Source organism: Calypte anna, chromosome 4 (assembly GCF_003957555.1).
Source record: "Calypte anna isolate BGI_N300 chromosome 4, bCalAnn1_v1.p, whole genome shotgun sequence".
Lineage (NCBI taxonomy): Eukaryota > Metazoa > Chordata > Aves > Apodiformes > Trochilidae > Calypte > Calypte anna.
The window spans coordinates 870263-931210 of NC_044247.1; the positions used below are offsets into that span (position 1 = coordinate 870263).

Genomic DNA, 60948 nt, shown 5'->3' on the forward strand with positions numbered 1-60948 from the left:
AGAGATAAAGCAGGGAAAGGTGGAAGGGATTCAGCAGGGATCCAGCCCTCCATCCCAACCCAGCCCCATCCTCCTGCATGGGAACACTGCTCCCCTTCTCCCAGCAGCACCCCACGAGCTGGGGAGGTGCAGGCATCTCAGGGACCTCCCTCAGCAGCACTCCCAGCAGAGCCTGGAGACCATCACCCACCCCTCTGGGCAGCAAACCCACAGCAGGAGTCACTGACCTTGTCCTCATCTTTCAGCTGCTGTTTCAGGAGCCCGGGAGGGGACACACAAGGTCACTGTCTCTCACCTGGCAGTGGCTGAGTGGCCATTTCATCACCAAGGAATGGGCTGGTGCTGAAGAACGCCCGGGCTGGGGGAGAGGAGCTGACAGACAGGCAGGGGCTGCAGGGAAAGCTGAGCCCCTTGGTCTTGATCAAAAGACCCTTTTGAGGCTCCTGCCCCGTGGGGGGCCTGGGGAAGGTGGCTGAGGGGTGCAGGGCTCTGCCCCACACACCCCCTTCCCTCTGCCCATCATTGCCAAAGCCACCACCCCAGGGATGGGGACCCCAACACACAGCTGGGGGACAGTGTCTGCAGCAGAGCTGGGACCCCAAAGGCTCCCCCAGCCTCCCAGCAACCTGCTCAGGAGTTCACACTTCATTCCCCTCCACCAGCTCCTGGATTTCTCCCACCAAAGAGCCGGAACACACTGACCCCCACCCGGCACTGCTCACCCTTGGGAAGCTCCAGAGATTCCTCCAGCCCCAAACCTCTCCTGAAGTTTCCCTGGCCCTGAGCTGCCCCCCAGGGAGCTGCTGCCTCTCTCTTCTCAACCTGTCTCACTTGAGAGATCTGTCAGATGGGCTTAGAATTAACCAGAGGACTCCAAGTCATCACTTGGGGGGGGGGGTTGGGACACAGATGGATTCTGGTGCCCACGCTGAGCATGTGGCCCTTGCCCAGCAGGTCTGGGAAACCAGGATCCAACAAATCCAACAACCACCACAGCTTCCTGCTCAGAGAGGAGGATGAGGGACCCAGGACACACTGGGATGGGTTTAGGCAAATGGTGTCTGCAGCCCAGGAGATGGAAATTGGTCTCAGACCTGAGCTGGGGGAGTTAGTCCTGAGCAGGCTGGACTGAGCTGCTGCTTTCCCAGCCAGAGGCTCCAGGAGATGCTCCTGAAATCCTTCAGAAAGGAGCAGGAGAGGAGTGAGAGGCACTGCCCAGGCCTGGCAGCCTTTGAGCAGCCCTTGTCACCCAGAGAAAGAAAGGCTCAGCAGAAAAGGCTGACATTTGATAACAGCCCTGGAGATGGTAACCTCCTCCTGCTTCCCCACGGGACCAGGAAGGACAAGAACCTCCTGCCCCAACCATCCTGCTCTCCAGGGGCTGGGAAAAGCTTCCCAAGAGGCACAAGGGGAAGAACAGGGGGCAAAAGAGGGCAGACACCCCCTCCCCAGGACAGACAAACCCCCCAGGACTGTGCCAGCTGACAAACCTGCTCTGTGTCAGAGCTGCTGAAGTCCTGACCAGCCTCCCAGCCCAGGATGCAAGGGCTCAGAGTGCTGGGATATGGTGTCAGATGCTGAATTTTTCCCTTCTCTGCCCCCTTGGGGTGTTTCCCTGTGCTGGGCTGGCACAAAGCCCCTCTGTGTGTGTGTGTCCCTGCCAGCATCCCCACACGCCAGCACAGAGCCCCCAGCTCAGCCACTTCCATCACCAGAGCCCACCAGCAATCCCATCCCACCCCTCCTTCCCTGGCAGGCAGATAATTAACCAGCTCCCAGCGCCATCCTAATGAGCACAGGTGCTCATTGCCCAGCCAAGCAATTTCAGCTGCTGATCCTCCAGCCAAAGCAGAGCCCCAGCAAAGGGCCAGGGAGAGCACTGAGCCTGGGATGGATGCTCGGGGACACCCGAGGAAAATCAGCTCCTGGGGGTGGGGGGAAGTGAAAGTGCAGCCGAGGAAAAAGGCTGAGGAGCAAGGGGGGAGGAAGAGACAAAGAAAACAAAGGGAAAAAGGCAGCCAGGGCTATGAAAGGAAAGGGAAAGCAGGAGAGGGTTTAGCAGGGGTTGCTCTGAGGGTTCCCTGTGCCTGAGCCTTTGCAGTCAGGGTCCAAACCAGCATCCTCCTGACCACGGGCTGCTGGAAATAGCAGCAAAAATGTCATCACAGCACAAAGAGGGAGCTCAGAGGCAAAAGCACACATCCTGCTCTGCAGCAGGGGCACAGGGATGAGGAGCATCACCAGCAGCTCTGGGAGCTGGAGGGGCAGAACAAGGGTGTAAAGCACTGTGGGACACTGCAGGGTGCAGGCAGAATTGTGCCTCAGGTGACCCAGGGGGAATGTTAGAAACCAGGGCCCTGCTTCACCTGCCACCATCCCTGAGAGGGGCTCAAAGTGCTCTTCAGATGCTCCATCCTTCATCCCTGGCTGCAGGGGCACAGGGAGGATGTTTCCCCAACATTTGCACCAGTGCAGACTCCCAGGGATCCTGCCAGACAGCAGATCAGGCACTCAGATTCCAGCTGGGTTTCCCTGTGTCCGGTGGGCTGAGTGCTCAGCCCCACAAACTCCTCCAGAAAACCCTCTGAGCTCCCTCCTGGAGCCAGGCAGGGTGCTGGTGCCTGGCCAGCACATCCCCCTCCCCAGACACTGCTCCAGACCCTCACCCCTTTCACAGCTCTCAGGTGATTTATTTTATTTTTTTTTTCATTCCTGATTCCCAGCCTGAATTGATTAATCACCAATTGAGACCCATCTGATCTGGGGCTGCTGCTGGCACTTCAGGTAAATGGTTTGCCTTCCTCCTGGGCCTCTGCTCCTCCAGATATGTTTATGAAGGGTTGCTTTATCCTCCTCCCCTCCTCTCCAAGCCACTCTCTCTTCACCTCTCATCTCACAGCAGACACAGAGCTCCAAATCAGCTCTTTCAGCCAGAGGCAACTGCCTGCAGCAGCCCTTGCTCAGCAAGGTCAAGTCCAAAGCTGCTCTGAGCATCTCACTGCCCTACTTCTCCTCTTCACATTCCTCTCATTCACAACTGGGCATCCAATTGGAATGTGAACGTATCCCGAACAGCCAGCTCAGTGTCTGCCAAAACGGGACTTTTTCCCCGTGCCTGTGCTGCAGGATGAGGGGCTGGGGTTAACAGGGAGAGAGAGCAGGAGCTGGGGAAGCCCAGGCAGAGATAAAACACTATTAAAAACTGAATGATCTAAACGTTAGGGGAGGAAAAAACTTAATAAATTAAATGTAAATCTATTTTTGTTACATCTGTTCAGATCCTTTAAGGAGCTTTAGGACAGCTGTTTCCATATCCCATTTAATCTTGATGTTATTGTAATGAGCTGAGGCTCGGGGTTGGAGCTGATTGTCTCTCCAGGCAAACCCCTGAGCAGGGGAGAAAACGCTGCTGCCAGCCCAGGGGGGATTCCCCAGCACCCCAAAAGCAGCACCATCCCCCTCCCACCTGTGCCAGAGCCCAGGGAGGAGCTGCAGCCCCACGGAGGAGGCCCAGAGCTGAGCCCCCCTTCCCTATCCATGCTGTCCCCCCCCATCCCAAGCACCCACCACCCCCCTGGTCCCCTCACCCCGAGCTGTCACACTCCCCTTTGCTCATCATCCCTTCCCCCTCTGTTCTGGCATGGTTATTACTCTGACATTAGAGGCTTTGTTTTTAATTTCCTAAATTACAGCATAATTTAGGCTAATTATTGCTTTGTCCCTCTGATCTTATTAAACCTTTAATCCCTCAGCGATTCCCCACCCAGAGCAAAGTCTGCTTTTCTCACATTCATTCCTGGACTGGGTCTGCTCTTGCCTCTTGCCCGGGGCAGCCTCACCTCCCAGCCAGGCAGCAAACACCCCAGATCCCCATTCCAGGGTTCCTTTCCCTCCAGAGCCTGGGAAGGGCCCTACTGCAGGCAGAGAGGGGCTCAGCAGGAGCCCAGCAGAACCCCCAGAGGGATGTGTCAGGCTGGACAGTATCTCTGTCAGCATAGTTATAAAGCTTCTTGCACCTTGCACGTTGTTGCTGGACACCAGGCTCTCCAGATCCCTGCTCAGGATGGTGATTTCACCTCTCCAGCCAGGCTGGGAGATGGTGGGCAACCAATGGCAAGGATCTACCCCTCCTCTTCCTCCTTATCAAGCCTCTTGATGGCTTTTAATTACTCCTTCCTGTTCCCCCACTCCCCCCCAGCTGCTAACAACCTCCTCATTTGCAGCCCAAAGGCCTAGAAGGTTCCTGGAGGAATTTTCTCCCCAAGCAACCCCAGGCTCCTCCTCAGCTGATGGATGATGACCTTACCTGGGCAGCTGGGATATCCCTTGCCCCCCCAAACCATCCCATCCCACCCCATCCCATCTCCTGGCTCCTCAGATGCCCTCAGCATCCCTGGGGCCATCCCACAGCAGAGACGTGTGAGGAGCAAAGCCCTGGGGAGCACAGCAGGGACCAGCCCAGGGAGGTCCCTCTCCTCCCAAAGTTTTTTCTCATGTCAGGACTTTTGCCAAGGCAGAGGGAGGTCCCTGGGGACAGGGAGATGGGGACATGATGGGAATCATCATTCAGGTGATCCCCAGGTGGCCACAGCCCAGGCAGCAGCCAGCAAAGAGCCTTGGGCAGGACAGATTGCAGCCATTTCCTTCTGAGAGCTCTGAAGTCGAAGGAATCTCTGACCACAGGCTGCAGAACTCCCCTGAATGAAGCCCCCCCAGGTCTCCAGGGCTTTGAGAAGCTCTCTGGCCCCCACCCCTCCTCCTCACTCAGAGTATTGTTTCTGTCTTGGGGCTCCTGCCAAGAATCTCTGCAGCTGGATTTGATACCAGGGTGGGGAGAGGAGCTGAACCACAGCAACAAAGAGCAGGAGAGAAGAACCCTTTCAAGGAGTGGGGCTTTAAAGAGTCCCCGAGAACCAAGGGTGCTCCCCTTGGGAAAACCCAACACAGACCAACCCAAAAAAAGCCAAACAAAACCTCTCCCAAGCCTGGCCTGCCCCTCATTCATCCCAGCCTGCAGCACACAGCTCCTCTCCTCATGGAGCATCCCTGGGCACAGGTGAGGGATGTCTGTCCCCCTCCCTGCTGAACACTGGTCCCAGTTCCCCTCTCCTCCAGCCCCACCACCTGCAGGGAGTCACTGGGCAGGGTGGGGGGGGACAGCTCAGCCCCTGCTGCTCCCTGCTCAGCACAAAGGAGCCCTCACATCCACTCAGTGCCCGACCTGCACCGGGGAGGGGAACAATTCTATTTTTATTCTCTGGTTTCGGCACTCATTAACATTCCCTCACACGGCAGCAGAGGGGAGGTGCAGCCAGGACAGGCACCGAGGCAGATGTGGAGCTCGGCTCCTCCCCAGCCACCACCAGCATCCCCCGGGCTGGGGGGCCCTGCTGGCACCCACCCCCTGCGTGCAACTGGGGGAGAAACCCAGGGGAGAAACACCTGGGGGTGTCCCAGGGGGAATACACATCCCATGGCCCCTGCAACGGGTTCTGGCACTGGAAGAGAGGTTTGATGGGGACTGGCACACAGGAAGAGGGGTTTGACCCCAAGACAAAGGTGACCTTGTCCTGGGGTCACCCAGTCCCCCTCCCACCCCCATAGCATCTGCAAGAAGCAGCAGCAGGTAAGGAGGTGGCATCCATCCCACTTCAAACCCTCCTGGCTCCTGGTGGTGTCCAAGTGGCTGAGCTGCCAGCCAAGGGGATGCTGAGAGCTGCAGGAACCTTCTGCTCCTCCCGGGAAGGACCCATCACTTCACACCAGGGGGGAGGCCGGGGAGGAGCAGAGCCGTGGGGCCCAGCAGCACCCATCCCTGCAGCCAGGGACATAGCCCCGTGGATGTCCCCTGCCAGCTGATGGCTTGTCCCATGGCCAGCAGGACAGAGCTGCACTGCTGCCTACATTTCATGTTTCATGCCTGCAGCTGGACCAGGAACCCAAGAGAGAGAAATCTGCAGTTGGCCACCACCACCACCCAGCACCCTGCAGCTCCCAGCATCACCCACCCAGGGGAGAGCAGGGAGGGTGGGAAGGGCTGAAAATGCTCTTCTGCACCTGGAATGACTTGGAAGCAGCCCCCAGTCTGGGGGGTTTCTCTCTGCCTGGCTCCAGGGCCCCTCTGGATGCCGGGACCCCTCTCAGCTCCAACAATAAGGAGGAAGAGTTGGCTCCCGCTGGCGCCACGGAGCCCGGGCAGCCGAGCTCACCACCCACGGCACAAAAGCAATTAAAAGTTGCACACAGAGGCCACTGTGAAGAATGAGGGCACGTAGCCATGTCACTGCTGCAGCCTTCACGCCTGTCACACCAGCAGAGCCAGTCCTGGAGGATGCAGCCAGCCTGGAGATGCTGGGAGTGCCGGAGAGGCGCTGGTCCGGCAGGATGGAGCCCAAAGGGGGGCAAAGACACTCGTGTAACCGAGGCACAAGGCAGAGCTTCCTCCCCCACCATCCTCTCCATCAGCCATGGGTGCTCCCAGCCCGTGGGGTGACAGTGGAGCATCCTCAGCACCATCACACAACCCCACGGAGAGCAGAGGATGCGGCACAGCCAGGGCCAAACACCACATCCCCCCCCCCCCATCACCCAGCATAGGCTCTGCTGCCACCCGGGCAGGGCTGCCCGTGGACAGGGGGGTCCCAGCCCCCCCCCTGCCTGCCGCAGCCCATTGTATAGCATGGCCGGGCTGTCAGGCCCCATCTCATCAGGTTCTCCCCCGGGAGCCGGCACAGCAGCTGCCAGCACGCGTTAGGCAGCGCTGCCTGTGCTGGGCAGGGACAGAGCAGAGCGGGGAGAAGGGGCTCAGGCTCGGCTCATACCACAGCCCCTGGGTGCCCCCTGGCACCCTCCAGGCCCCAAGGACCCCCAGAGAACCCTGAAGGGTGAGGACAGCACCCCCTGTTCTGGGGGGGGCTGAGAGCTGCCTGCTGAGAGCTCCTCCATGGTAAAGGACACACATCCCACCAGCTTCCCAAAACCAAGCCAGCCAACCCCCCAGGAGCACAGCCAAGCCCCCAGGAGCACAGCCAACCTGGAAAGGCACCCAAATGACCCCAAAAGAGCCAAACTGACCCCAAAAGTCGCTAAACAAACCTGAGAAGGAGCCCACCTGACCCAAAAAACCTCCCAACCAACCCAAAAGGAGTCCAACTGACCCTAAAGGAGCCCAGCCAACCCCAAAAGCAGCCCAACTAACCCAAAAGGAGCCCAGCTGACCCAAAAGGAGACTGAAAAACCCAAAAGAAACACAGCTGAGCCCAAAAGAGCCATCCACAGGCAGTGATGCTCCCAAGCCCCTTTCCTGCTGGTGGATTGAAGCAGGCTGAAGGCAGCGTGGTGGGGCAGGGAGGGAGAAAAACCTCCTGCAGGAGTCCCTGTGAGAATCTCTGATTTGGGTTTTACCTCGGCAAACAAATAATAACAACATCCAAACTGTTCTCAGCAACCCAAAGCAAGCAGGGAACACCAGGAAAGCAAATGCTGCTCTCTCCGTGAGGATAAACAAATGGTTGGGCATTAAATCCAGGCCCAAACCAGCTCAGTTTATTTGGGGGAGAGTTATCTGAAAAAAAAAAACAAAAAAACAAAAAAACAGCAAAAACAAACAGCAAAGACTGCTCCATAGGGCTTAACCTGATCTCCCAGTTTTGACACCAAAGGCAAAACCAAAATACGTTATTAAAAAAAAAAAAAAAAAAAAAAAAAAAAAAGGTCTAAACGAGATGGTTTTTATATTTTTTAAGAAATCCACTGTTTTGGCCACAAACCCAGAATGTATGAATAGTTTCAGGCGGTCCAGCACTGCATATTTCTGTGGAGCAAAGCATCCATCGGAAATGTTTCACCTCGCTCTGCTGGAAACAAAAGCAGCCGCAGCGAAGCCGCTGCCATCGTCTGTCTGTCCCCGTCCCCCCCCCCTCGGCACCTCCCCGACCTGGGCTGGTCACAGCCCCACGTGTGTCCTGGAGCAGGGGGTGGGCAGGGAGGCAGTGAGAGGGGCTGGGGGAAACCTTAATATCAGTGATTTACAGGGCAAAAGCATTGCTCTAAAAACCTGCTGGCGGGAGGCTGAGGGATCACGGGGCTGAGTTGATTTGCTGGTGCCCTCCAGAGCCCCCTCCCTGCTGCTGCCCCAGATTATCCCCTCCCTCAGAAGGATGCTGGGAGAGTTCTGGCTGCCTGGTCCTGCTCCGGAGCTCTGGCATCGCCCAACACCTCACTTGCTCCCCCCAGCATCCCACCCCCAGCACCCACGCTGCAGCTCTGGTCCTCTCTGCCGTGCACACATCCAGCCCTGCCTCCAAGCACCAGGTCCCACAGCACCTCATTGTGCCAGCACCCCCCTGAAACTCCTGGGAAGACTTTCTGGCTGTTGCCAAGCCCCCCGCCCCATCCCTGGGTGAGTGATGGGGGCTGCCAAGACCCCAAGTGCAACCCTAGGTGGGAGCAGAGCCCTGCAGCAGGGGTCCTGCTCCTGCAAACCCACTTCCAGCAGCTAGGACTGCTTGGGAAGGCACTCTGGGACATGAGTCAGCGGTGGTGGCCTTGGCAGTGCTAATAATGGTTGGACTTGGTGATCTTTTCCAACCAAAATGATTCAGTGATTCTAACCCCGACTCTTCCTGGGTGCTTCCTCAGGGCTCAGGATGAGCCTGGTGGCTCCCAGGCACCGTGCACCCCATGGACACCCATCCCTCATCCCCACCGAGGCACGGCCGGGCTCCTCTTTCCCTTTTATTAAGAGCTAATTACCCCTCTATTAGTTTGGGGAAGGATAGTGGCGATGTTTGTAAAATCAGCATTCATTAACCCTTTCACCCCAGCCTGGGATTCATTTCCTGCAGCCCCGGTGCGGGGCGCTGGGCGCCCGGGGGCCGCAGACACTGGGGCTTTGTTCGGCTGCGGCTGCTCTCCGAGTATCGCCTTACGTGGCCAAAGCTCCAGCCCCGCTCCCGGCGGCCAAGAGCAGCAAAAACCCAGCAGGCACCGGGATTATTGTTGGAAGTCCGGGGAGGGTGAGGAGAGGCGTCGGGATTCGGGTGGGAGGTGGGAGCGGGCAGAGGAGGGGGGCGGATGGGGGGGGGTACCCACACATCCCTCTGCTGCTCCCTTCCCCTGGGGGAAGCTCAGCCCTTCCTGGGTCACACAGCCCTGGCTTTATGGCTCAGTCCTGTCCCTGATCTCACTTCTGGCCTCTTCAGTGAGTAATTAACAGCTGACACCTCGTGCCGTTAAGCAGCAGGATGCCCCAGCTGATCACACACCTTTCCTGGGAGCTGCTTCTCTCCCTTAGAGAGAGCCCCATCCAAAGCGATGCTGGGACGGGAGCTGCCACCCTCTCCGGGTCCTGCCACAGCCCAGGAGGAGCTGGTTCCTCACCCCAGTCCAGACCCCAGCTGGGCCACATCCCCACCTGAGGTCCCCCAGCTCCAGGTGGAGGGGAGCAGAGCTTCTCCAGCCCTGTCTGAAGCACCGGATCTCCTTTCTTTCTGGCTCAGCTACCTTACAGAGACCCCAGAGCCACAGCAAGAGCCAATTTCCAGCAGGAACCTGGCGCTGGGCTTGCTCGGGAGGATTACACCAGGCTGCAGGAATTAGGGGAGGGGGGGAGCCCGGCTGAAACCGAAGCCTCGCGCAGCTCTTCCCAGCAGGGGTAGGGGGTGCAAGTCCAGGGGTGGAGGTGATCGGAGGGCTGGGGGCTGCAGGAGTCCCCCCCGACATGGCCCAAAGGCTCAGCTCTTTGTCACAACTCTGCCCCTCCCTGGTGCTGGCCCTGGGGACGCAGGAGGTGGCAGGAAAGGTTCACCCCCATCTCTCCCCGGGGAGGGATGGAGCAATGGGGGCATGGCACACACCACCACCCCCAGGACACGTCCACCCTGTGCTCACGGTGCTCTTATCCCCCCCCCCCATGCCCAGGGAAAGGCCAGTGCAGTACAGAGCAATCAAATAAATGGAGCAAAACCCCCCGGCAGGGTCCCAGGCTGGCTGAGAGGCAGGACCCCCCCCAGCTCTCGGGGTGGCCCCAACGCCGACATTTCCCATGTCCCTCCCGTCCTCCGCCAAGACAAGGGAAAGGAAAAGCTCCCTGTTTCCTTCAGACCCTGTTCCAGCAGCCGGGGGACTCTCTCCAAGGGTTGTGTTTCAGCAACATGAAAACCTTGCACATCATTAACTGACGTTTGCTGCAGAGCAAGACTTGCACTCGTGCCATTTGAACGAACAAAAAAAAAAAAAACCCACTGGAAGCTCCCTGCGTTTTGGTTTTATTTTTTTGCCGGGCCTCATTCTGCTGCAAGAAAACTGCCTTCTCCCTTCCCCTCCCTCCCTTCTCCTCCCTCCCCATCTTTCCAGCATCCTCCCCATGGTCCTTTGCCTCTTCCTTGTTGTCCCCTCCCCATGGCACAGCCTCCCCATTGGGATACCTCCCGTTTGGGGCTGCTGGCAGCTCTGCCCGGGGAAGCAGGCTGCAGCCATCCCCCTGGCTTCGGGCCCGCCTGAAAACCTTTGGCAGCACGTGAGGCTTTTTCTTGGAGCACTTGAGATCAGCTGCTCTCAGCTCCAGAGAACTGCCGGTCCTTTGTGTGGAGCCGGCGCTGGGCTCCTTCTGTCCCACATTCACTCCGCCTCGGGACACAGATGGCTTCGCTATCACCCAGGAGGAGGAGGAGGAGGAGGAGGTAAAGGAGAAAGAGGAGGAGAAGGTAAAGGAGAAGGAGGAGGAGGGTGCTGCTCGCTGCTGCACGGAAACGCGGAGCGAAAAGCTGGATCCCGACCTGCTGCCTTGGCATCCTGAGCTTCCTCCTCCTCCTCCTCCTCCTCCTCTCCCAGCCCCATCCATCCCCGCTGTCCCGGCGCTGGGGCTGTGGGGGAGCAGCCCCCGGAGCACCGCGGTTATTGCTCTCATTAGGGAGCCCGCGGGACTCGTTGCATACCTCGGCAGCCTTAATGCATCTTCCAGGCTCCTCTCCCCTTGCCAGCAGGGAAAACCAGGTGCGGCCGGGCTGGTGGATGCTGCAGGAGCCCTGGCTGTGGGAAAAACCCATCGACTGGGCCAGGGGAACCTGTTGGTTGTTTTGGATATACTACAGGGAAAACACGCTTGAACTTCCCAGTCCTGGTCGCAGCAGCTGGCCCGGTTCATTAGAAGGGGATTGCTGTCAGGAAGCCTCCCACAGGCTGGGGTTCTTCACAGTGCTCCTCTTGCAGGGGGTGTAGAGATGCTGAAGGAGGCTGGGGGCTGGGAGGGATGGGAGGGCTGGTTGTGTCCCAGAAAGGGTCAGCTGGGAGTGAAGATGGAGCAGGAACTCAGAGCAGCCACAAGCACTGGGGCTGCACTCTCCTGCTTACCCTCCTCCCAGCCAAACCCCACGGAGGGATGAGCAGGGATCTGGGGACACCAGTGCTCCAGCTCCATCCCTGCTGCCTCCCAGGACCTCTGATCCCAGGAGGGGAGAGAGAAGAACTCCAGGGCAGGTGACACCTGGGTGGTGATGGAAACTGCAGGGTGGCAGAGAGGGTAGGTGCAGTTACAAGAGGAACTGGTGCCACCAACCCACCACGGGGGACACCAGCACAGCACAGGTGACACCTGAATGGCACCAGTGCCACCAGCACAGCACGGGTGCCTGGAGCCACTGCTGCAGGCTGAGTCCCCCCAAAGCTGCCACCTCCCCTGCTTGCACCCCCGGTGTGCTGGGATGAGCTGGGTGACCCTGCAGAGGCGCCTACATAAACAGGGAGATCAGAATACACCAAAAACATCTGAAAAGCATCAAGTCTCTCTCTGCGGTCTGGTTTCCATTCGGGGAGGTTGCTGCCAGGTTACACGGACCCGCTGGTATGTGGGGCTGTGGCCACAAGGCCAGAGGTGGCCCAGGAAGCCTTTGCTCTCATACCCACCACCCCGGAACAGCCCGACCCTCCCCTGTGGCACTGAGATGCTGAGAGAGGTGATGCTGCAGCCCCAGAGCATCCCCCCCACATCTGGCAGAGCCATCCTGGGGGCTGCAGGGGCTGTACCTGCCCCGGCTGCTCCTGCTCTGTGCTCCCAGGCCAGGCCAGCCCCAAATCCCACCCTCAGTCACCTGGTCCCAGCCTGGAGCTGCCAGCTCTGCAGATCCACCATCCCTGATCCCCCCGCTGAGCTCCCCAGAGGTGCTGCCCTTTGGGGCTCCACACCTGGGGTGTCACCCTGGCCATGCCACGTGGCCGTGGTGTCCCCAGCACCCAGCTGCCACCAGTGCTCTGGCTCTGCTGCCCTGGCAGCTGCTTCAGACCCAGAAGTGGGACCCAGCCCAGGGTGAGTTAATAAATTTGACAGAAAGCTCCTTTATGTCAAAGAATTAAAATAACTTCTCCAGCCCAGAGGAACGTCCAAAAACACCAGCAGCTTTGCAGCTCTAATGGACTTTCCAGACCTGGAGGCTCTGGATCTGCTGATCCCCAGCCAGCCCTTGTCCCGTGTCCCCATGGGTGCTGGCACCAGTGGCTCCACGTCCTATCCCCAGGATGCATCCCAAAGCATCCCAGGACTTTTGCAGAATGGGACTTCCCACCCTGGGCACTTTTGTAGGTCCTTGCCCGAGGGTGTGAGCAGGAGGGGAGCATGGCAGCCCCTGGGGACACCCTGCCAGGCCCTGCCGTGGGTGTCCCCCAAGCCCCTTCGTGGTTGGACCCACCCAGAGCAGCCCTGGAGCTGGGAGGAACCTGCTCTGTTCCCAATCCCACTCCCCCAGCCGGGTGCTGGGTTCCAGGAACCTGTTCAAGTGCTTTGCTCCTTCTCTGGCAGGTCTGAGCAAGTTTGGCATTTACAGTTCTACCCCTGGGGCAGCAGGGACCAGGGAAGCTGTTTAAAATTAAAAGCGTTATTTAATTCACACCGGGATCAAAGCAGGCAGAGAAGGAGGATTTTCAAACCAGCAAACCACATGTAAGCACATCTGTCACACCCAAGGCCCCACTCCCCCCATCCTGACCCCGCTCCCAACCAGCCCCCATGGCTCCTGCAGACACCTCGGACCTGCCCCCCAGAACCCACCTCAGAACCAGACCCCTCCAGTTACCTCCTCTCCTCTCCTCTCACCCCTCACACCTTGGACAAGTTCACCCCCACCCCTCTCTTAATGCCTTGGCCATGTTTTTTCCTGAGGCCCCCCCTAAACCTGAGACCCCCCCAAACCCTGCACACCCTGGCAGGGACAGACAGGGTCTGGAGGGACAGACAGGGTCCACACGAGCCAGAGCTTCATCTGTCCTCTCCTGGAGAAACTGCTGGGCAAGCTAGAGGGGTGCTGGCCTCCAGGCACCCTGCTGCACCCCACTGCACCCCGTTTGTCCCATTGCCCCATCCCTAGGATCTGCAGGGAGGGAGGAAGCAGGGGCTGCAGCCTCTGCCCAGGACCTCAGCACCCATACTCCCTGGCTGGGCAGTGTCCCCTTCCCACCCCCCTGCTCCATCCCATCCCCCCGGATCCTGCATCCCAGCTCCACCAGTACAACACAGAGTCCAGGGAGCTGAGGGGTAGGGATGTGCTCCAGGATGAGCCCAGCAAATTCCAGGAGCATTTCCCATCCACGCCCCGCTCCTCGCCCAGGATTTATTGCCCTGCCTGGTGCTTTATGGCCACACAAAGTGCCCTCTGAAAGCTGCCTGGAAAGAGCAAGAGCAATGAGTGTGGTGGAGCCCGTCTCTGAGCCAGCTAAAACACCATCTGCTGAGGATTTATGGCCATCCCATTTCCTAAAATGACTTTTTAATAACTTATCAAACGAAGGTACCTTGAGGGATGACTGAACCACCGTCAGTCACCGGGGGGGGGATGAGCAGGGCTGTCCCACACCACCCCCAAACAGCCCCCACCAGGCTCTGCCCACCACAGGAGCCAGGGCAAGAAAACCCAACCTGGGGCAGCAAAAAAGCACACGGGAGGCAGCCGGGTTTCCATAGGAAAAAAAACCCTTTTATTTAACAATATATCAGGTTCCATCACGGCTCCATGGAGTTGAGATGCCACAGAGCTGGTTACCAATGCCAATGATAATGCTACTGGGCAGGAGAGCTGGGGAGGAAGGCGAAAGGAATCCAGAAGAGGAACATGACACAGAGAAACAAAAAAAATCCAGAGTGCTGGGGGAGCGTGGCCGAGGGGATCCCAGCACCTCCGGAGCCCCACGGGGAACCGGGAACGATCAACCAGCACCGGGCTGCCCAGTCCTGCCCCGGGATGTGCCACGGGGCAGCAAACACCCCCAAAGAGGGGCTGGCACGGGGGGGTCCTCACTTCCTCCCCTCCCACCCCCAGGCTCCTGCTGTCCCCAGCAGAAACTCCTCGGCCAAAGCCCCATCCCAGGAGCCCTGCACCGACGGCAGAACCGGCTGCACCCAGGAGCCAGATCCAAATCCACCTCCTGGCTAAAGGCAGCAGGAGGATGGACAGGGAAAATCTGGCAGCTGGGATGCTCCGAGGGTGATGGCAGGATGGCTGAAGGGGCTGGGATGGCAGCCCTGTGGCTGGTTGATCGTGGGACACCCGGGGCCACCCGAGAACATCCCCTCGGGGTGGAGGCAGCGCCGTGGGATGGAGAGGTGGTCACAGCTCTGAGATGGGGCAGGGCAGGGGGGGTGCTGGTGTGAGGGAGCCAGGGGGCAGGGAGGGAGGACCAGCCCCTGATCCAGCACCTCCAAACCCCTCTACCCACCCGGGGCAGGGGGGCTACAGCAGCTCCCCCCTCCCCTGATATAATGCAGATCCACGGGCAGCCAGGAGCAACTGGGACAACACTGCCAGCTGTCCCCCCCGAGTGCCAGGCATGCTGGGGACACTGGAGAAGGTGACAGTGGAGATGTCTTGGGTGGGCAGGGAGCTTTGGCACTGCCCCTACAAACCCTGTGTGCAGAGGAAGGAGCTGCCCCCAGCCCGGGCACCAAGCAGAGCTGGAAAAACTGGGAAAGAGTTGGGAAAAGAGATCTGCAAGAGGAGCAGCTCCACAGGGCTGGACAAGCAGATCAGGATCTCGGGATGCTGCATGGAGCTGCACAACCCGAGGTTCATCTTGGCTTTTTGGGGTAAAGTTTAAAAAAAAAAAAAAAAAAAAAAGAAAGAAAAGATGAACTGGATGCTCCTTGAGCTGCCCCTGTGTCACTGAGCCTCTTGCTGGGGTTCAGGGCAGGGCTGGATGCTTTGCCTGGACATGGGATGGATAGAGATTCCCTGGGAATGCCCCAGGTCTGCTCTCTGCTTGGAGCCCAGAGGATCCTGCATTATATGGAGGGCACGGCCCCCCCAGAGCCCCCACACCAGCACAGCCCCCGGGGCAGCTCCGGGTTGAGCACAGTATGACAATGTTTTACACCCGTTCTCGTGGTTAAAGTTTCTTTTTTTTCTTTCCTTTTTTTTTTTTTTTTTTTCTTTTTAAAGTTCTCATTTGTTTTTTTCTAAGAAAAAGCAACCAGAAAATAATTCAGAGTTTATACAAAACATCTTTACATTATTTCTTCCAAAAAAGACTAGTATTTACACAAACAAAACGGGAGGGGAAGGAGGTGGGGGAAAGCCAAAAAAAAAAAAAAAAAAAAAAAAAAAGAAAGAAAAGAAAAAGAAAAAAAAGAAAAAAACCAACCAAACTTCAACACTTTCCATGAAAAGAACCACAGGGACACACTCCATCCATCTCAGGACCCATCAGACCGAGGTGCTCAGCAAAAACCAAGAAGTCCCCATTTCTCCCTTTCTTCACTTATTTACAAGGTTTCTCAGCTCCCTCCCCAGCACCAGGAGTGGAGCTGGATGGGCACAGCCACCCTGGGAACCCACCCTGCACCCTCCCTTTGCTTTTGGAACAACTCCTGGCCAGATTCCTTCCTGTCCCCTCCAAAAATGATCCCAAACTGAATCCTCCCCCTGCCCCTGCTCCATGAAGCATCCTCCATCCTCCCCATCCCCGCTGCCACCACCCGGGGCTCTGCCTTCCTCGGTTCTGCAGATGGATGAGGGCACCTGTGAGACAAAGGGGGGGATTTTAACCTCAAAACAACCATTTTCTGTGATTTCTGCCAGTCCTCCACAGGGATGGGGGGGTCCCAACCCCTCAGCAGCAGCCCCGGGTGGGCAGTGGTGACACTGATGCTGCAGGGATGAAGGGGCTGGAAGGTGGCAGATGGAGGGCACAGGATGGGGGGGAAGGACCAGGTGAAGGGGGGGCACCCACTGCTGCTCTTCTCCCCCCACCCATCAAGTGGGTTCAAGTCCCCCTCCCCAGGGCAGCCTGCTCTGCCCCAGCCCCAACTCCTGCCTTAAAGCACACCCCAAACCCAACAGGGTGACACGGGGGGGACACTCCCACCCCACTCAGGACCACAGCCCAAGCCCCCAGCACGGCACAGCACCCCGGGGTCCTTTCCCCCCCCTTGCTCTGCCCCTCCTGCCCCCTCCTCTTCAAGGCACTTGTGCAGAGCAGCTCTCTCGCTCTTTGGGCACTTCCTAAGGCGAGGCGCTGGGGACAGGCAGGGACAGACATGGGGACCAGGCAGCCCCCTGCCACCCCCCGAGCCCCCGCCAGCCCCACGCCTGCTCCCTGAGCAGAAGCAGCTACTTCTGGAAGGAAAAAGAAAAGCGAGGAAGGAAGGAAGAAAGGAAGGAGGGAAGGGATGGCTGCCAGCCCCCAGGATGGGACCACCCGAGGACAAGGCGGGTGGCAGGGCACAGCCAGCACCACCATGCTACCAGCACCAGTCCCAGCACTGGTGGGTCCTCCCGGGAAGAGGAAGCTGGGGGTGATCCCACCAAAAGAGCCCAAGGCTCAACCCCTTCCAGTTTGGGGCAGGAGAGGGGCAAGGCAAGGGCTGAGCAAGCCCGGGACCCCCCAGGGGGTGGTGGTGGCCCTTGGGGCCGGTGCCACAGGCAGGTCACTGGGAAACCAGGTGGGTGGAGAAGCCTTGGGCTCAGCTCCAGAGCCCCAGGGCTGCCTCCTGGGGGGCTGTCCCCCCCCAGCACTGCCCCCCTCCTGCCCCCCAGCACAGGCTACCTTTGTTTTCCAGTTTTCCTTCCCGAGGACAGCCACCCGCAGCACCGCCAGCATGGGGACAGGAGTGGGGTGGGGGGCTGCAGCTCCCCCCTGCCCCCCGCTTCGTTTCCAGCAGGCTCAGCCCCAGCACCCCCTCAGCAAAGGATTTTTCCTCCAGTGGGACCCTCTTAGGGTGTTGGGGAGAGCTACAGGGCTGAGGCTGCTGCTCCACCCCGGGTGTGCCCGGACTCTCGTGCACTGAATGCTTGAGACATGGTATAGATAGGTAATTTTTTTTTTCTTTCTTTCTTTGTTTTTATAAAGAGACTAAAACCAAGAGTCAACAGCTACGAACACAAAAGTTTCCAAGGGCAGCAGTGGGAGCAGTGGGGTCAGCCCCACGGCCGGGATGGAGTGCTGGAAGGAGGTGAGGGCATGTGGGGCAGAGGGCCGGAGTCCTGCCCGGAATTCACAAAAATAAAAATGTTACCAAAAAAACAAAAACAAAACAAAAAAAATTTAAAATAATTATAATAATAATAATAGTAGTAGTAGTAAATCGGGTTTGCCAGCTTCCTCCCTGCACAGCTGTCTGCATCTTGGCACCTTGGAGAAGCATCTTCCTCCTCCCCCCCCCCCCGTGGCAGCTGCTCCTTGGACCGAAGCTCCTGGCCGTGGTCCCGGTGTCATCCAGGCTGTGGGACCCACTGGTGGCACCAGGGACACGGGCACTTCACGCAGGGGCGAGGCAGGGAAATCCCAAAAAATCGAAAACAGGGAGGTGGGAGTCCAGGAGGAGGGGAGGGCTGGCCAGAGGTGTCTGAGCAAGCACGGAAAGGCACAGCACCCGCGGTCCGGAGAAGAAGAAGAAGAGGAGGAGGAGGAGGAGGAGGAGGCTGAAGGCTCAACCCTGGAGTCTCGGGATTACAAAAGCTGAGAACTACAAAACTAAATACAAAGGGGAGAATCTTCGAGCGAGCCATCCATCCATCCATCCATCCATCCTTACACCCTGTGGTGCCAGACCCCATGCTGCCGGGGGGTCCGTTTCGCTTCCTCCCTCCCCGCCCCTGGGTGGGGGGTGGGGGGATCCCCGGGGGGGCCGCTGCCCCCCGCCCGCCCTCGGCGTTCCTCCCGCGGTGCTCCTGCATCGGCGGCTTGCCCGAGGCTGCTCCTCACACCTTGTAGTAAATGTTGGCTGGGCTCTGGGGGGGCATCTCCTGGACGATGTAGACGGGGTGCCCGTAGTCCCCGCTGACCTTCTCGTAGTGCGGGCAGTAGTTGTTCTCTGTAGTCCGTAAGGGGATGATGATGTCGCTGGGCTCCGAGCCCGCGTTCCCGCTGCATTTGGGGCTGGCCAAGGTGCTGAGGGACAAGGCTGCTGCCCGCTGCTGCGTGTGCTTCCGGTGACGCTTGCGGATCTTGATCAGGAGGACGACGAGGAAGATGATGATGAGGATGAAGATGACGCAGCCGGCGCCGATGGCCGCGAAGACGGCGACCTTGGAGCTCAAGAAGCCGTCGCTGGGACCTTGGGTCTCCTGACCGTCCTGGTTGACAGAGCCTGAAATGGGGGGAAAAGGGAGAAGGGGGTCAGAGGAGGGGCAGGCAGGAGCCCTGGGCACCCACTGACCTCCTCTCCTCACCCCACATCGCTGCTCCCCCCCTGCCAGCAGAGCTGCTCCTCTGTCTGGGTGATGACCAGACTCGGGGAGCCTTTGCTCTGCAGGACAGAGCTGGATGCTCTGCTGAAAGTGGGTTCTGATACCTGGAGCCCTAGGAGATCCAATTACTGACCCCCCACCTCTTCCTGACCCCCGGGCTGGGGCTGCCCCAGCCCCCCGAGGGGAGAGTGCTTGGCTGGGCAGAGCGGGCGAGAAGAAAAGAGCAACTCTTCCTCCTTCATCTGATTCCACTTTTCTCTCAGCAGGGTCAGGAACTCAGGAAACCACCTTCAAAGGGCTTTCACACTGCCTCGGTTCAAAAACCCAAGGACCTCACCTCCTCCAAGCCCTCTTGGATGTGCTGTGAGGAACAGATGGGCAGCGAGGAGGAGGAGGAGAGTGCTGAAACAGCACTTCCCTGCACAGCTCCTGCCAGGATCTGGGAAACCAAACCCGAGCTGCTCCTCACAGCAGCCTGGCTGTGCCGGGCCCAGAGCCCTCCCTGGCCAGCAGGCTCAGGGCTGGGGTGAGGATGTGAGCAGCAGTGAGGGCAGAGCTGGGCACAAAACTCATGGGAAACCCAGCGAGATCCTGGCTCTGGAGTGCCTGGGATCCTTGGGATCTCTGCTCAGAGCTCCTCTGCCTGCCGACCTCCTGCCCTGCTGGTGGGAAGAGCCTCCATCCCTCCATCCATCCTTCCATCCATCCCATCCTTCTCCTGGGATGTCCCTGCCCAAACCCACCGGGCTTGCCTGGCTCCTCAGCTGCAGGGACCTTGCTGCGGGGGCTCTGGGTGACGATTTTCACCGTGTTGTCAGACTCCTTGCTGGGCCGACTCGTCGTCAGCTGCTCTGGGATCACAGCGTTTGGATCTGGGGAGGAGAGGGAAGGGATGGATGAGAAATCTCCACTCCACCTGCAGGGCAGCATCCTGTCCCCTTGCAAAAAAACCCAAAAACCAAAAACCAAACCAAAACGAAAACCCCAACTGCCCCCAAAATCCCAGCCCACCACCTGCCACGGGGCATGACTGAGACACAGAGATGCCAAGAGCCACAGAGCAAGAGCTGAGCTGCTCCAGGGCCTGTGGGAAGCACCTTCCTCACCCTAATCCCCCCCCACCTGCGTGTTTTCTGAGCTCTCCTGCGTGGGTTGGGGCGAGTTTCTCACAGGGGCAGCAGGAGGAAGGGGAAGGGAAAGGAGCCCGCCAAGGCTGCTGCTGCTGCTGCTTCTGTTTATTATAAATATTGGCCCCGAAGTGAAAACACAATAATGAGAAGCAGCCATCAGGAACTGTGCATCCGAGCAGGGGAGGACAGCCTGGCCTGTCCCCACAGCGGGGTGGCCACCAGCCTGTGCTGGGAGAGCCCCCAGGAGGACTCACCCTGCCCCACTTTCATGACAATCTTCATGGAGCGTGTCTGGCAGACCCCTCCTTCCCGGTTCTCCAGGCCATCCAGCGTCCCGTTGGAAGTGGCTGCAAGAAAGGAGGGGGAAGGTTAGGGAGAAGGGTTTTGGGAGCTGGCAGAGCAGCCTCGGGCAGGTCCCAGCTCTCCCTGGCAGAAGCTCAGCACCTCCCGATCTGGGGGCTGAGTCCTGACCCCCTCCTGCTGCAGCCATTCCTGCACACCCCAAGGGTTTCAAACACCAAGTTCTCTTTTTCTGCACCTTCAGAAAAAAAGGGGAAAAAAAAAAAAAAAAAGATGTTTGCAGGGGTGAGGATGTGATCCCTCCAGCTTCCCCTGGCTGCCACAGCCACACAAGGAGCCATTCTCCACACCCCCCTCCCCCTTTAATTCCTGGATAATTTCCTTTGCTCCTCGGTGGATAATAGGAGCACATGCATATGCAGAGTTTAAATTATACATATATAATTACACACTGTGCCTCAGTGAAGAATGTAAACTCAGAGCCCCGGTGGGGTTGAGTGGCTTTAATTGCAGGGCACAAGTCAGTTAAATTCACATTAACTTTCTGCTGCAGCCAGCACAGATTTTTAAGCCTCTTGATCCCCCTGGGAGCACAGGGAGCCACACATCTCCCACTGCCACCACGTGGGAACCCCCCCCCCCCCACACACACACACACCCACCAGCCCTCTGCCACCGTGGGGATTGCCCAGGGCAAAGGGGAACACAGGAGGCAAAAAACCAACCAAACCCAAACCAGAGGATTACAGGACTAAGCACCCAGACAACAGATTCTGCTAAAAGAAGACTCAAAAAGCTGCCTTCTGGCCCCAAAACAGCCCCACATTGCCAGCTGCAGGGGATGGGTGGCTTTGGCAAGGAGGGGACAGGTCTCAAGCTCCATCCATCGTGGCAACCCGCCCATGCAAACACCTGGGAAACCAGAGAAGAAACATTCCCTTAAAACCTGCACCAGCTCTTCCCAAGGGGAACCAGAGACAGGGCCTGGGCAGAAACTCCCCACAAAAACATCTCCAGGAGGTAACTCCAGCAGGAGGCCCAGGAACACAGCTCAGGAACACAGCTCTCCCCAGCCAGGGGCACTGGTCTGGGGATGAAATGCACTGATAATGTCCCAGCTCACAGCCCCAGAGGAGTTCCATGAGCAACTTCCCAGCACAATGCCATGGATTATTCCATCTCAAAGAGGCTTCACCCATTCCTGCTGCAAGGGCAGTGTGAAAACCAGGCTCTGGGAGACCTCGGGGGGGTCTTATTCAAAAGGCAGTAAGGTAATGATATCAAAACCATCTACAGAGCATGGCTGGGGTGTGGGGAACCAGGAGATCCTGCAAAGGCAGAGCAGATGGTGGTAACAGGAGAGAGCAGATCCTCCAAACCAGCAGTGGAAACGTTGCATTTGGGTGGGACAAGAATATTCCAGGTTCAAACAGGAGGAGGAGAGCAGCTGGAGCAGAGGGATGGAGGAGGGGATGCAGCTGAGCATCCTTCTCCCTCAGGCACACACAGGACTTCGTTCAAGAAGCCTCTTCTTGTTCTGCTCATAATGATGATGCGGAGAGCAAATAGCTTTGAAAGAGGAACTGCATGAAAAAAAATGAAGCAGCTACTCGAGAGAGCATAAAAAAGGGCAGTCAAAAGGGTAAAACACTTCCAAAAACCATGGTGATGGTCTCCAGTGCAGCCTCTTGAAACCAGGACACACGCTGCCACACTCCATATAGATCCAAAATGAGCCAAAGCAAAGCCAAGCAAGATGTTCCACGCAGCTGGCCAGGCTTCCAAAAGTCACAAAAATCCCATCCAAAGGGCTGAAGCAGTGTAACTTTTGGTGAGTTTTATATAAACACATAGAACAGGATGATCCATTGGCGAGCAGCAGATCCGAAGACAGATGGGGGGGGGGGTGACCAGGGGGTCCTCACTGCAGGCTCCTTCGTTGTGCTCCACTGCAAAGCCCAGAGGTGCAGAGCTGATCCTCACGCTCCTTTTCTTGATTTCCCGGTGGAACAGGTACCAGCAGAAGGCCACAGGAGCAGCAGAGAGGGGTGATCCGGGGGGGCAGCTGGTGAGCAGTGAGATGAAAGCCCAAAGCATCCCTGGTGCTGCTGGAGAGTGGTGGAGGCAGCCCCGGTCCTCCACGGGGGATGAAACTCAACGTGGGATGAAACTCAACGTGGACAAACACACGGGAACTCGGGGGAGAAAAAAACTGAACCAGAGAGGCAGGAGAGGCAAGAGGCAGAGCTGGGAAGTGATGAACGGAGGCAGGCAGGGAGCTGGGAAGAGGCAATGGCAGGTCCCAAACCCTGGCTGTGCTCCTGACCCGCTGCCTTGGCTCCCTCCAGCCCTGTCCCATCAGCCAGGCTGGATCCAGCCAGCCCCGGGCACACCGAGTGCCTTGTCCTGCCTCCACCTCCACTTTGGAGAGACTTGTGAAGGGCTGGGAGAGCAAAAAGCAGCCTCTGGACAGATGACTTCTACTCAGGCTTAAAGAAAAGGCAGCTCCCAGCCCGGAGAGCTATTAGATGCCTTTTCCTTAATGAAGCATTAAGCCTGGGGCTGCTGAGTGATGAGGATTTCACATTGATACCATTAACCATGTAATTGCTTGTCAGTTTAGAGGAGATGCTCAGCCTGCACGGAAGCCCGGGGCAGGACCTCTGCTTGCTGGCATCACCCACCCCACCTCCTGGGACAGAGGAGCAGCAGAACGCTGTGTCCCAGCCCACCAGCTCAGTGGGACAGGCACAGCCCCAACAACCCCCCTGCTCCCACCACCAGCAGCAAACCCTGCTGTCCCCGGAGCATCACGCTCCACCTCCCCACCACGGGCACTCCCCCTGTCACCCGAGCTTTGCTTCCTCCCCTAAAACTATTTCAAACGAAAACTTGGGTTTTGGCAGCTGGGAGCCTCTGGAAGTCATAACCTGGCAGCAGATGAAGGCAAGGGTCTCTTAAATGGTCAGCTTTGGACAGAGAGAGACGTTTGGTTTCTTTTCTGGATTCCCTCTAGCAGGGCTGCGTTATGATTTGGGCCCCAAAGCACAATTAATGTGCTGAGACTGTAGCAAATCCAAGTCTCTTTCCTTTTATTATTCTTAATTACTCTTCCATCTGTGCACCCCAGCCCTGCTCCAGCCCCAGCCAGGCACTGCCTGGATGCAGCCCTGCCATCCCCTCCTCGCCCCCAGCCCCATCCAAGACCCCCATCTCCATCACACAGCTGCAGGAGGAGCATCCCACCAGCACCACTCCCTGATGGGGCTGGGGGTGCCCCCACCTCCCCTCTGCACAACCCCAGCCTGCTGAGCAGAGCAGCCACAGGACACCCACACCAGGCAGAGCCCCTCTTGATCCCAAGGTGGCCCTGATGTGCCCCACACGTCACCCCCCGTGCTGGGATGCTGTGCAAGGGGATCTGCAAGCAGACTTTATTTAAAATAAACAACAACAATAATAAAAAACCAACCTAGCTCATGCCACCTTCCCTCTCCTCTGAGTCTCCCACCCCTGCTGGATGCACCCTGGGTCCCGAGGTGCAGGTCTTGCACCAGCAGAGGTGGCTTTGCACCAGCTCCATCACAAGCACCCAGCTCCTTGCCCACCCCAGGGGACCTGCAGAGCCACTTCCAGGTCACTGAACAGGGGCTCCACCTGCTCCATGCACCCCAACCATCACCCCAGGGCTGGCTTGCTTACAGCCCCTTCTCCTGTCCCCAGCCCCCAGATGGGGGGGGACACACAGCCCCCACTCCAGGGCTCAGCATGATGAACACGATGATGATTTCCCCACACACATCACCCCCAAACCCTCTCCAGCAGCCCCAGCACATGGGCTGGGTGGGCTGCCAGGCCTAGGGGGGGGAAGCCCAGCTCCTGGCTGTCACACTGCCAGCACCTTCCAGGCCAGAGGCAGCTGCACCAGGAAGGGGCCCTCAAGCCCCAGAAATCTGTGTGCAAGCCAGCCCAGCCCTGGCCTGGCCCTAAATGGCTGCAGGAGGTGCAAGGCTAAGGTTTCACACATCTCTCCTGGCTGCTGGAGAGCTGCTCCAGCCTCCTGGTCTGGAATGGAGAGGAGAAGGGCTGAGCAGGAACCAGGAGATCACCACCACGGGCAAGGAGCCTCAGCCTGCCCACCCAGCAGCTGCCACTATCATCCCAAAAAATGCCTTCTGGCAGGAAAAATCCTGCTCAGGCTGCTCTGAGCTGAGACCATGACCTTCCCCCAAGCTCCCAACGTCCCAGACCTGTGCTTGATAACCAACACTCTGTGTTTGCTCTCTGCATCCTCCTCTTTGCTCCTCAGGGCCATCAGTCTCAGGGTCCCAGACACAGGGACAGCTCAGAAAGCCGCGGGTGTTCCCTAGGAGACAGCTCAGCCCAGGACTGCTGGAGCTGGGGCTCCAAACCCTCCCCAGGCCCCAGCCATGGGTCTCAGCTCCCTCTGCTCCCAGCTCAGCAATCCCTGGGGTCAGGGAAACCCCACTGAAGGGAAAAGGAGCTTGTGTGTCCCCCTCTGCCTCCACAGGCGACAATCAGGGGGGTCCCAGCAGGTTCCACACACCCAAGCCTCCCTCCAGCTCCTTCACAGGTTTCCCTGCCACCACCTCACCCAGAGGAACACCACTGGAACCACACTGAAGTGCTGCATGGAAAAGAGAGACTTTGGGACTCAGCAGAACCTGGGTTCCAGCTTTCTGATGGAAAAATTACCCCCACCCCAATGAGCATCCCAAGTAACAGCCATGGCTACACTGCAGACAGCCTCGCTGAGGACAGAAGTCTCTTCTTGGTTGCAAGACCACTGCACTAAACAAAGCCTTCATCTCCAGGTCTGTCCTCCTCCTCCCAAGAAAAGGAGGAGCACGTTGGGGGAGGAGAAAGGTTCTTTGCAGAAGCTCTGCAGTAGCCCCGAGCAGCTGCTTACAGGTCAGGAGAGAAGTGCCATGTAATTCTCTACCTGATGCTCTGCCAGAGTCATTTGTGGGCCCCGCTGGGAGCAGGAGAGGAGGAAAGCACTTATTGCACTTTAACAGGGTGTAAATCTCCTCGGTTAGGTAGCAAAACATCTGTGACTGCCTGAGAAATCTGCTGGGGGGGGACACAGGACACTGCCAGCATCCCCAGCAAGAACAACGCTGACACCACGAGATGCTGGGGATGTGGGAGCCAGAGCTGAGCTCAGGCTAAGCCAGAGAAAAAAAATCAAAGCTCTCAGGGAGCAGAGAGGGTGCTTAATGTGTAAATGTGGAGGTTCTACCAGGCTGGGAGAGCACGGGGAGCTGAGGAGGTGCAGGGCAGCAAGGAGGGGCAGGAGCTCAGGGCACAGCCTGGGACAGCTGGAAGGAGAAGCTGAAGGACCTGGAGATTTCCAATATAAGCTGAATGAACCCCAGAGCATCCAGACAACTGAAAGAGGGAGGAAGGGGGACTCTCAGTCCCCCAGTCTCAGGTTAACCCCCCATCCCACTGCTACCAGCTCACCATTAGCTGTGTTAACACCCGCTGCACGCCCCGATCAAAGAGCATCACACAGCAGCAGCAAAACCATCACTCCTAGGGCAAAGAAACTTCAAATGACAGTAAAACCAACTCTCCCCAGCAAGGCAGGATTTTAAAGGTGCTGCACACCATCTGGGAGGCCCTCCCCAGCACACCCAGCCAGGGTGAGAGGTTTTTAAACCACAGAGAACTGGAAATTAAAGAGATGAAGAAGGGCTGCACATCACAACTCCCCAGCACCAACCTGCCTGGACCCTGCACATCCAGGGCCTGAATGTGGGGGGGGGATTTTTGGAGGCAGAAGCACAGAATTGCCACTAAGGTTGGAAAAGACCTGGCTCCAACCTCCTCTCAGGGAGCAGCACAGAGCCACAAGGTCTCCCCTCAGCCTCCTCTGCTCCAGGATCAGCACCCCCAGCTCCCTGAGCTGCTCCTGTTCCTGCTCCAGCCCCTTTCCCTGCTCCATTGTCCTTCTCTGGACACTTTCTACTGAAGGGTCACATCAGGGCTGGAGAGACACTCCTGGAAATGGTTTTTCCTGAGGAAGAGCATCCTTGGGAGTCGGGCAGTGTGATTCCCTGGGCAGACACCACCTGGTGGGGTGGGGACAGCCCTGTCTGTGCCAGAGCTGCAGAGCTGCCCAGCACCAAGGAGTTAAATGGGCACCAGCACCCCTGGCTGGGGCTTTGTTGCAGGCAGGGCCCCCCTCTTTCTCCTCCCTCTCCTCTCCCGGGCCAGGAGCAGATCAAAGCTGTGGGTATTTACCTCCTGGCTGGGTGTGGGACACTGGCCCTTTCTGATCGGGCTTTTCATCCCTATTAGGGCCGTGAAAGGCTGAGAGATGAGATCAGCTGCCAGGGGCTGTCCGGGGACAGCGCTGAGCCGAAAAGGTCAGGAGGGAGGAGGAGAAGAGAAAAGAGGCAGAGGCTTAAGGGACAGGGCTCAACAAAATCGCATTTACCGTGGTCACGCTCTTCAGACAAGCCTCCAAGACAAGGAACCGCGTGTTGTCTAAGGGCCATTATTTGGGTTTGACATGTCCAGCTCCTGGGCTTTGAAGTTGGGAGCAGGACACCGTCCGGGTCCCGTTTGTCCCCTGCACAAACCCAGCGGCTCCCACGCAGCCTCTCCCGTGGGGACAGGGGCTCGGCCACCTTCCACCAGCAGCTCCCAGCAGGACGGGGACAGGGGAGGAAAGCCAGTCCCCAAAACCCAATGGTTCTGCCAGCAGGATGGCTTTGCTTCCCCCGGGCTTCCCGGGGATGTGGCTGGGCGGTGGGACCGGGCCAGCGTCGGCCCGTGTGGGTGAGGAATGAGGAAGGTGGTTAATTGGGGTGTTTTATCAGCAGGAGTTCATAGCTCTCATCACGGCATCAAACGGGCACTTTGGCTTTCAACTCGACTTCACCAAACAAGTTGTGGGACGAGGGAAGATGAGGAGCACATGAAAGTGGCCACATTCAAATGCAATCAGCAAAGAAAAGCCAGCAAAGAGCTGGCGGGCTGACAAACCGCCCCGGGGGGGCTGCACCCAGCACACCCCCCTGGCACAGCACCCATCTCACCAGCAAAGCACTCGCTGGGGCAGAAGGAACCAAAGAGGAAATCATTAAATACCAAGGGCTGTAGAAAGAAGCTCAAGCAGCTCCCCGGCCACTCTGACACATGGGCTGAAGGCTTCCCAACCCCACGGCAGCTGGTTTGGAAGCTGGAGGAGTTAAAGAGCCAGAAAAGCAAGTATGGCTACGTGTACCCCCCCCCCAAGACAAAGAAAAAAAAAAAAAAATAAAAGGAGGCAGGCTAGTTCTGAGAGCTGGCAGTATATAGGTGACCCCCTTCTCCATCCTGAAGCACAAGCTATAGAAAAATGCTGATGCGGAAAGGCCCAGGGACGAAGCCCACGTCAGAGAGGCAGCAATGGTTTACAACAAATAGTTCTTGCCAGGTTAAGTCTAATTGCATCTAAAAACAGAAATGCAAGACAAGGGGTTTAAAGAAACACTCAGGGTAATGTATCTGGCCTCGCTGAATCCTGCTGCCAAAAAAGCGTTAGATTGGATTACGAACATTATTACACCAAAAATGGATTGAAGGGCTTAAAGCCTAACAATAAACAGCAAATGGATCAGATTTATGGGGCAAACATCTCCTGGGCCTTGATTTTTGCTTTAGCATTTTCATCAAACGAGGTCTCTTTACCTTAACCCCTCACCCGGGAGGACTGGGACACCACGGAAAACCTGGAAAAACCCCACAGCTGCCCATCACATCTGCACACAGCTGCCTGGGGAGCTGAGTCAGGCTTTGTCTGGAGGTTCTGGGCTCTCCCACACCCCATCAAGCATAGGAAGGGCTGAGGGATCCACCACCAGCCTGCCCAGGGATGAAGCAAGCACCAGGCTGAAGGAATGTCACCACCAGCCCTCGGCCAGGGCACGGTGGCACTGGATGGATGTGGATCCAGAGAGCTCCTCCCTCCTCTGCCGGGACAAGGGGATTAATGCATCTCTATCTAAGCACCTCGTTACCAGAGATAGGAGAACTGGAGCAAGTTCAAAGAGTAGCAGCAAAGGCAATTAAGAGCTGGAGTGAGTTAGGAGGGGAGGTGGAGAGAGCTGAACCTGCACGGCTGGCTAAGCCAGGGGTGGGGGCTGGAGCTGCCCACGAGCATCCCAGGAGCCCAGGGGAAGGAAGGCTTCTTGGAGGGGATATGGCAGGGGAGGAAGGTTTCTTGGATAGGATATGGCAGGGGAGGAAGGCTTCTTGGGTGTGACATGAACAGCAGAACCACCAGAGCCTGGTAACAGCCAAGGCTGAGGAGCACTGCTGGTAGGGTCAGGATCCCAGACCTGGGGAGGTGACAGGGCACAGGGCAGGACCTCCCCCCCTTCCCCAACAGCACCTTCACAGAACAGCCCTCAGCTTTCATCTCCCTGCAGCCTTTTGCTACAGCCAGCTCCAAAAGCAAGCGGATGGATTATTTCTAAGCACTCAGACACCTTCATTCTTCCCTCCTGTTTCAGAAATTCACAAGCAACCAGCTCAGCAGGGATGGAGAGAGGAGCAACCACACGCCTGCTAATGAGCCAGGAGCACCTTCCACCTTGACCAAGCTGCTGGGAATGATCCAGCCCTCCCTGCTGGCCCCAGAACAGCAGCAGCAGCACACATGTCCATCCACACACAGGTCTGCAAGTCCAAGCTACCTGGGAGTCTCCATCGACCTCTCCAGCAGCTTGCCCACAGCTTTGTGCTTGGCTGAGGAACCCCCAAAAAGGGTCAAAAAAGCAAGAACTCATCCCTGATGGACCTCACCTTCCTACCTCCCATGCAGCACAGGAGGAACCACCCAGGAGAACCACCAGCTCTGTCTGCCCACAGCACAGGATGGGTGTGCAGGGAGGGGACAGGACACCAGGGACATGGGATCCCCACCAAGGGCAGGGACAGGGAGACCAAAGACAAAACCAACCACGGGCTGCCCTGAACCTAAAGTCTCCCATGGAGCAAACCACTCAGCTCCTCACCCTCCCAGCCCCCCTGCTCTGGTTCTGGGGACACGGGGGACAGTGCCCCACGTCACACCAGAGCCCAGTGTCCTCAGGAAGCTGCTGTCTGCAGCATGGACCCACAGGCAGGAGCTGCTGCATCTCCTCCTTTATGAAAAGGCTTCAGAAGAGGCACCAGCCCTGGGAGAAAAGATGCTTTTAAGGGCAGTGCAGGGGCTGGGTGTGAGGCTGCGGGGAGGTGACGCCGGCTTTCAAAAGCCTTTTTCATTGCTAAGCCGAGGGGCTGGGGCTCTGTCCCTCTGTGATGAAAGTGGCCCTAAACAAGGCTTGGCATATCCAAGGAGAGGGAGGGGGAAAGCAGCTCGGAATGGGGAGGGACCCCAGGAAAGGCCTTGGCTCCATCAGGGAGGGATTCCAGCCTTGGGGGGGAGGGAAGCAGCACACGTCCTGCTGCCATCCCAGCTCCAGCATCCTTCCCTGGGCTTAAGGCTGCAGGGAAATGAAAAGGAAAGAAAAAAAAAAAAAACACAAAAAACCCAAAACCTTTTATGTGTCAAGGAAAAAAAAAAAAAAAAAAAAAAAAGAGGGGGACTGGATGAAGAAAAAGAAAAAAAAAAAAAAAGACAAGATGTGGGTGGTCTGCTGGGGAGACTTTTGACTTTGTTTTTTTGGCTATTTTATGTCTTGGCCAGAAAGAGCTCCCGGGGCTGTGCTGGGCAGAGGGTAGGGCCAGATCACAGGAGCATCCTCAGCCCACCCAGGGGCCAAAGTTCAGCTGGCAGCAGGCACTGGCTCCCAGCACCCAGGGGCCCGTTTCAAAGAGCAGGAGAGTCAGGAGAGATTAAAGTCAGAAACGGTCTGAGGAGGGGGCAAAGGGCACTGCCAGCCCCCCAGGAGAGGGGGGAGACACTATAGGAATGCTCTGAGCACCCAGCTCCCTATTCCAGCCCTACACAGGCTCCCAGATGCTGCTACAGGAGACTGGGATTGGGAAGCAGAGGGTGAATAGGATTTTCTGGAAGTTGGCCCCGCTTTGGGATGGAAGCAGGATGGCATTACAGAGCACAGCCTGTTAGAGGTGGGAGCAGATTCCCACTCCTGGGAATCAGGACCCTGCTTTCAGCCCTCATTAGCTGCTGACCATGGCTGCTGCTTGAACTTGACCCTCCCGAGCACAGAGGAGCTGCTGACCGAGTGCTTCAAGATGCTTGTCTGAGGCTCCAAAGGCAGAGTCCTGGCTCTCTCTCTCTTTACTCCTTGTCTCTCCCTCCTATTTGCCAGCTGCAGGGAGAGTTTGCTGCTGAATTAACCCTTCCACCAGCTGAGGGACAGCAGAACTTCACAGGGACCTTCACAGGGTACCACCTGCAGTACCACCCCGGGTACTGGTGGTAAGGGAGATGGCAGCATGGAGATGACCTGTGCCAGGACTTGTGGCATCCCTGGGGTGTCCAGGCTGGCAGCCAGGGTCACCTGCACCCCTGACATCTACAGAAACTGATGGCCCCACCCGTGCCACCAGGTGGATGGTCCCAAAAGTGGGAAGTGACAGAGCCTCTCTTGGAGAGACCAACCCCACCAAATGGTGACTCAGCCCAGTGCAGGCTCAGCAGGTTGTTGCACCAGGTCCTCCTCACCACCCCATCCGAGGGCAAGGATTTCAGGCTACAAATCCATTTGTTTCCTGCCTAGAGAGCCCAGGCTGCTGGATGGCCAGGGCAGAGAGGAGCCACTCAGCCACCACACCCGTCCCCAAGTGCTCTGCCAAGAATTTGCCTCAGAGAAAATTCAGCCCTCCACAGAGCCACGAGAAAGTTCATGAGAAACAAAGCCCATACACAGAATGTTCATAGAATGGAACCATCAAACTGTTGGGTTGGAACAGACTTTTGAGATCATCAAGTCCAAGTGTGACCCCAGCACTGCCAAGGCCACCCTCACCCCATGTCCCTCAGCACCACAGCTCCAGGGGTGGAAACCCCTCCAGGGATGGGGACTCCAGGCCCTGACAACCCTTTCCAGGGAGAAATTGTCCCCAAGTTCCAACCCAAACCTCCCCTGGCACAACTTGAGGCCAAAAGTTCCTCTTGTCCCATCCCTTGTTCCTGGGGAGCAGAGCCCGACCCCCCCTGGCTCCAACCTCCTCTCAGGGGGTTGCAGAGAGCCACAAGGTCTCCCCTCATCCCATCACTCCAGGATCAACACCCCCAGGACCCTCAGCTGCTCCTAGTCCTGCTCCAGACCCTTCCCCAGCTCCACTGCCCTTCTCTGGACATGCTCCAGCCCTGAGGGGCCCAAAAGTGACCCCAGGATTTGAGGTACAGCCTCACCAGAGCCCAGCACAGGGGACAACCCCTGCCCTGTCCCTTTTTAACAGCCATTTAGACCACAGCAAGGACTGGTCACCACTGCTGGCTTCCAAACAGTGGAGCATCCAGGGAGGACGGACAAGCATCTCCTTGGTCACCATTCCTCCTCATCCCAACTGCCCCACTGGGAGCTCCCCAGGGCCAAGCCCTACAAGGAGCAAACACCCTGCCAGATCTCCAGGCTCAGAGGAAGATGGCAGCCAACAAGAAGCTCCAGCCACAGAGCTGACCCCAGCTGGGGACACACACTCCTCCACACTCCCAGCACGGAGCAGAGGGCACAGCAGACAGACAGAGCTGGTGACCCAGCAGGCCAGCAGCACATTTGGTCCCCTTTCTCCCATCCAGAGGGAAATCTTTTCCATACGTGTCAGCTCTTTGCACCAGCCAGGCCTGGTGACACTCTCCATGCCCCGGTGGCCTCCCCGTGGGCTGGGGACAGCGGCGAGGGAGAGGAGGGCGACTCACATGTGATGAAGTAATCCTGCTGCCTCTTGAACTCCAGGCCCATGTAGTTGGGGCTGAACTCCTGAAACTTGATGGTGAAGCGGATCTCCTGCTCGGGCCGGTTGCAGGTCACCAGCACGTTGGGGTCCATGACAGTGCTGCAGGCATCAGCCTGCTCCCTCCTCACCAGGTACAGCTTGTAGTACTCGTAAGGCTTCGACGGCTCCGCCTTGGGGCAGATAATGTCCAGTTTATCCCCGATCTCCGGGTAGATGACCAGTCCCTTCCCAGTCATGAACCTGGAAGAGAGGAGGGCGAGAGGTCAGGCAGAGGCAGGGGGGACACAGCCCACCCCCTGCACAGCCCCCACCTCCCCACGCTTCTGTTCCACACTTCAATTCTGCTGCTTGCTCTCCACCAGATGGGTTTGGGGTTTTTTTTGGACACCAAAGTCAAGTTCTCCTCTTCCTTCACCAAGAGGAAGGAGCTCCCACCACTAACAAACCCAGGGGCTGGCTGAGCACCCTTCCCAAGCCCAGCCTGGCATTCCAGAGGGATCAGAGGCTTCCCACAGAGCAGGCGGGATGGAGCCATCCCGGCTCTGCCCCACGGCCAGGCAAGGAGCTTCCTGCAGGGACAAGGGATAATTAGGCATGGGGAGAAGTCCTGACAATGGGGTGCAGGGAGGGATCCCGTCCACGCCCCGGCTCCCCGAGGAATTCCTGACCTTAAATGGAAAGGAGGGAAGCATCCTGCAGGACAACTTCTCCCAAGCCAGGCTCAACGGCGTGCCCAGGAGCGTGGGAGGACCGGATGGAGAGGAGCAAGGAGGGAGGAAAGCTATTTGGGGCTGGAAGGCAGGGCATTGCAGAGGGAAGGGAGGCAATGCACAGATAATTAACAGTCAGATTCCAGCATTGTGGAGCAATACTTTGATTCTTTTTTTGTTATTACTTTTTCCAGTGTGGATGAGAGGATCAGGGCAACAAAGAGGGAAGCAGCAGATCACCTGCTTAGATGTAGGCAATGTAAAGTGTTCCTGATGGGAGATAAGGTGGGAATGGAGGTTCCTGCAAAGCTCTCCCTGCTGCACCTCCTGGAATTTGGGCACGGCAAAACCAAAGTGTGTGGTACAGCAGGCTGCAGGTCCCAGCTCTCCCTCCCCACCCCTGGATACGGCGGGTCCTTGTCCCATCCCACCCCAGCAGTCAGAGGGGAGGGGACAGGGCCATAAGGACACCTCCACCCCCCAGCCAGCTGCACCGGCTGAGGCTTGCAGGCAGGAAGATCAAACACACAAGACCAACCTGCTCTGTGGCTCTGGTACAAGTCTTAGCAAGAAGGCAGAAGGGAGCTGAGAGCAGCCCCCGAGCAGCCCCAGCAGATCCACACACACAGAGCCCACCCACCCCCCATGGCCTTGGCAAGGGCTCCAGAGCTCAGTGCCAGCTCCAACAGCAGGAGGGACACCCAGGACAGACAGACAGACAGCAGCTGCACCTCTACCCCATCCCAGACAGGAGGCAAAGCCCAGGGATAGGGGGTAGGGTCAGTCCCCCAGGCTGCAGCCCACATTCAGGTTCTCCACCCAGCTACAGCTCTTCCAACACCACCCAGAGCAGCGCCGTGGCCATGGTGGGAGATGTCCCCACTGCCAGCACCGTGGCTGAACCTCTGTCACCCTCCCAGGGAGCAGTTCTGCTTTGCAGGAGTCCGGACTGTGGAAGGAGGGGATGCAGCAGCCCCGGGGATGCTGGTGGTGCCCGGCAGTCGAGCCGCGCTTCGCCCCGATGTCCCCAAGAGGGGCAAGGTGGCCACCACGCCACTTCCAAAGCCTGGGCAGCACTCAAGGCTTCCCAGAGCCAGGGCCCTGGTGCAATCCAGGGAGCTGAGCAGCAGCAGGAGGTGGGAGCAGCCCCTGCCCCTCCCTCCCAGCCGCAGACATGCTGCACAAGTGAACACTTGCACGCCGGCTCACGGGTTCCCACCCCGAGAGGCAGCTGGATCCCACACTCGTTTCTCCACGGCTGGGCTGAGTCAGAGCCCTTCTGGCACAGGGCTCCCCGAGTGACTCAAATTCCCTCCTCCAGCCCCTGCCAGCTCCCCTCCTGCCCAGAAGATGCCAAAGAGGAAGCCACAAAACAAGCGCAGCAGATGTCTCGCAATGCCGGAGCAGGAGGAGAAGGTTCCTAATCCAGCCTCCATCTCCACACCAGCACCTATCACACCTCCTTGGCCAACACCTGCAACCCAACCGGTCCACACGACAGCACAGCCACCTGGGAGCAGGGCGAGATGATTTTTAAGCAGGGGAGAGGCCAGCAAGCAATAGAGGGAGCTGAGAAGATCCCAGCACCACATCCTGCTGGCACTTGTTCACCCTGGGGAAGGCAGAAAGGAGAAGGACGGCCTTGGGTTGGTTTGTTTCAGGGATGAAATTACAAGACACATTTCTTCCACCAGCACTCCAGTCTCAGATTCAGAAGCACACAGCCTCAGCTTGGGAATCAGCCCAGGAACAGTTTCCAGATCTCCTACACCAACGCTGAGTGAGACCGACACCACAGCAGGTGGCACTTGGTGGCTTTTGGGGTGCTCCCCCCAGCCCAGCAGCACACAGACACAGACAGACACACAGACACAGACACACAGACAGACACACAGACACAGACACACACAGACACACACACGTTTCACCCTCTGTCCTCCAATTTCTCTGATTTTTTTCCTTCTCCTCCATTCCCCCCTAGTGTCCTCCTCCTCCCCCCTAAAGCCTGTCTGCTGTTTCCCAGCAGAGAGGTGATGAGAAACCCCTGAAGTGTAACACCTCTCCCACAGCTCTGGGAGCTCTTAGCTGTATGGTGAGGCTTTTTTCTTTTTTCTTTTTTTTTTTTCCCCCAGAAACACATCATTTTGTCACAAGCAATGGCTTGTGACAGCCATCCTAGGGAAGACTGACAACAGCTCCCATCACACGAGGGCCACTTCTCCAGGAAAGTCTCCTTTAAAACACAGAAGGTGAAAAGAAACATTTGTCACAAGAACAGCAGAGAGGGGGGAAGAGGAAAAAAAGAAAAAGGGTCCAGAAATCGTGGTAAGTCACCCATAGGCAGGATTACAGCAAGTTCTGGGGATGAGAAATTTGACTTCAGAAAGACCGTGGAAGGCAAAAAAAGAATGACACTCTTGACTTGTCTTCACAAGGACACGTCTGCAAATCTGTCTTAACTGGGGAGGGATGAACAGATCTGCTTTTACATTAACAGGGAAATTCATGGGGCTGCAACTGGGGGCAGAGCTGCTGCATTCCCCAGACACCACAGCCTGCTCCCCCTCTGCAGGTCAGGAGGGGAAAAAATAAGGAAAAAAAATTAAAATAGAATTTTTTAAAAAAATTAAAATTCAGCTCAACGTTAGCACTGAAAGAAAGAGCAACAGCAGGAGGGTAACAGGTTCTGGGACACAGCCCTGGACACACGCTCTGCCTGACAGCCCAACTTTGGGTCTGGGGGGCAGGAGGGAGGATGGGTGTTCCTGGGGTCCATACCCTCCCAAAATCCCAGTTTCAGACCCTGCCCACGCTCTGCCCCAGCTCAACAGGTTCTTTGCAAGGGGATGGAGATGGACTCACCACCAGCACCCAGAGCTTTCCAGGCTCATCCTGCACAGCACCTGCTGGAGCCAGACCACGGCAGCCCATGAGCAGGGACCCAGCACCCTAACCCAGCACCCAGGGGGTCTGTCCCCCTCCCACCCCTTGGGGTGAAGGCTGGCAGCCCCAGCTTTATTTATTTAGCACTGGTAGTACCTCCCCTGGGGAGCAGCTCACAGAGAACACCTCAGCACCCTTTGTCCTGGTGCCCAGGGTGGTGGGGAAGGATTTAACTGCAGCCATTCAACTTTAAATGAATAATCTCTGATGGTGCTGCAAGCTGCACCCAGATCAGGGGTGTCCTGAGCACCGAGAGCCCCTCAGAGGTTGGCTTTGGGGTGTCACCTGCTGCTGGCCACCCGCAGAGCCGTGCTGGCCACCGAGGAGCATCCCAGCCAGGAGTCCCCAGCCCCTGGCCCCCAGCTCCCGGCCCCGCAGGTTCCTCTGGAGCGATCAGGTGGCAGCATCCAATTTCCTCATTGTTTGGGGAGGTGTTTTCTGATGGGAAAGGTGAAAAGGGTATTTGTGAGCCTTGTAAACCGATTCCTCCGAGTTGGGTAAACAAGGGGAGCTCTGTTGGCAGAGGGATGCAGGAGCAGAGAGATGGGATTAAAGAACAACCTCTCCCCTGCCCCTGAGCTGGGAGGGGTGCTGGTGGGGACCCCCAAACCCTGGCAGAGGGGGCAGCCCCCCTCTCACCAGCACTGAGGGTTAGTCCCCACTCTGGGTCTGAAAAAAAAACTCCAGTGGGATCTGATGGAGTGAGCTGGGGGCTTCAAGTGGGACCTGCTGGAAGGACATGGGCTCAGCAGAGGCATCGGGCCTGAAGGACACCAAGGATGCTCAGGAGCAGCCACCACCAAGGAGATTCTGTCCTTCCCCAGCCTGCTGAGAAGTTCACCCCTTGAGTTAGAGGAGGAGGAGCAGCCATGTGGGAGGGTGGGGGGGCTCTGGGCAAACCACCTCTCAGATCAGAAGCCCACAGTGACTTCCTGGGCTGGTCCATGGGACACCAGCCATGCTGGGGAGCTGCAGCAGCACTGGGGGTGTCCTGCAACCAGCAGCTCCTGATGGGCATCAATCCCACAGGGAGGACCTGCTCCATCCCAGCAAGCCCTGGGGGAAGAGGGAAAACCATGGAAGTTTGGCTGGAGCAACCTCAGGGCCCGTGCTGGGCATGAGATATCCCTCCTGCACCCCCAGACACCCCAGGAAAAGCTCCTGTTCTTCTCCACACGGGCACAGAGAGGCTGGCAGAGCAGGTCATGGCTAAATGTGGATGAGCTAACAGGGGCAGAGCAGTCACTGCAAACACAAGTGTCCTGCAGACACAGTCTCTGGCACCTTCACAAACACCCCAGCAGTCCTGCTGCTCCCTAAGCAAGAACACAACCAGCAAATTGCTGGAAAATGTAAATATTTTTCAAGACTGGGTTGACAGCCTATCTCCCACCCAGCCCGGGCATTCCCTGCACCGTGTGAGCTACAGAATCTTCAGGGCAGCATCATCTTGGCACACATCTGAGAGCCAGGCTGCACCTCACCTCCTTTCCAGGCTTTTTCAGAAAACAGAACAGCACTCGACAACAATCTCCTCCTTGGAGAAGATGCTCTAAAGCATTAATGCTGACATACATACAAGAAGACATATGCTAGATGCTGTTTTCTTCAAAGAAATCCAAAAATAAGCAGCTCGTGCAAGGAGGACACCTACTCCTGGCTGTGCAGGCTGCAGGAAGGCTGCCCATGCCCAGCAGAGCATCGTCTGGGCAGCTGAAGCCTGTGCTGGCACCACTCTTCCTACCAACACAGCATATGGGCCCTCCCAGCAGGACCACAGCTCCCACAAGTCACCACAGCTCACACCAGCTGGGAACCACCTCAGAAATGGCCTGGGAAAGCCAAAAAAAGCCCCAACTCTGTGCTGAAATGGGGTGTGTGCTCCCGGAAAGCGCCCCGAAAGCCTCCAGAGCTTCTCTGACACCCAACTGCACCCAACATTAAACCCCTGCCACTCTCTCCCTCGCTTTCCTGGGACACAACAGCCTGGTTCTGCAGCCCAGGACACTTGGCCACAGACAAGGGAAGCAGTCCTGTCCCTTGTTCACCCAACAAGAGACACAGAGGTGTTGGCAGCACCTTCAGAGCAGGGTGGCTGAAGTCAAACAGCTTCACCAGACATGGACAGCATCATGGTCCCCAGGGGACAGGACCACCCCCTGGGGAGGTCCTTTGCCAGCCCTGCAGGGCACCCCAGCCCACCACCCAACCCCCTTCACCTCTCCAGAGCCCAGCACAACCCAAACATAGGAATCCCACACCTAACCCAGCAGCCCACCTCACCCCAAGGCCACCAGCAGAATCCACAGCCCCAGAAGCACAGGGTCCTCGCTCCTTTTCGACTCAGATTTAATTCCTGGGGACAAAGATATCCACCAAGGGAGTTCATTGCAGCTGGAATGGAAAGGCTCCCAGCTCTCCTCTGCCTTCCCTCTCTATCTGTCACCTCCTCATTCCCCAGCCCAGCACTTCAGCACCACCACAGAGGGTAAATAGGAGCGAGCCAGTCCCCACACTTTTAGATCCTGCTTCTTTTATGTCCTCTTCTATTATTAGTCTCCTTTAAAAGAGCCTTCGATCTTCTCTTTCTTTCCCTCCCCCCTGCTAATCCATGTATAATTATTTTCACTGCCCTTCCGCAGACCTCTTCTATTTCTGCCTCGTCCTCTCGGTGGTCAGTGCAGAGCCCGGCAGTTTCAGGTGTCCCTGCAAGCAGCCTCCCATCTCCTTCTCTCCTTTGGCCTCTGCTGCTCAAACAGAGATTCCCCAGCTCTTCACCAGGGCACCTTCCAGCCCCCCCAGCCCCTCACCATCCCCGCAGGGCCGTCCCATCCCATCCCGTCCCCCTCCCAGAGGCACTCTAAGGCCCTTTTCTTTCTTTTTTATTTTTTCCCCCCTTCCACATCCCGGCTTTAATGAGGCCCATTCAGCCCTCCCAAAGACAAAAGGCCCTTCTCGTTTCCAAAGGGATTTACACGGACGCATCAGTGAGGCATAAACGTGTTGCCATGGCAACCCCCAGCCCCCCTGCACTGGGGATGCCATTTCCTAACGCCACTGCTCCCCCAAACCCCCCCGGTGCTTTCCTGCCAGCCCCTCACAGGATGACAACGACACCCACCTCACTCCACCCCAAGTGACACCCCCAGGCACCAGGGCTGCCCTTCCTCCCAGCTGAACTTCAAAGATGGTGGAGCCAGTGACCCCCCAACCCCACCTCGGGCACCCTGGTAACCCCTGAGCTGGGACTGACTCAAGGTCACGGTCAAGCTGGGGTTCAAATTAAGCAGAAGGCAAGGAACCACCAGCTGCAGGAGTAAAATGAAACCAAAATGCAGCTCTCTGCCCCAAAACACGTGATGCTTAAGCTGGAGCAGATGAGTCCCCCCTCAGGAGCCAACCCCACCCCAAGCTGGGTCCCAGCACCTCTCCAGAAGGAAGCTGGTGGCTTTGCTGATGCCAGGAGGTCACCCCAGCACAGGGCTGGTCACCATCACCCTTCTCTGATGCCTTGGACCATGCCTCTCCCTTACCAGCTTCTACCACCGAAAGCCACAAGAGCATCTCCCTTATCCAGAGGGAGCTGCCCAGCCAGGGGTGGGAAGCAGGAGAGATCCCAGCACAGCTCCTGGGGCTTTGTTTGGAAGCTGCACAGACCCTGCTGGAAGTCTGGAGATACAAACAAACCCAAAAGGTGGGGTGACCGAATTGTACCTGATCAGCAATCACAGAAAGCCCTGAGTTTTAACCATGAAAACCCAAAACTGCAGGGGCTGCAGCCACGGGAACCAGGGAGCTCCAGCTGTGGTTACACCAGCAAAGGAAACCAAGCAGGAGAGGGCTCCAGCCATGAAGGACACTGCAACATAATGGGTCAGCAGCCAGGCTGCAGGAGGAGGAAGAGAAGGAGGAAGGCTCATGGCCCTAAAACACTGAGAGCACCCATGTGCTGCTCCACCTTCCCACCCCCGTGCAGCACCCTGTGCCTTCAGACACTGCAACCAAGCCACACAAACAAACGAAATTACTCCCAATCCTGCAAGGGGGAGGGTTAGAAAAGGAGCACCCAAAACCCTGGTAATTGAGGGGTTCTGGAGGAGACTGAATTGGGCCAGAGCACTGGCACAGGCTGCTGCTGCCACCTGCAGCGCTCTTGGCAGCCGATGCCCCATGGCTCTGGGGACCCTCAGCTCCCACCAGCACCAACCTGGGGTGCAGACACTCTGTGGGCAGAATAAAGAGCACCAGGGGGTCCACAGGCTCACTCCCCACCCCTGCAAACTCGTTGTTTTCCAGCACAACAACCCAACTCCACCAGTTATGGAATCAAGGGCTTGGCCAAAAAAAAACCCAGAAAAAACAATTAAAGAAAAACAGGAGGAAAAAAAAAAAAAAAGCTGTATTTTCTCTCCTGAGTAATATCATCCAGCATCTCCCCTCGGAGAAATAAAGAGGAGCAGAGTTATCTAATTAATGCTGTCAAGAAGCGGGGAGGGGGCCCACAAAGGCAGCGTGGGGAGCGGTCTCCCCGCCGCCGGCATCGCCCATCAATGGGGCCCCACGCTGGGAGTGAGGTAAGAGGGGATTCAAAGGGGGGTTTGTCAGGGGTTTTGTTTTTGAAACTGGGGGAGGGGAAGGGGACAGGGCTTGACAAGAGCTGACAGACAACTGAACAAAACCATAAGGGCCATGAATGGCAACACGGCGCTTTAATTGGCGTAGGAATGGAGGGAGAAGTGAGACAATGAGGCGCGGGCAGTGGTGGAAGGGGGATGAGGGGTGGGCAGCCAGAACCCAACCTCTACCTGCCCGCACCCCGGGCACCCCACCATGAAGTTGGGTGCTGCACCCATCACCTCCAACCCCCCCAAAATAACAAAAACCCTCCAAGGAAAGAGGCGGGTGGTAAGGAGCAGAGTGCAGCACCCCGGATGGAAACACCAGGAGAGAGCAAAAAAACCAGGAAAGAACAAAACATAAAAAAAACCCAGGACCCAGATATAAAACGACCCCAGGGGAAGCTGATCAGGCTCCCTGCTCAGTGTTTTTTTTGGCTTTGGTTGGGTTTGGAACATCCATGCCCTGGCTGCGGCCCCGCTCATCCGGAGGATGGAGGGGGGGGGGACGGGAGTTGGGGGGCAGAGGGATGGGGAGGTGAAAAGGGAACAAGGTTGGAGCAGCAGGGTTCCCACTCCCCCCCTGACCCCTCCGAAAGAAGACGGAGGAGGTTTCGCTTCCCAGTTCCAAAGCAAAGAATTACTTTGGCAGGGGCCTTGGCGGCGGCGGGGCGCCCAGCTGGAAGGGAAGCGAGGAGGAACATGCCCAAGGAACCCAGGAGCAAAACCTCCCCGCCAAGCCCTGCTGATTGCCATGCAGATGGACCCCTGGACAGGAGGCAAACTGCAGCCCCTCCATACCACAGGGCCTGGGGAAGGCTCAGCCCCACAGAGCTGTCAACTTCTCCCCCCGTTTTCCAAGGACTCCCCCACCTCCCGCTTTTCCGACTCTGGTTGGAAAAATGGAGGCCTGAAAGCAAACAGCCAAGAGATGAAGTTACAGCCCACGGTTATTCCTTGAGGGCAAGAGGAAGCCCCTTCCCCTTCCTGCACCCCTGACACCTCCCAGCTAACCCTGCAGCCCCCCAAAACCAAGCCCCAAAACCAGGCACCTTCCTGTGGGTCCATGGCTGGGAGTGCTCCTGCACCCTGACCCACCCGACACCAACTGCACCCCCAGGAGGGGTCCCCAAACCCCTCAGCTTCACACCACACACACAGCCATCTCCAAAGGCAGGGAGAGCAGCAGCCTCACCCAGCTTCCCAAGGACTTCCATAAAAATAAAGCTCAAGCCTGTCCTGGGGAGGAGCAGCAGCCAGATCCTCTGGAAGCCCCTTCCTGCCGTCCAGGAGCCCCCCATGGCGTGGCAGGGGGGAATGGGTGGCAGAGGGGAAATGGGTGGCAGGGGGGAAATGGGTGGCAGGGGGGAAATGGGTGGCAGGGGGGAAATGGGTGGCAGGGGGGGAAATGGGTGGCAGGGGGGGAATGGGTGGCAGGGGGGGGAATGGGTGGCAGGGGGGGAATGGGTGGCAGGGGGGGAATGGGTGGCAGGGGGGGAATGGGTGGCAGGGGGGAATGGGTGGCAGGGGGGGAATGGGTGGCAGGGGGGGAATGGGTGGAAGAGGGGAATGAGTGGCAGAGGGGAATGAGTGGCAGAGGGGAATGAGTGGCAGAGGGGGTGGGTGGCAGCCCCCCATGCACCAACCCCACTTGTGAGGAGCGGGTCCCCTGGCACACTGGGTCTCAGGCTGGCCCTGGGGCAGCCATGCTGTGGTTTTGAAGGATTAATCCCAACATTAGGCATTGGGCAGGGAGAGGAGAAAACCCCAGGGATGGTTACCCACAGCCCTGCCCCGACAGGTCCCCCGGGTTTCGCCAGCCCTGCCAGCCCCCGTGTCCCCGGGGAGCAGCGTCAGCCCTGGCCACGGCGCCGTGACTCACCACCCCCCCTTTGATCTCGGGGCTCCCAGAGCTGCCCCGACGGGTTCTGTCCTCCTGGCAGAGCCTGGAAGTGCCATCTTCCCAGGAGGCTGCAAATCCCTCAGCCCTCAACCCCGGTGTCATTACCGGGAACTGGCTCAGCTGCAGCCCGCCTCGTAACTTATTAAACCCTTCTTCACCACCCCGTAATAAGGAAGGGCAAAGCAAGCCCAGCAGCTGCCCTCCACGGCACCCAGGAACCAGGTCACCCCCTATTCCTCACCCCTGAGTCAGCCCCACCACCCTCACGCTGCCCTTGGCCGAGCAGGACCTTCAGCCCCACACCACCAGGGGGGATGGGGCCCGTTTGGGTTGAGGAGAAAAAGCTCGAGATGAGTCACAAGACCTCAAAAGATTCATTTTTCATGTCGTTTCTCCCCCCCTTCTTTCCCTCTCGCACACAAACCGTCAGAGATGGCCAAAGCCTGGTGAGCAAGCTCCACAAGAAAGAGTGAATCACAGCATCCAGCCTCTACCTCGGGCAGTGCTCCTGGATGGCAGTCGGTGGGGAAGAAACTGCCCCTTTTCTCCCCAAAACCTCTTCTGAGCGCTGCTCATGCTCCCTCTTTACCAAGAGGCACAAAAGCCCCAATTTTCTACATCTCTACAGCCTACAAAGACCCTCCTGAAGGCTTCACCACTGGAAGGGGCTGGGACCCCCATGCTCACCCCTGCCCACCCCTCCACTGCTCCCAGTTTACCCAGTTCAGGGCCAGTTGGCAGCTGCGAGAGGGGCTGGGAAAGCAGCCAGCACAACACCAGAGTGTCAGGTTTAAACCTCTCCTCCTCCCAAAACAGATCTGGCTCGTACTTGCTTTTATTTTTAGGCCAGATACACGTTGGGCTGAACTTCAACAAAAAACCCTACAAGCTCCCGGGGGGAACAAGGAGCAGGGGAGGACGCAGAGAGCCCCAGCACCGCCACGGCTGCTGCCGGGCACGGGGATCGGGGACGTCCCCAAACCCTGCTCCCAGCTACAGCTTCCACGAGGAAAGCTCAAGGTTTTAAACCTAAAAATAAAGCAGCCCTGGGGAGGGGAAAGGAGGAGGAGGGCAGAGCACCCAGCCCGTCTCCAGCGCCAGGCCGGGGCGCAGCAGTTTCCAATCGCCTGCGGATGGGGAGCGTTCCCAATCCTACCCCCTCCCCACCCCGAGAGGAAAACCTCCTCCTTGCCACCCACACGGATGGAAGAAAGCTGACGGGAGGGACGCCATGGGGGAGACCAAAGCCTCCTCCTCCTCCTCCATCCCCCCCCCAACCACTTCCTCCCCCTCTCTTTGCTGGCAGATGCTGCTCCCCAGAGCCCTGTCCCCAGATCCCGCTAGCTCAGCCGTTCCCTGCTGCGGTCCCGGCCCCACCACACTGGGACACAGAGGAGGTTGGTGCTGCCAACCCCTCCATTCCAAAAGGGAGATGGTTGTGAGGCTGGGGGATGAACCAGCAGTGTGGGGAGGAAACTGCCCTGCTCCTCCATCCCCCAGCACCCCCCCGGGATGCCCCCCAGGAGGATGAGGATCAGGGCTGGTGGGTGGGGTAGATGGGGGGGACGCACGCTGCCAGCAGATGCTGCTGGAGGAAGGGCTGCAGCCTGGGTGGCACCGTGGCTTGGACCCGTTCCCTCACACCCACAGCAAAGGCAGCCCAAGCACCCACGGGCAGCAAAGGTTTGGGGGCAGCCAGCAGGACAGGGAGGTTCTTTACCAGGCTGTAACAAAACCCCAAACGCAGTGCTGCTGCCTGACCCCTGCAGCCCCCCAACACAAACCCCACAACCTGTCCTCGTTCATCACCCCAAAACACCTCCCCCCTTTCTTCCCTTTCCTCCTCGCTCATGCACGTCCCCTCTGAAGGGCTCCCCCGTCCCACTTCACCCCGACAAGCTGCAGCCTTTTGAGCCTCTCTTTGCACCCAAGGTGCTTTTTTCTCTTTTCTGTAAGTCATTAAGCAGAAAGTTCAGTCCCTCTGCAGTGACTGCCACGCACTAATTTGGGACTCAGAGCGGTGTCGACACTGCATTAAGTATTTCTGTCAAGCGTGAGGACACACCATGTCTGTGTAAGAAATTACACCAGCAATTATAGCTAAAGAGGCATGTAAAATTTAAACAAAAAAAAAAAAAAAAAAAAAAAAAAAAGAGAGAAAAAAATTTAATGTATTCAGAAATGATAACTGACATTCTTATTAGGATTAATCTAATTTTAGTAGAGTCATTTATACCCTGCCTCTGGATAAAAAATGAATTTCAATTTTAAAACCTGGATAAAAACTGGCACTTAAAAAAAGTACTTTCAGAAGTCACCCCTGCATGATTGAGCGTGGTGATAAAACGAGAAAGCTCAACCAAAAGCCTGGCCTTTAAAGAAGATATTTGTTAAACAAAACGGAAACAGAGATATTTATCAAGCCCAGCACATTATTTCAGGCATTGCTGGGTGTTGTTTATGCTCAGTGGAGAGCAAAAGGATCACTGGAGATAACGGGGCTGGGCCAGGGAGATGCTCAGGGCTGAGTCTCCTGGACACATCTTGCACCCCGAGAGCCACCCTGAGCACCCACAGCCTGCACAAACCCTGGCAGCTGGGGAACAACTGCACAGCACGTTCCAGGGCTGGGAAAAAAGTGGAGGCAAAAATTAAAAAGAAAGAAAACATCCTAAAACACTGGCTTGGTTGAGCTTATTTAAAAGAACTAGAAACCGAGGGATTTGGCACCGAGAAGGAGAAGCCAGGGGGCACTGGGGCTGGTGAGGAGCAGGGAGGGAGGGGATGGGGCTCAGCAGCTCTGACACACACAGAGGGCACTGCTGGCCTCCTGTGCTGGCCCCGGCACCCCTGGGACTCCAGGGAAATCGGTGGTTGGGGTGACAGAGGTCCTGGCAGGCTCCATGTCCCAGAAGTGGGCACCAGGAGCCTCTTTGCTCCCTCTCCACAGCATGCAAACACTTCCTGCTCCACCTATCTCCATCACCAGCAAAGGAAGCTCCCCAAAAGCACCCCTGAGACCCAGGTACCCCAGGGGAGAACCCAGCCCAGGTGCCTCCTCCAGGCACACACACTGCTCCCCATGGCACTGGTGCTGCCACCCACCCACCCATCAGCACCAGGAGATGCTCAGCCTGACCAGGATGGGGAGGACAGGGTGGCAGAAGGGAGAGTCCGTGGGGATGGGACAGGGACAGAGAGCCTGTGGGGATGGGACAGGGACAGAGAGAGAGTCTGTGGGAATGGGACAGGACCAGAGAGTCCGTGGGGATGGGACAGGGACAGAGAGCCTGTGGGGATGGGACAGGGACAGAAAGTCCATGGGGATGGGACAGGGACAGAGAGCCTGTGGGGATGGGACAGGACCAGAGAGCTCCTGACCAGAGCCACAAGACAGGAAATCCACCACAACAGGAGCTGAAGCCCTTTCCCCTCACACACAGCCCTCTGGCCATGAAACACCCAGGCAAAATGCAAAATGATTTAAGAATACGTGGAAGGAGTCAAATGCCAAAGAGGGGAAAAAAAAAATCCTGGGCTGATTATTTTATTTTCTACTGACAGCTTCAGCCACAATGGCCAATAAATCCTGATTACGGATTTTAAAAATGCTTCCTGCAGACACTTGGACCATCAAGGCAATTCTGGGTCCCCATAACTCCTGCTTTATGATGGTCATACATGTCAGCTCTTCACGGCACCCAGCATTTCAATAAAGATGACCATAAACCTACATTAGAGATTAAAGGACTGACTCAGAAGTTTGTCACGGGAAGAAACAAGTTTCCCTGCAATTGCTTTGCCATTTTAACTGGCTCTTACCAACAGTTCAGGATTTGATGGGTTTATACCAGCAATAAATTTTCAGCCTGCTGACAGCTCGGTGTACAACGACCTGAGGAGAGCAGTGGGGAGGACAGCAGCCCAGGCAGGGGCTCAGCCAGCAACACAGGGATGAGAAGTGACAGCTCTCCTCCTGGGCTCCCCTCTGCCTGTGACAGCACGGGGACACGGCCACCAGCACCATCCTGCCAGCCCCCCGACCTGTCAGACTGCTCTCCAGGAGCCACCAGTGTCCTCATCCCAACTCCCCTGCCTTGGCCAGGGTCAGCAGCTGCCAAGCAGAAGCACACAAGGATGGGGGAAGGTGGCAAGGAGACCACAGGTGACCCCTGAGGGCTCCACGCCACTGGGCAGGATGAGAGACTGGGGTGACATGGATGAGGAGCACCCCCAGCAGCATCACCCCTCATCCTCAGCATCACCCCCTCATCCTCAGCATCACCCCCTCATCCTCAGCATCACCCCCTCATCCTCGGCTGTCACCCCTCATCCCCAGCATCACCCCTCTTCCTCGGCTCTTACCCCTCATCCTCAGCATCACCCCTTATCCCCAGCATTACCCCTCATCCCCAGCAGCATCACCCCTCATCCCTTGTCACCCCTCACCCCTCATCCTCAGCTGTCACCCCCCATCCCCAGCAGCCACCCCTCATCCCCACTTTGTCAAAGCAGCAGTGACAGCCATGACAGAGACGTCTTTTAAACCCTAAATGCCGTGTGCTTATTGTGCTCTTGTTTCCTGGATGAATGTGCTGCTTCCTTTTAATAAGTGCTCTCTTGGGAGAAGGGGGGAAAAAAAAATCCAGAAGAAAAAAAAAAAAAAAGCAGCAGCAAAGGAAGGAGGATGACTCACAGCAAGGCCACATTGCCACCAACACGGAGAGCTGCCGAGACAGTGCCAAGGCTGATGGTTGGGATCAAAAGGATGGGAGCAGAACAAACAGGCACCCTTCCCGGGGGGAGGCAGGTGGGACCCAGCCCTGCCCACCCGTGGGTTGCCATCTCCCCCCGTGCTCTGCTCCAGCCACCACTGCCACAGTCTGAGCCCGACTCTCCGGTTGTTTGAGTCCCTGAGACAGGCAGGTGGGGCTGCCCCACGGCAGGACACGGGTGGGGATGCGGAGGAGCAGCGGGAACCGTGGGGGCACCCACCAGGAGAAGGGAAAACTTTGCCTTTTTCCCCAGCAAATGAAAGAGCCGAGCCTGGGGCTCAGCACACACCGGAGGGGGCCGGAGCCCTTTCTGCCGGTGCCTCTCAAAGTCTATCAAAAAGTCCCATTTACATCAAAATGCCCTTCCAGACATGCTTCAATTTTACTTTTCCCCTTTCATCTCCTTCCACCCTCCCGCCCCACCTCGCGGCCCCATTGTGCTGGAGGTGCTGGAGAGAGAGGGGAGCGGGCTGGCAGGCTGAGAGACCCAGCAGAGAAAGGGATCAAGCTTTAAACTCAGGGAGAAGCCGGAATCGCTCCTGGTCCCACTCCAGCAGGAGCTGTCACCCCTCTCCTTGGCTGCTGCCCCAGGGGGGACGGCACTGGCCGTGTCCCCAGCGTGGGGACAGGGAACAGGGGCTGCTGCCCCAGCCCCCCCTGCCACCCTGGCTCTCTGGTCAGGCTCTGGTGACCACAGATGCTTTTAATGAGCTTTAACAAAAGCCTGGGGTGGGGGTTGCAGAACACGCGGTCCTGCGGTACTCAGCACCCTCCCCTCGGCCTCACCGAGCACCCTGCGGACCCTGCCCCCAGTAAGGCAACTGGTGGCACTGGGACAGCCCGACACGGCGCTTTGGGGACAGGTGTGGCTGCACATCCCCACCAGCCCGACCCTGCTGGGTGCAGCATCCTTACAGGTAGCACTCACAGATTTTTCCAACACTCTGAAACCCAGAGACACTTTTCCCCAGCTGACAGAGCAGAATCCACCCCAGGTGGATCCAGTTCCAGTCTAACCCATCAAGGCCCAGCTCCAGCAGCACAGCACAACCCCGATGCCTTTCACCAGGCCCTGTCCAGCTCCCCTGACACCGAGCTTTTCCAGTCCTCCCTTCCCATTGTCACCATCTATTTTTAACCCCCAGCATTATTTCTCCCTGCATGACTTCAGACATTCCAGGGACGAGGCAGAATTGCTGAGCTGGTAGCAGGCAAAGTGACTCAACTCTCACCTTCAGCAGAGCTACAGAAATCACAGGAGTAGTAAATTTTCCTCTGCTCACATTTTCCTTTCTCCTTCCCACCAAGCTTTGTCTGGGGCTAAGAGACTGAAATCCAACCCAGGTCCATCAGCAAGGAGCACGATGGCAAAGCCATCCTCCTCCTCCTCTGCCCCAGCACCCTCACCACCAACTACATTTACCTCTATTGCAGCCACCCCTGGGGAAAATCCCACCTCACCCCCCATCGCTGGTGTAATTCAAGGTCAGAACTGTAACCTTAAATAGGTCTTAGGAGCCTCCTCCACCAGGCAGGGGGAACCAGCTCAACAAACAGCCCGGTGCAGGAGGGAGGAGGCGTTTTCCTCGTGGGGCCCCGGCCGGGCTGACAACGCTTCATTACTCCCTTTCAGCTGGTCCTCCCGGCACTGCAGAGCAGTAATTAACAAGAAGGTCAGCAGAGAAGCCCTTCAAGAATCTCTACCTTCAGGGGAGTTTATCAAAACAACCCCCATTTCACTTTCTTCCCCTTCCTAAAGCGCGGAAGCCCCGCGCCCAACACCCGGCGACGTCCCCAGCGACGTGTGTGCTGCCTCGCCCAGATGTCTGCATCCTTTGGCATTAAAAACCCACAAATAATCCCAAATACCTCTGCTAGCAGCCATGCTCTCCATCAGGAAGCCCGGGTGCCACCCCCCACTGCGTTTTTAGCACAGGCATCCTAAGGTGGCACGGAGGCAGCGTCCCCCGGTGCCAACCCAGCAGAGCCACCCACCAACTGCTTGTCCTGAATTGCACCCCTGCTCCCAAACTGCACCCCTGCTCCCCAGCACCCAGCACCATACAGGCTGGTGGAACTGGGAGAGCCATGCCCACGCGGGACCACCCCAGCTGCCCGAAGATGCATGAAATGAAGAAGTGTGGTTGGTTGAGCTGTGTGAAACTGCTGGGGACAGCCCCGTTTTTGGGCTGACTCCCTCCCTGGTTTTTGCTTGCTGGAGCTGGCAGGGTGCTGGAACACCCATGGCCTGGGTGACAAGAGGAGGCAGTGTCTGGAAGCAATCACCCCACTGCTCGCCGTCCTTGCGCAAGGGAACTGTTTGTGTTATCAACAAATCTGGATCTTTAAACCAGGGAAAGGATTCTCATCCTGCTCCCCAAGGAGAAGCAGGCAGAGGCTTTCCCAACAGAGGGCACGGGGCGGGCAAGGTCCCTCCTGCCAAGCGGCAGGCACGCCGGGTGATCTGAGTGCACCAGGGACAGGAGGTACCTGGAGGTATCTTCAGGACAAAGCGCTTTTGGATCAAATCCCAACATTTCCCTGCTCTCTCAGTGTGCTGGTACAAAGCTGCACAACATTCAAGCTTTTCTCGAAGGTTTGATGTCCCACAGGCCTCCAGCTGCTCTGTGGGCACAGAGGAACTCCTGAGAGCTCTGGGCACCTCCATCTCCACCTTCAGCCCACCCATCTCCATCCTCATGCCCAAGTGCTTCCACCCTCAGCTCATGCACCTCAACCCTCCAAAAGGAAAGATAAGGAGGAAAGATCCTTACCAGAGAGATCTCAAAGCCCTCACCCACCCCCTGAGGCCTCCAGCCAGGCTGGGGACAGCAGCAGAAGTCCCTGTACTCTCCCTGACACTGCCTTTGCCTCTCAGCAGAACAACAACCAGCCTGCACCCCAAAATGAGTAAATCCCAGCCCAGAAGGGACACCAGGTGGGCACCAGTGCCCTCCCAGCTGGGCAACACCCCCAGCCCTGGGTCAGCACCCCAAAGCACCCCTCCCAGCTTCCCCAGTCCAGAGGGGGGCAGAGGGCAGAGCTTTCAGAAGCCTTTCATGCCTCTCCTGGATGTTATGAAACCAGCCAAGGAGCATGAAACTGCCTGCCGTGGGTGGGAGCACCCAGGGCTATCCAGAGAGCTGCAGGATTCCTGCGTGGTGTGGGAAAGCACGCTGAGCTCCCCGCCCCGCACACGCCCTAACAGGGCAGTTTTGGGGTTTGGGTTTCTTTTTTTTTGTTTTGTTTTGTTTTTCTTCTCCTTGAGAGCGAGTCCGGAGTAAGCACAAACAACCAGCACAGCCCCACATGAAGGGGGTAATTAGAGAAGCAGCACCCATCACTAACCAAGTCAGGGCAGAGATCAAAAGCATCCTCAAGTGTTAAAGCTCCCTGGGATCGGGAAGCTCTCCTGGGAAAGGGCTGGTATGGGACCCCTCTCACCACAGCCACATGGGACTGCCCCCAGAAAGGTGTTCTGCAAAGGAACACGGGGGGAAAACCCAAGACACAGAGCTGTCTGGCTGCCCTGAGCACCACCAAGTGCCACCCCAAGCACCCACAGCACCCACCCTGGCAGGGAGGCAACACCAAGCCCGGTGCTGTCATCCCCTGCATTCCATGAGCAGGCTTCCCTCCATCAGCCTGATTTCCTGTAGCTCAGGCAAGTGAAAAAAATAAAGAAAATAGGGAAAAGTTCTCCTACAGCAGCAACAGCAGCAAGAGACACAAAGCTCCTCCAGGCTGGGAACAATGGGAGGCACCAGTGCCAGCTCCAGAGGGGATGCTCATGGACCACCCGCCTGGCTGCCCAGGGACAAGGGACAGGCTGGGGGGGACACAGCAGGCTGCAGGGGACAGGGGCAGCTGCCAAGCCCCCACCCCTTGCCTGGTGCCAAGGGCAGCACCCCCAGAGAGGGGGGGAACACACCAGAGCTCAGCAGCCACGAACAGAGGTGACAATGGCAGGGGCTGAGGGGAGCCCCTCCAGGCTGAGGGATTGGCTGGACCTTCCCTTAGGAAAAAAAAAAAATAAAATCAACAAACCAAACACTGGAAAGATTAAAAAAAAGCAAAATAAATACATTTCTTCTTCACAAATAATTGAGTAATGGGCTGAGCCCCAGCTGTGTGCTGGGAGTGGATCCCGGGGTGGCTGCAGCAGCACAGAGCACAGGCAGAGAGGGAGGGCAGGGCCAGGGCCAGGGCTGGGGGGGGAGCAGGGAGGTGCCCAGAGCCACCTCCCAATTTCCCATGGCACCCAGAGGGAGGAAGCCCCAAAATTAATCCCGACCATCCCCTGCAGAGCACCTCTGCCCCGGGCAGGGCCTGAGTCAGCCAGCACCAGCACCCCAGCCCTGGGGAGTGTTGTGGGGCTGGCACCACGTGCTGGGTGGGGGGCTGCAACCCCCACATCCCCACGCTGCCCCCTCCTCCCCATTTCCCCCCCCCTCCCCTTTTTAATCCCCAGCCCCAAAGCAGAGCCATTTTAGGGGAAAGTGTAACGCAATACCTGGAAAATTTCTCCCACCCCACTTCTCCATCGCCGGCTGCCAAATTTAAAACATATTTTGCTGCTCTGGGCCTTGAAGCAAGGCAGGAACCTGCTGCTCAGTTCCAGCAGGCTGAAATCTTTGGGGGCAACGAAAAAATCCCTGCTGCCACCGGTGGCTCCTCTCTCCTTACACCCCACAACCCTCAGGGCTGGAAGCTGCCAAAAAGCTGCCTGGGAGCCCTCGTCCACCACCAGGAGAGGGGTTCTGGCTGGCAAGGAGGTGCCCTTGAGCACCCTTGGGACCCATCAACCCCAAAACCCTTGGGGTGTGCCAAGTCCAGGGAGATGCAACCTTCAGGAGCAAGGGAAGGGGCAGGGACCACCACCCCTCCTGGGAGATGGGGTCATCCCATCCTCATCTCACCTCACAGAGCCCCCCCAAGGGGTCCCTGGGCAGCCCCCAGCCCTCACCCCATCTGCTGGGCTCTGGAGCAAGAGGAATTTTCCAGCAGGACCGGGCTGGCCAGGGGAGGTTGGAGCCCTGGAAAGGGGCTGGGGGAGGGCAGAATGTGTTTAGCAGACTGAGCGATCCGACAGGGCCCATTAAAGGAAACAATTTGTAATACAATAATTATTCTGTCGTTTCTCTGGACTCTTTCCTAAGCCCCCCACCCCACCCCACCTCCTTTAAACAGTTGGAGGCTGCAGGAACCAGGAATGACCTGCAGGATGCTGGAGTGCCCAGATGTGCCAAGACAGGGCTGGACTCAGGAGGTGACAGGAGCTCATCCCGGATTGCTCAGAGCCCTGAGGGGATGGCAAGGGGCTCACCAGGAGCCAGAGCTCCCCGGCTGCAATGGGAGATGCTGGAGAAGCCCCAAGGGCTCCTCTGCCCATGGGCTGCTGGGGCCAGGACCGTGTTGGCTGCAGGTCATGGCCAGACCCTCAGCTCCTCCACTTTTAGGCTCCGAAGTTCTCGGCCTCACATCTGAAGGAAGCGGCCAACAACGGGGCGAGAGCAAGCAACACAAATCCCCGGGATAATGAGCCTGGAGGAGGGAGATGGTGGGCTCTGTCTGAGGAGGGAGCCGTGCTTTTATTGGAGAGGCCTAAAAGGGCTATAAATCCTCAGATTCAAAGGCGAGCTCGAGCTCTTTCAAGTCTGAGGAAGGCCTGGGATGTGTCAGCTGGGAGGACTAACCACGCCGCGTCCCCTGCTGAAGTGGCCTCTTCAGCAAAGCCCTGCTGCAGCCGGGATATTACACCCAGATCCTTTCCATATGCTGCCCTCCCGGGATGCAGCCAGGCAGGGAGCACCCTCAGGAGCCCACCCTCAGCCCCCCCAACCCGGGCAAAACCTGGCTGAACCCCTGCTCCATGGGACAAAACCACTTCACAACCCTTCCCCCCTTCCCAAGGCACGTCAAATATTTGCCCCCCAAAATCCCAGCAGGAGCAGGGGGGCTGTGAGGATACAGCCAGCCCAGACAAAGAACACCAGAGCCCAGCATCACCAAAGCCCCCAGCATTCTGCACCCCCTCAACAACACCCTGCACCCCCCCCAGAGCCCAGCCTGTCCCCCACCCACCCCCAGACACCCCCATCAGGTCCTCACGCCCCTCAGAATCCCATAAAAAACGTTCAAATCATCAGGAAAGAGCCCAAAGCATGGAGGCTCAGCCTCCAAGGGCAACCACAGCCTCGATGAGAAGGAATCCATGCGACCCTTGGGTGATCAATAACAAGGGGAGGGGAAGGGAAGGGTGTTTATAGCCATGCAAACACTTTTTGCTGCTCCTGAAGCCCACCCCCAGAAGCTGTTGGGTGCCCAAAGCCAGACAGTCCCCAAGGCCAGGCTCATACTGCAAGCCAGGAAAACAGGACACCCGTGTCCCATGGGTACACAAGGGACACGAGTCACTACACCCAGCCAGGACCCCTGCCAGGATGGGCACCCCCTGGAGGGTCCCAGAACTCCAGCCTGCAGGAGCAGGGACAGAGCTGGGGTGTACCCGGAGCACCCCGCTCCCAGCACCTCCCTGTGGACACCACCAAGAGCCACCCCACACCAAAAAGGGTGACAGGAAGCCTTCCCTTGGAGCAGACCCCAGGCAGGAATGGCACAGGTGGCCACAGCATCACCCAGCCCTCGGCATACACCCGGAGACCCTCAGGGTGGGCACAACCACCCCTCTGCACCGGCTCTTCCCGGGGCAAAGCTGGGTGCCCTATAACCTGGGAAAAAGGGGAGCAGCCCACCTGGGAAGAGCTGGTGGTGGGGAGGAGGAGGAGGAGGGTTTCTGCCCTTCGGCCCAGGCAGGGTTATAAATATCTGGCATTGCTGGAGTGCAGCTGCTCGGCCGGGGCAGTGCCGGCACCTGAGCTGGCTCAGATCCCATCCAGAGGCGCCAGCAAGGAGAGCTCAAGGAGAAGCTGCCACCCGGCCCTAACACCCCGAGGAACCCCCCAAAACCTGTCCCCCCCCTTCGGTCCTTGAGAGTACTGGAGGTCCCTCAAGCTCCCCTTCCCCTCCAGGCAGCACCCACAGCCTTGGGGGGGTTTGGCTGCAGCTCCATCATCCCTGGTCCATGCAGACCCCATCCTGTGCACACAGCCAAGCAGGACAAGCAGCCCCAGCTTCTCCAACCCATCTGGGACTGAGCCTGGACAGGTTGGCAGAGCCAGGAGCACCAGGATCCTGAGCCACCAGTGCTACAATGGGAGCCAGCACACCAGGAGCAAGGAAATCCTCCCGGAAAGATGCACCGATCACCCCAGGAGCAGCACCAGCACCAACCCTCCTGTGCCATGAGCCTGCCCCGGATAGAGGGACCAAGGGATGGATGGGTGGAAAGGAGGAGAGAGTCCAAAGCAGGAGAAAGGCTCCAGCTCTTTCCAGAGGAGCCCAACAAAAGCCCCGCAGCACATTCCTGCCCAGATGTGACGCCGAGATAGCGCCGAGCCCAGAGTCCTCCTCCTGCTCTCCCGATACAAGCAATCATTAATTAGACACAGAATGGATTTCAGCTTTGTTTCTCCCCACCCTGTTTCAGCTGCCAGACTCCAAGTAGCATGTGCTACTGATGGCTACAAGATGTTTTCCCACTGGAGCCCAGGCCGGCTTCCCAGAAGCTCTGCTGATCACGGGGTGGCAGTGGGATCCTGAGCCCCGGGGCCACCGTGGGACAGGTGGGACCCAGAAATCCCACATGGAGAGAAGAGGTCATCCCTGCTGCTAAGCCCCCCTGGTTTCAAGAGGACAACCCAAACACCTCCCCAGGTGTGTTGTGCAAGGGGCTGCACAACCTCAGTGCCTCTTTGCAACCCTTATGACCTGTACAGAGGTCTGCAGGGCCTGGGGGGACCCCCACCCACCCAGGAACGGTGTGAGATGGACCCCTGCCCACCCAGGAACAGTGGGACCCTGGCCCACACCCTGCACGGACACTTCTTCCCACCCAGCCTCTTCAGAACCAGCTCCAAACCCAAAGCACTGAAGCAGCTCAGGTGGGGTGGAAGGGGGACACAGGGACACAGCCCCTCCAAGCTGCCCCCCAGCCCTCCACGGCCCCGTCCCATCCCCACGCAGCTGTTTTGCTCTGGAGAAAGCTACAGCTCCTTCTACAACCAATCAGCCACCCCATCACAGCCCTTTTTTTTCTTCTTCTTCTTCTTCTTTTTCTTTCAAAGGAAGCAGTTAAACCCATTTTATAGAATCCAGTGGTATTTACCCAGCTACTGCAATAGCCACAGCCCTGCCTTCGCTTTTTTTTTTTTTTTTTTAATTTAAGTTAATGAAGTCATTCCAGAACGACACGCAAGGAGCCCTGGGTGCTCCTTTCCCCCAGGCACAGCCAGCCAGGTAACCTCACCCCTGCAACCTGGGCTGGGCACAGGGGGTTTGGCAACAACAAAAGCCCTCCGTGCTGGGAGGACACCCAACAACCCCACACCGGGCTCCCCACCATCACCACAACCCCCCCAGCACCCACAAAGCATCCCCCTGGCAAAGGGCTCCTCCATTCCAGAGGGAAACTCCAACTGGGATGCGCCCAGTCCCGAGCGACCTCCAGAGAGCCCCTGGGGTGGGCGACCTGATGGGCACTGAGGGGACCCCCACACCCAGGGAGCTCCCAGCCCCTCAGCCTCCCAGGGCAGAGGGAGTCTCCAAAGGCTCCAGGAGCCAAACTCAGCTTTTAATTAAAAATAAACGGGGATGTTTTCACTCTTTCCCAACTCCTTACGCTGCAAAGCGCCTCGTGTGCTGGCTGGCAGGGTAATTAAATTACATCTGCTCCAACAAGTGGGAGCCCACCGATGCAGAGCTAGAGCCTGGCCATTCCCCTCAGAAACAGCCTTCCCACAAGCACTTGGTCCCTCGTAAAAAGCATTAAAAAATTGAAAAAACAAACCAAAGCAAAGCAAAAAGGCAGGGATACGGCAGGCTTCCCTCCCGGCGCTTCCAGAACTCACTAGGACACCTTCGTGTCATGAAAGACAGAATCAAATGCCACGAAGGATTAGACTTTTGTCTGGTTTCGTGGTGGGTTGGGTTTGTTTTTTGGTTTTGTTTTTTTTTTTTTTAACTCCCCTCCTCCACGCTTTTGTTTTTTAAAATAAAAAAGGCATTTGCCTCGTTTTCAGAAAGCTGCTGAGTGGCCGTGCAGGGGCAGGGAGTGAGTGGAGCAGAGGGAAAGTTTGTGTGAGGGAAAGAGAGAAAAGCAGAGGCGAAACGACCCATTCTTCAGATGATGTGTCCCATTTCCCCCACCTCCTTATTAAAATACTTTCTGGAGAGGCAAATTCCAGCCCGAAATGAATTTTCCAAACCATATTTTATTAGGAACGCTTCCTTTTAATGGTCGGCACAGGAGCCCACCAGGGTCAATATTTCTCCCAAATTACAGCCCAGGGAGTTCAGGAAGGATTTAGCCAGAATTTCTCCTGCAATTCCCGGCTGCCCAACAAGAGCACGCTCCCACCAGCCCCACCTCAGCAGCAAAAAGGCCAACAAAACCCCAAAAGCACACTCTGCCCTCCCCACAAACCCCCTCTGGACACCAGGGGGTAAAACTCAAACCCTATTTGCTCCCCGAGACCCCATCCCAGGGGCTCCACAGAGACCAGAGAGGGTGCAGTGTCCCACGGGGGGGTTTGTGATCATCACCCTTAACCAGAAAGAGCATTTTTAGACCCATTATTGCCCCTGCTCTGTCTCTGTAAGGACACAGAATTACTGAGGATGGGGAGGTGGGGATGGTTTCACTGCTGGCCTCCCAACCCACACCCAGGAGCCGAAGGGAAACTCAGTGCTACAGCTTACAACTCATAACTCCACAGGCAGACTGCTCCTCCTTCCACCAGATCCACCATCACAGGTCCCCAGGAACCACCACAACACCAGTAACCTGCTGGGGATGTCCCAAATCCACACTTTGCCAGCCCGGCCCAGGAGAGGAAAGGGCAGAAAAACATTTTCCTCATTTCCAGTGGCACCCCCAAGGCCAGACAAGCCCAACGTGCCATGCTTTTCTCCTTCCATCTGCTGGAAAATTCCACTTAGCCATGTTATTTGTGAAGCCTTTGCTTCTCCTTCCTCCGAAACCAAGAGCTGCAGGGTGGTGGAGCAGGGCAAGGGGCTGGCAAACACAGTGCTGCCCACAGAGGGCTGGAAGATCAGGCTGGAAAACCCCCAAAAAAAGGCAGTGAGGGAGCGTGGGGGGATTTTAAGGCATCTCTCCAGGAGTTTAAGCTCCATCTAACAAAGAGCACGGCTTCCCCTGGAGCTGGAACCAGCTCTGCCGAGCAGAAGGGTCCCCAGACAGGCTCATTCCACAGCCTCCATGAGCTGTACCCAACAGCAGGACCTGCCAGCATCCCAGGCAGGAGAGGGAAGGGATAAAGGGAAGCAAGAGACCCCAAAGACTGACCCTAAAGAGGAGGGTTTAGGGTCAGAACCACAGCCGGGCACCCACAGCCCCCACCACGACAAAACCCAGCCCTGGTTCTGCCCCGGTGCTGGGATCCCTCCCCAGCACCCATCCCACCCTGGCAGAGCCATTTCTGGGTGGGAATTCTGATACTTCAGCCACTTTCCCCCTTCTTCCATCCTGCTGGAGACCCGAGGCAGAGGAAGCCACCCCAAAGCTCCCCGGGTTGCTGCCCCATGCCCAGCACCCAGATTTAGAGGAGAACCAAGGAATCCCTAGAGCCACCCAGGGGGGGGTGAGGGCACCTCCCAGCTCCCGGGAAATGGGGAAGGTGGTGGGACCCCCCCCCTCAGTGCCCACTGCCCCTCCACCCAGCTCCAAGGCCTCAGGGATTTAACAAGAGCCAAGGCTCAGGAAGCTGGGGGTGCCATGGTGTCCCCCACCACCCAGCCAAAGCCATCTCTTACCCCAATACACTCTTTTTCAACTGAAAAAAAAACCCAAAAAAGGCATTTTCTGGACCCGATCTGCCTCCACCCTCACCAGAGTCACAAGGAAAATGGATCCACACCCCAGGGAAAGGCTCCTTCCAGGCAAGGGACACAGCTCCCCAGGGAGCAAAGAGCACCCCAAGGAGAACCCCCCGACCCCACAGCTCCAGCACTCCCAGAACAGGGGTGCACACAAAAAGTTTGGTTTTTTCCACACATCCCCCCCCCTCCCAAGGCAAAAAAAGAAATAAAAGTCTGGTCAGAACAGAAGTCTCCAAGCAGGAAGATTGCCCAAACCATTTCACTTCTCTCCAACCCTCAAAAACTCTTTTTTCTTTTTTTCTTAATTATTTTTTTTTTTAATATTTTTTTGAGGAATGCGTTGGGAGAGGTGGGGGGAAAAAAAACAACCCCAACCAACAAGCTAAAGGCAGGATTATTGTTGGTTTTTTTTTTTCTTTTTGTAAACCAAGAAAGGTCTAACACAAACAAACACTCCGCGATCGACAAGATAAAGCCCAGCGAGAGGGCTACCAAAAACCATCCTGGCACCACCAGCCCCAGCCGAACACCTTCCACTCCTCCTCCTCCTCACCCTTCATCCCTGGAAAAGCTGGAAAAAGGTGGAAAAGCCCTTTTTGCATTGTTCCAGCCGCTCAGGGACACGTACAGCAGACACAAACGTGTATATATATATATTTATATATATTTATATCTGTCTGACTGAGCCCCGCAGCCCCAGCACTGGCTTTGTTCGGACCCAGCCTGAGGTTTTGGGGTGGGGGGGGGTCCCACCGCCGACTGATCCCCCCCCCCCTTCTGCTGCCCTTGCCTCGGTTTTAGAGGAGAAAAGACAAGGAAAAATTAAAAAAAATTAAAAAACCATCGAAACCACACGTTTAGAAAGGGTAATAAATCCAACTCTAGCGCCGGCGTGGTACCGGGGAGCGGCGGCGCCCGCGGAGCCTCCTCAAATCCCATGGGGGGGATGGGGGGGGGTGGTAAAAAAATGAAAAAATAAAAAAAAAAAAAAAGAAAGAAAAAAGAAAATGAAAGGTGGAAAAAAAATAGAAGCAAGCGTTCGAAAAACCGAAGGAACGAAACGCGCTTTTTAAACATGAATAAAAAAGATTTAATGAGAAAAAAATCTTTCTGAGCCAGGAGAAGGTTTTAAAAATTGGGAAAAAAAAAAATTAAAAAAAAAAAAGTAGATTTTTTTTTTTCAGGGTTTTTTTTTCAGGTTTTTTTTTCTTTTCTTTCATAACCCCCAATGCCCAAGCCCGGGGCTGGGTGCGGGTCGCTGCTCCCTCCAGCCCCGCTCCTTCCTCCCGCTCCGCTGCCCGCAGCCTCCAGCCGCTCTTCCAAAACCCTGCGGTTTCGGCTAAACCTTTTTTTTTTTTCTTTTTCTTTCCATTTTCCCTTTATTTTTCCTTTCACCGAGAAGGGGGGAGCCGAGACAAGGGGGGAGCCGAGACAAGGGGGGAGCCGAGACAAGGGGGGAGCCGAGACAAGGGGGGAGTCTTGAGGCGCCTTTCCTTCCTTGCCCCCCTTATATTTTTAATTTTTCCCCCTTTTTTCCCCCCGCCCTTCCCGCCCCGCACGTACTTGGGGTTCGCGGAGCTCCAGGACACGGGTTCCAGGCTCTTGGCGAGGGACGCGGCCAAGCGGCACAAGGCGAGGAGGACACCCAGCACCCACCGCCCGCCGCGGGGCCGCGCCATCGTCCCTCGGCGGCGGGACGGGACGGGCGTCAGGCGCCCATACCGCTTCCCCGCCGCCTTCCTCCTCTTCCTCCTCCTCCTCCTCCGTCGGTTCCCGTCCCGCCGCCGCTCCCGCAGCCGCCGCCGTCCCCTCCCTCACAGCGGCGCCGCCCGCCGCGCCCCGCGCTCTACTGCTGAGCTCAGGCAGCGCCACGGGCAGCCCTCAGCGCCGCAGCCAATGGCGGGCAGGCCGGGGGGGGGGGCCTCGGAGTGGCGGGACACGCCCACTCGCGGCGCTTAAAGGGGAAGCGGCCACTTTGGGGGGGTTTTGTTGTTTTTAATAAGTACAAAAATGGTGATTTCTGATGGTTCACCTGCTATCCATCGGGGAAGGGAGGCAAAGGGGGGAACGGGGGTGTTGGGGGCGCTGGGAACCCGCACTCTGCCCACCACACCCCCCCCCTCCCTCTCCCGGTCTCGGCGTGAGGCGCGGTACAACAGCGCCCCCTAGCGGGCAGCGCGGGCACCTGCGGTGCGGGGGGTGCGGGGGGGCTGAACCCCCGGGACCGCACTGACCCTGCCCGGGGCATCCACCCGGGTTCAGGGCTTGCAGCTTCACCCTGGGGTTTATTTCTTTGTTTGTTTTTTATTTTTGGTTTTTAGGGATTTTTTCCCCGTTTTTTACTCTTTTTTCCCCAAGTTTCTCACGGTCTGGAGGGGTCACTCCGAGATGTTTGATCTTCTTGAAGTCTCCTTCGTGCTCTTCCTCAGCCTGATCAGACTCACAGGTATTTATTTGTTGTCCTTTATTTAATTCTTTTCCATTTTCCGGGTGGTTCTTCGCTTTTTGTTATTTTTTGCTTTTTACCTTTTTTCAGCATTTTTTTTCTTTTCCAGATGTTTTAAAGACTTCACCTCCTCAATCCGCTTTAAGGTTGTTGAGGTTTTCTTGGGTTTTATCCTTTAAAGGTGTTTCTGAGTTATTTCCCACATTTATATTCTTTTACTCTTTAAAATGTTTTAAGTTTGAAGTTTGAAGGTTTTGTTTTAACTTTTTGATTTTAAAGCTTGTAAAACATTGTTTTATTTTTAAAGGCTTTCAAAGTTTTCCTGAGCTTTTTCTTTTTCATTTTTTTAGATATTTTTTTTTCCTACTTTTAAAACCTGTTTTTTAAAGATTTTTTCACTTTTTTTGTTTTTTGGAACCTCTTGGAAAGTTTCGAGATTTTTTTATCTTTATGGAAGTTTTTTTTTTTTTTTTTTTTTTTTTTTCTTTCCCCAAATTAACCCCCTTCCCTCTGCCAAGCCAACCAACTCTTTGCTCCACATTCCCAACGTTTTGGGTCATCCCAAACCCTTGGGATCAGCTCTGTTTATCCCGAGGCTCAGCACAA

The 60948-nt window shown here is 57.1% G+C and overlaps 1 protein-coding gene across 2 annotated transcripts; it reads right to left on the bottom strand.

Moving 5' to 3' along the window:
- Nucleotides 1-17286: 17286 nt before the first annotated feature.
- EFNB1 (ephrin B1) lies at nucleotides 17287-59696 on the bottom strand. Of its 2 annotated transcripts, none has more exons than XM_030449001.1 (5): nucleotides 59460-59696; nucleotides 31953-32230; nucleotides 20056-20148; nucleotides 19415-19543; nucleotides 17287-18571 (listed from the first exon to the last, which is right to left on the bottom strand). In XM_030449001.1, the coding sequence occupies exons 1-5, from the start codon at nucleotides 59573-59575 to the stop codon at nucleotides 18183-18185; spliced, it is 1005 nt and encodes a 334-aa protein (XP_030304861.1). In that variant the 5' UTR covers nucleotides 59576-59696; the 3' UTR covers nucleotides 17287-18182. The 2 variants fall into 2 exon arrangements, with proteins under 2 accessions (XP_030304861.1, XP_030304862.1); XM_030449002.1 differs by having other exon boundaries at nucleotides 19424-19543; nucleotides 59460-59655.
- Nucleotides 59697-60948: the final 1252 nt, after the last annotated feature.

Bases quoted from the DNA above. Each gene is read 5' to 3' on its own strand.
- EFNB1 (XM_030449001.1), bottom strand. From the start codon at position 59,575: ATGGCGCGGCCCCGCGGCGGGCGGTGGGTGCTGGGTGTCCTCCTCGCC. The intron at 32,231-59,459 runs GTACGTGCGGGG...CCTCTCTTCCAG, and splicing joins TGGAGCTCCGCGAACCCCAA to GTTCATGACTGGGAAGGGAC. The intron at 20,149-31,952 runs GTGAGTCGCCCT...CCTTTCTTGCAG, and splicing joins GCAGGATTACTTCATCACAT to CCACTTCCAACGGGACGCTG.